The sequence below is a fragment of the Artibeus jamaicensis genome, unplaced genomic scaffold, assembly GCF_021234435.1.
Source record: "Artibeus jamaicensis isolate MK-2021 breed Jamaican fruit bat unplaced genomic scaffold, CSHL_Jam_final contig_373, whole genome shotgun sequence".
In the NCBI taxonomy this organism is placed as follows: Eukaryota; Metazoa; Chordata; class Mammalia; order Chiroptera; family Phyllostomidae; genus Artibeus; species Artibeus jamaicensis.
In genome coordinates, this window is record NW_026521807.1 from 13,804,754 (window position 1) to 13,876,842 (window position 72,089).

The following is a 72,089-nucleotide window of genomic DNA, read 5'->3' on the forward strand; positions in this document are numbered from 1 at the left end:
TTTTTTAATTTCCATACATACCACTAAACATTTTTTTCTTGGTTGTATTTAAATTTTTCAGAAATAGTTTGATCTTTTGAAATTTTCTTTTAAGCGTTTTGAAATGCATATTGGAGCCAACTTTTGGATCAGTTTTGCCCCATTACTGAGGCAGTGACGTTCTGAGTGCTCCCCAGATGCCTGCCAATAGCTTATTTCCTTTCTCTCAAGAGATTGTCCTGATTGCTTGTCAACATTTTTCTGCCATGGCTGGTACAACCAAATTCTGCTCTTAGCTCTCCGCTGGTCCTGCAGATTGTTTCCTCTACTAGTTAAGCATTCTTTCTCTGGTCTCAAGCAGTTTCCTCACATATAATGTATTGGTTTTTCTGGTGAAGACTCATGGGCCCTTTGTTGATTTCTGGACTTCTTGTTCTATCTTTCTAACTCTATCTTCTATCAATCTCTTTCTCTCTCTACAGTCATCTCCTCTCCAGTGCTCTGCTCTGTGAACTCTAGCTACTTTGGTCTCTCTGAACTACAAATTCACTGCACAACACCATATGGGTTACCTGACACTAAGCTATGCCTACATACATCCCCTCCAGCCAGTGAACTGAATGATCATGGGACATGCTTGGTTTCTCTTCTTTCAGGACACTTATCCCACTAGCTGATATCCAATGTCTTAAAAGTGCTGTTTCATATATTTTGCTCAATATTTGAATTATTTCAGTCAGGAGAGAAAATATTTTTAAAAATATTGTTAATTCATAATATTTTAATGAATTAGTTTATATTTCAAGAATTTTCATTAATGTGATTTCAGATAGCAAGAAAAGTACCAATGTGAGTTAAATTTATAATCCACCATTAAACAATTTTAAATTTGCAGTGGAGATTGGAGCAACAGAAAGCAGTCTTAAATGCTATTTAAGATAACTTTATTCAAATTAATTATTTCCACAGTAATGAATAAAATGACAAATTATATACACATATACCTCTAGGCTACCTAGCCTGTGAACAATGTATGAGAGCATAACATATCAGGTGAGAAATTTCAGGGTAGGCTGATTTCTCATGCATTGCTGAGTAACAGCCTAAAGGGTTAAGTGCTCTTTTAGTGGGCCTGTTGATTGGAATATGGATTTGGGTTGTTTGTCTGTTGTCATTAGTTCTTAGAGGATTTAGCAAAGTGGTTTACAGACTGCCTCCAGAGAAAGTAAAAGTAAACATGTTACTGAGTACATTGCTGCTGCTATTTTGAGGGTTTTTATTAAAACCTTATGGTTGCAGTTCTACAGAGGAATTCTCTGTAGACTTTTCTCAATATCTTTATAAAAAATCTGGTACCATTCACTAAAAAGGATACAATTTTCATCATAAAATAAATTCTATTTTTTGAGTGTGAATGAAATATTTGGAAATAACTAAAATCACTATTTGGTCCAAGGACATGCAAATATAGAATTTGCCTACAACTTTCCACAAATGCAGAGGATGGTAAATTCAAAATATCTTTGCTAATGCTCTACTAATGGCAATAAGTTAAAAAAGATTTAATAGCATGAAAGAGTTAAATGTTAACAGAAATTTACATATGACAAATTTTGCAGTAGCCATTAATCCCTGTATTTTCCAAATGTCATAAGACATTTTAATTACAGAGGAAACCTCTGTTAAGTTTAACATTACCGATGTAGCTTAAGACACATGTTTTAGTTTGTCTTAAACCTCCACTGTTCACCCTGATTAAAAAAATAAAATCATTGTTATAACATGTCTAAAAATCAGAGATCAGTAGAGTATTCAAAAATAAAAATAAATTTTGGTGTTGCTTCACTTTAATGACATGAATTAAAACTACATTACAATGATATTGCTGCTGAGCAGTCCCATTAATATCAAATGAATTCATTATGACCAGCACAATTATAATGAATACTAAATGAATTAATAATAATGAACCATTTAAAGTGTTGCCTAATTGTTTTATTTCATTTTTATGTATATTTTGGTCCTATTTTAACTGTTATGTTAATAGAGAATGACATTAAATAATTCATTTTCTTGCCTAATATTGGTTAATGTGTTCATGCTGTTTTCTGATAATCTCTGTATTTTACCCCTTTTTATTTCACTTCAGACACCTATTACCTTTTCATCTGATCCTACTATGGAAACCAGATTAGCAAATATAAGCTTTAATTTGATAGAAAAGAACAAAACATTAAGATAAAAAACAACCGTGTGCTCAAGATATCTTTATGATATGCCTGGGTGAGCCATACACATGCTTGAAACTTTGGTCTATTAAGTTCTCTGTTTAGATGCTGAAAACAAACAATGATACAAGCTTTAGGCTGACCATCATGCAGGAATAATTGAGAGGATCACTTGTATAAAAGACCCTTGGCTTTAAAAAAACAGAAGAAAGCTTAATCTATTCAATCATCAGTTATCAAAAAGTTTTAAATCTCAATTAGCCATTTGGTGTTACATTATTTAGAAACCTGTTAAATTCACTAAATATTATTAACCGGTTTGTCACTGAGTGGCAATGCGTTGGCCTAGACTTAATCTATTTCTGTGACTTTGCATTGTAGGAGCTCCTCCCTTATGTATATCAAATGTTTGCGCTCTCTTCCCCCCAAGTAATGTTCAGATCTTTAAATTTTCCTCAGAGAAGAGCTCCTTGTGTCAGCAGCTTCCTTCTCAGATACAATGGCCATATGTTGTATTCAGTCTTCAAAAATGTCCTGATCAAACTTTACATGTAAATAAGTCAACATTAACAACTAGAAAATTCACTTAAAGATCTAGATTCTGGCTTCTTTTGATAAAAAAAAAAATCTCTGTTCTTTTGATAAATAGGCATCTCTGATTTCTACTCCATAAATAGGAATCTTGGTTAATATGTCTTCTGTATTTTTGTATGTTAATGGTCAGGTGAAATGGAATATAAACTGCACTATTTAAATGTGTTTTCTCATTCATTACATTTTCCTCCACCTATCCTCTATAACTCAATTATGAGACCTATATGGCCAGTTTACGTATATATATACACACGCACATATACATATGTGTGTATGTATATATATAGTCATATAATATACATACACTCATATACAAGTTACACACACACACAAATGGTCCTGATATATATACCCATATTATCATATATACATATATATATAAAATGTATGTCCTAAAAAATTCCAACCATTGTTAATATAACAAGAACAGTTTGCATGACATAGATTAACCTGGCAACCAAGGATGCATGTATATATTATACACACACACACACGCATAATGTTATACTATATATGTGTGTGTATAGTACATGTATATAATACTATTAGTATATATACACATATAATATATAATATAAATATGCATACACATAATTTGAGATTGATGTGAGGTTATTCATTTCCCCAAATCTCCCCCATCATCCTTCCATTGTGTTTGATATTCCCTTGGTAAAAACATATTTGTAGGTAAAGTATCTGCCTGTTCCTTTGAGAACAGCACAATGAGCAGTGTATGGTAAGCAGATTATATTATATATAGTCAAGGAGGGCCATTTCATGGGTACCAGAGAATTTTAACAAAGCCCTGATGAACTGGGCCCAAGAAGATGATTTTAGATGGAGATTTTGGGAGATACTGCCCTCTAAAGGCTAGAAAAAAACATCCTGAGGTCTAGAATCTCAGGATGACATGTGACAGCAGTAGACATTGCTTTAGGGAGCTAGACTCAGATGAAGGGTGGTTTGGCAGAGAGTAGACAGGTATCCACAAGGAAGAATTTTTTAGTTGGGTGTATTCACTGAGTCTATACTTCACTTACTAACATTCAAAATAATTTGTCCCACTGGCCTTTCGATGTTGTCTTATCAGCCTTTTAAAACTGTTTGCTTAAAAAGAAAGCTATCTCTTTGGAGTACTTGTTGTGGAAAAGCACAAATTTATTCTCTCAGAAATAATGGATTTCAAAGGGATCCTAAAATCGAGAATGCATACTTACTCTACTTCACTTAAATATTATTTGCTATTATTTATTGTATTTTTGTAGGTGATATAATTACTAAACCACTAAGAAGTAAGTCTTATTTTCACCATTGTGTAATAATTTAGTACAAGCTTATAAGAAGATTTACTTTATTTCTTTGGGTTCTTGCTATCACTTGACATTTTAAAGTATTCAGAGTCATGACTAAAGCTTTTCATCTTATACTGTTAAACGATGTTGAGTGGGGCAAGGGAGCCTTTCATATAACTACCTGAAAATCATGGAAAATGATAATGTTGCTTCTACGATTAGGTATTGATAATGATTATGGTAATATTCTTCCCTAGTTTTTATGCTTTTTAAGACTTTATGAAATAGCTATCTAATAGAGTTGCCTAATATAGCTGCCATTTTTATGCTTTGATGAAGGTCTACCTAAAAAAAATAAAATGACCCTAAGTCAAACTGTTTCCCCCTTCCTCACCCTGGCAACCTACACGCAGAGTAATCATCTAGAGAAATTAAGATTGCCTAAAATTTTTTCATAAAGTCCTTTTTATGTAGGGTAACCAAATCTTTCCTTTTTCTTTTCTTAAAAATAGACTCTTCCAACCCATCTCTATAACCTACACTAAGGAATAGATCTTTGAAAACCTATCATCAAAGGGATGGCTGCCCAGTCCCTGAGTATTCTATCTCAGAACTTTTCATCATGGAGGTTTCAGAATGTTTGTTGCCATCTGTGCCTCGATTTTATTTTCTTCTGATCCTTCTTCTTTACTTTTCTTTCTTTCTTTCTTTCTTTTTTTTGAGATGAGGTGTCAGCCGAGCCAGCCTGTGCCTGTTTTCTGCCAAAAGAAAAAGAGAGAAAGAGAGAGAGAGAGAATTATGTTATAAGCACTGTAAATTTCTACTGAGTTTTCTTAAGAATTTGTTTTTATTATCCTTAACAATAGAACACCCACAAGAAAACCTGTGGTCTATTAGCAGAAAACAGAGGTCCTGAGAAGAGGCAGAGCAACACAATCCTACAGTTGGGAAGCTGGGCAGGAACCCAAGTTTGTCCATGCCTAAGAACAACACTGTCTGCTAAAATTACAGTTTTCCCTTTTCACAAACCCCAAAGTTGTGAAACTTTACTAACTTTAAGAAAAGAACAGTTGGCCATACAAAAGATACACTTCCAAATCCACCGAACAACTTACTTATACTTGCAAATGAACCACTTGGAATGAGTCTTAAAATGTATTTGTTCCAATTATTCTGCTAAGGTAGCAAGCAGAAAGTAATCATTTTCTATGTATACTGTGAGCAAGAGACTCCAAATGTTGGTTCCAAAGAAAGCATTTGACCAATAGTTGGTAAGTGGGAGTGTAAGAAAGGATGCTGTAGAAATGATAGCCACATTTTCAAAAACAAAGTATATTTTTGCAGTTCCTATATGCTCAGAATGATATAATAAAATTAAATTAGAAAGGAGTCTTTTTTTAAAACTCTGATATTCCCTGTTTCCATGGTTTCTATAAAGTTTTGGTTTTTAAGCATTATCATGTAACTAACTCATCAGATCAGATGTATTTCTGGTGGAAAGATACAGGTCAATATGGGATGATACTCCATCGATGAGCCAGTTATTGAATGTTTATATCATGGGTCAAGTCAGGTCACTAAAACCTCACTGGTTATTTGAATAAGGAAAGTTAAATATAAATAGTTGCTTACTAGTAAAAGTAGTTAACTATTGACTGGGACGAGAAGACTCTAGGAAATCCAGAAGTAGCAGATTCAAAAGGGCAGTTAATACCTCCAGACTGAGGAGAAGAGGACAAGACAGGAGCTAAAGACTAAGCCTTCCTTTTATATGACTTCTGAGCTTCAGACTTCTTCAAATACAGCATGACTTTTATAGGAAGCTGTAGCTTGCCAATTGCAATATAACTTTTCATATATTCATAACTACTCATGTATGGGCCTCCTCTGGACAGTAGAAGCAGTGCACTGTTGCTCATGAGGGAGGGCAGAGCTGAAAACAGCTGAAGGCAGGGAAAGAATAGCCCAGAATCTAGCTGGAGCTCCTCCATGTAGGCAGCAGGGTACCCATGCTGACTCATAGCAATGAAGGGCCGGACCTAAAAAAGAAGCGCCTCTGGATGCTGTTGCCTTGCTGAGTCCATACAGGATAAACTCCACAGTTAGCCTCCTTGGCCTTAGAAAAGAGTGGTAGATACCCATGAACTATAACATGAAAACTCTGACTTTATACTACTATGATGACAAAAACACCAAAATGTTATTAATAGTGCAAAGATTACTTTCATAATTCATTTTGCTGGTAACTTGTACCTTACAATTAGAAATATATTTCTTATATCCAGAATATTCTTTTAAGTCATGTTATTATTTCATTTTCACAGTAGAAAACATTTATCATTTACTAAATTATATATTTTAATATTAAGGGTGGTTTCAGGGTTTCAATCTTCATTTAAGTTACCTCAATTTCCTCTTACTCTTCACCAATCTCTTATTATATTTAATCACTTTCTAAAGTTCTCATGTCAAAATAGTAATGGAGAGAATTACTCTAGCTGTGGCCTAAATAAGTCACGATGTTTAAAATAATATTTTTACAAGAATTTACTGTCACAAAGTGCCACAGACTGTGTATAATAGATAATTCTCTATAGTAAAAGATTTTCAGTCTATGAGCTGACCCATTTATTTCTAGCAAGATTAAAACAACCAAATTTTAGTATACCTGAATAAATTATCTAATAAACGTATATAGGGTTACCATTATCAGCAAAATACCCTATGCAACTCTATGACAAATATATAAGACTTTGGCCTTAATAAATTTTAATTAGCTGGTGGAGAATTTTGATATAATGGACATTAATCAGTGTCTGGTACATTTTATGTATTGATACAAATTCTGTACTCAAGATTTTAATTTTGAGTTGATACCTATTTAAAATATTGGATCCTATCTGTCACATTTCCAGGCATTATTTACTTTGCTGTTCTAGAATTCATGTTTGTTTAAAGGAATTATTTTGAATCAGGATCCAGTGAATGCTCTTTTGCTAGTTATTTTTTTACCTATCTTTTAAGTTTGAAGATAAAAGTGACAACCTACCTCGGTATCAAAACTATTATAAAATCATACATGTTCACTGTTCTTAGGTCAGACTGTTTATTGTTCATATATTAGTGAGTCTTCTTGATATTATTGTTGAAACTTATACTCTAAGTAACTATTCAACAATAAACATCCACAAATATTTTTATGTCTTCTTTGCACTTTTTCTTTATAATTTTAAAATTTTATTGAATTTATTGGGGTGACATTGGCTAATACAATTATATAGGTTTCAGGTATACAATTCTATAATCCATTATCTGTATATTGTATTGTGTGTTAACCACTCCTGGTCAAGTCTCCTCCCATCACTGTTTACTCCCGACCCTTTACTGTCTTCTACCCTTCCATACTCCCCTTTCTCTCTGGTAATCATTGTATTATTGTCTATGAGGTTTTTTTTTCTTCTGGGCTTAATCCCTTCACCCAGCTCCCAGGCCCCCTTCTCCTCTGACAGCTGTCAGTCTATTCTCTGAATCTATGAGTCCATTTCTACTGTGTTAATTATATTATTTTGTTTGTTAGATGCCACATGCAATTAATTATCACCATAAAGTTTTATAGTTTTTTAATATATTATGTTGCTCATATCACTGAGTTTCTGCTTAATCAAAAAACAAAGATAACCATATAGATTGGTCATACATTTCTTGGAGGCTTTAAGAGATGCCAGGGGATATTCAGATGAAGCAAACAGAGATCTTGATCTTGGGGAACTCATATTAGGGGAGACAGCCATGCAAATTATCACAGCAAAATAAGCAATATGTTTGTTACCGAGAGCTTAGTCTGCCTATCCAATGCTAATGGTATAATTCATGGTGCTGCGAAGGTTAATGAGAAGAGTAAAAAATCATGTGAGGAACTTGGGACTCTTGTATTTGAATTGGGTTTTTAAAGATGATAGAAAGATGTTAGATATTGGCCTGGTGGAAAACGATTGGGAAAGCAGAGTAAGCAAAATACCTTAGAATCTGGTGGCAGTGTAGCACATATTTGAACTGGCCTTAGTCTATGGGTGTAGGAAACCACTTCTCAAGGCGTGGAAATGTGGCTTAGCACCCACGTGAAAAACCAGTGGAGAGCAAGTCAGCACACGGGACCACGCCCATGAAGAAGTTCTCCCATGGGAAATCAGGCCTGCATTATACCTAGGCTGCTTTGTGACTTGCTCTTCCTAAAACTCCCTCACCCTGAGTTCAGGCAGAAAACACTTGCTGCATATCTTTAAATTCCTGAAGTCTGTGCTAATTCTCCCAAGGACTGAAGTGTAACCTGACCTGTTACTCTTATTGTTCCCTTGCATTACCTAAAGCAAACCTAAGTATAATGAATGAAAACCTTCTTTGATATATGCTATCAGAAAGCAACTGTGTGCTTTCTAATAAAAGAAAGCTTTCTTTTTTGACAAAAGCCTGTCAAGGCAAGGGTCAGCATGCTCTCCCCTTGAGAGAATAGCTGTGCTGTCCCTTTTCCTCCACAAGACTCGATAGTCTGTGTGAATTTATTTCATCTCATCCATAACGCTGTGGACGCTGTGGGCAGGTGTCTGCATCAGATGGGGGACTATGGAGAGCTTCTTTTATGTATCATAATGCTTTTGAGGTTCACTCATATTGTTATACATATCAACAGGTTGTTCCTTTTTAATTTTGAATAGTGTTTTATTGCATACCTATGCCATTACTTATCAGTTCATGAACATTTTGGTTGCTTCTAGTTTTTTAATAAAGATGGAATGAATATTTTTACAGGTCTTTATGTAGCCATGTATTTTCATTTCTCTTGGGAAATTCTTATGAGTGGAATGGGTAGATCATGTGGCAAGTATGGGGTTAATTGTATAAGAAACCATTTTTCAAAATGACTGTCCCACTTTGTATCCTCCCAGTAAAGTACTAGAATCTTATTGTTCTATATCTTTGTCAACCTGTAGTATTTGTGCATATTTTCAATTTTAGTAATTTAAGTATAGTGATGTTTTATTACAGCTTTAGTAGTATATTCTTGATGATATGTAAGGCTAAGCACTCTGCACATGGTTATTGACCATTCACCTATCTGCTTTGGAAGTGTATTTTCAAATATTTTCCCATATTTAAAATAGGGTCATTGATTATATTTTTGGAGTTGAAAAAGTTATGTATTCTGAATATAAGTTGTCACATATGTGTTTCATAAATATATTTTCCTTGTCTCTGGAGTGAGTGTCTTTTCATATTTTGAACAATGTGATAGTCCTGTTGGGGAAATACATTAATATGCTCTTTTCCTTTTTTGTATTTCCTAGTGCTTAGTGCCCATCCTATCTGCAAGAGGCACCCATTCATCTCATGTGGAATTAGCATTTTGGCAGCAGGCATGGAAAATAAAAATCGAGTTGGTATTTAGATTTTATATCTAAATTTTTATATCTAAAGAAATTATGAGTTGATAGAAAATAATAGCTTTGAAAAAGTGAATTTATCAAGAGAAAAGTTTTTTCTACATTCTTCTTAATTACTATTAGCTCACCAAAAACTCTATCCTGGAATATTATATGAATTCTTAAAATCACGGATAAAAACTATCTCATTCTCCCATGATATCTAAAGCCTAACGTGCTTGAAAATATGAATAGTTTGACACAGTGTATATCAAAGCCAAGGAAGATGAGGAATCTGAAAGCCCACCACTACAATCTTGGCACACTATGGAAAGAGTGTTATGTTAGGGAGAGCCTGCTGATAAACAAGAGTAACCTGATGTTCTATTCAGACTGAAATCCTGAGGACAACATAGTAGGAAGGTGGAGAGGAAAGCAATAATCATTGGGTTTTTTGTTCTTTTTCTTCCAGTGGGACTCTGGCAGGGACCATCTCACTGATGCCTGGTCCCAACTTAAGGCAGTTACAGTAGAAACTGAAACAATAAAAAGGGTGCGAGTGCTGGAATGGGTACCCAAGGTAGCATTCCGAGCATCCATCTGTTCTTTTAGGTTATGGAAATATCATAGGAGATCTTGTGTGTCAGGATTGCAGCTGAGATTGGACAAAGACAGCTAAAACCACAAAGTGAGCCACCCAGACCTGGGAACAATTGGATTCATAGATAGGGAGTGTTGGGATGGACCCCAGTCCTCAGAAGGAGGTGGCCAACCTTTTCTGCAGAACCACTGGGGACACATTAGAGAGCAGTCTTCCACTAGCTGCAGTAGTGGCTGAGGACTGCAGGTCTATTGGGAACACCATCATCCTGCTATCACTTCAGATGCCCTAAGTCCAGGGACTGGTTCAATTATTTAAAGTCTAGACTGTCAAAGAACACAAGATTTTATACATATATGCTTTTGTGTTCTTGCCTACAAGCACCATGGCATATATATTCTCAGGTATCATCTTAGAGCAAAGTAAAGGTATGTAGAGAAAACATGACCAATCAAGCATTTGTCCAAAAGACTCAGATCATCAAAATGTGAATAAACCAGAGGCATGGATGTGCTTAGTAGTTATTACTTACAAAATGTGTGGGTACAGGAGAAAGATTAGATTTTTTAATAGGTTGTGGTGGTTTGCTGGATAGTTTTTTAATTCTTTATGTTTGCTTAGGCTAGATATGCAGTCTGTGACTGAATTTTTATTGTTGAATTTTTCCTAATAAGGGTAAACCAGACACAGAAATGTAAAGAACAGCTCTCTGAGCTTCCTCTCTCTGAGGAGCTAGTCTTTCTCTTATAAGACATTGCCTTCTACTTCATATGTCTGGCTTTCATGACAGAAATATTAAATTCTTAATTCAGTCTCTCCTTATCAGGGAGAGTGGAAGGAGGTATGGGGCTGACTCAGTGCAACCCTCACAATGCTTTTAACTGACTCCTTTGCTCAGCCAGGTCGGTGCTTCTCATCGGTGGTGATTGTACCTCTCTCTATTTTCAAATTTCCTCTTCTGCTCCCTTGTACACATCTGGATCCAGATAGGAACATAGATCAAGACGCACCCTCATAAGATGATACCTTACCTTCTGTTTATCTCTCAGCATTTTCATAACTCTTCACAATATTTATGAAGTTTCTGCAAAGGAGATATTTAACAAAAGGACCACTAGGGTCCACTAGGGAAGGACCACTAGGGTCCTATTGGAGGCTGAGTCTGTTGGTCTATTCCCCTTCTCTCTGGCAATAATAGGACATTGTTGCTCAAACCCAGGGAAAAACCAACCTTGAGAAATCCGAGGTGAAATCAGTTGATAAAAATAGAACAACAACTACTTTTTTTTCTTCCAATGTGGGGAATCCCCTGTATATACTTGTGATACTTAATATGGAACACTGTAATGACCAGGCATCCTCAGTAGCGTCTCCAAGCTATAGACAAGCATTTCCTAACACTTAGATTCAGTTTCCTGGCAAGCATTCATGCAAGTAAATATATCAAGCTTACTTCCATTGCTGTGAAAGACTATGGGGAGACCCACTAATGGCAGGGTATTACCTTCTGATAACCACACTGTTTATACTTATCATCCAGAATAGCAGAGAACCAGACTGTTCCATTAAGCTGTCAATCAGAACTTATAAAGAAGCACAGATTGTATGTTACAAGTTAAAATTTAGAAGGCATGAAAATTACAAGATTTTGAGAATGCTAGTCATTCTTTTGCTCTCAAAAGGAAGAACATTCAAGAAATTATCTTGTTTTCTGAAGCCTTGAATATTTCAGGTTTCCACAGTTTATTTTTGTGCTTTTACAATCATATCTCTAGAAAAAGGAATATAGCTTGATTTCTTACATTTCTATACCAATTTACAGTTTATAATGCACTTACATGGTTATTACCTGCTTTATAAATGATGTTTTCTGCAAAAGATTTCCCCATCTCAGAACCACAAAGTCTAAGAAGACTATTGGTTGGCTTTCAGAATAATAAATCAAATTTGCAATTTTTATACCATTGCAAAAACATTTTCCAATTTTAATGAGTAATTGCATATCTTCACATTGAAAAGAGCTAGAGTATTGAAAGTGTTACTGACTTTTGGACAAAAAGAAGTTAATGTAGTAATAGTTTTGATTCTGTACAATAAGGCATTTCTATACTTTATTATTTATCATTTTATTGGGAAATATGTGCTGATACAAAATTTTTAATATATGAATAAAACATAAGGCCGAGTAGTAATTAATATAAAATAATTCAACAGTACATAAAGGCGGTTACTATATCTACTTTTTCATATATCAATGCCAGTTACATATCCTTGGAAGACAGTAAAGACTGAAAATCAAACATGCTAATTAATTGGTTTTATTCTCAGTTAACTTGAAGATTGCATATGAAAAGGAAATCAGGTTGACTGAGGGTAAGGAGAATGAATAGTTCAGTTAAAAAAGATCAAGAGGCAAAGTGTATAGGAAGGAAAGAGAAAACATGTCAGTTTGCCTAATGATAACAAAAAATGTTTTCTTTAACAGTCAAAGTGGAACAATTTCTCCTACTGTGTCACTGAACACAGTGAAAGTTAGAGAGCAGAATTGGTTTATATGAAGGAGGCTATAGGATCAGAATATAAACTTTCATAGAAGAGAAAGTAAAAGTCTGGTATGATAGAGAGGAAAGGGAGAATTAACAGAGCATTCAAAGCTAATAAATGTTCCTGGTGGCATTGGTATCTATTTGAACAGGGATTTTAGTGAAATTCTTTTGGATGCATGACAATAGGACTTACTGGTTTGCTCAAGAGAGGAGGTTGCCAATATTGCTACAAAAGGGCTAGAGATCCTATGGGAGGGGAAAGTAAGAGAGCGGTACCAGGAATTACTGTACCCCACACTGGGTCCAGGGTCTCTTGTTGATGGACCTCAGCACAGGGGTTTGTGACTCATCTCACTAATGCTTCACTTTTAATGATGTCTAGCCATGCTCCCACTGTTTGCCTCTTTTTGTCTTCTCTTCTCCAAACCAAGTGGTTCCTTTTCCCTTTATCCTATTTTTTCCCTCTGGCTCATGGCTTCAGTTTCCTCTTAGTGTTATTCATAGATCATCACAGCCCACACTTTGTATATTTTTGGGAAGCCATTCTTCAGCTGTGTTTGTGAACTACCCAATTAGTCTGCAAGGTAAACTCGTACAACCTGTTGGCCTAAGCAGCTGTGACTCCAAAAAGAGTGAAGTCATGGTAGCTTGACCTGCCCTTCTAGCAAGAGCCGTGAGTGGGACAGCTTTCTATGGAAAGGGACATTGATGTAGTGTGTATCAAGATGAACAAATCTGACAGAACAGTCATATCTGAAAATACTGTTGGCTTTCCTATTTGCCTGTGATCTGAACTTAATATCTCTTATGATATTCTTCTCAGCCATATATTTCCACATAGTACTCTTTATATTTCAAAAACAAGTTCTGTTTGTATCAAGACATTGGAAATATGAGAAAATACTTATATGGTTGCATAAATAAGTACTCATGTGCATGCATGTTTTCCACACTCTTGTCCAACAGGTTGATTGACAGTAGTGCTCAGCATACAACATTCTTCAAATCTGTGGTTTTGAATAAATAAGTACTATCTGGTTGCTACCACAGCACTCCAAATTATATATTGTATATTCCTTTACTTGGGTATTCTGTTGTCATTTCTCCCATATAACTTATGCTAATTAATCAGAAAAATTTTGTTTCTAATTAGGTTGCTTGTGTTCCAATTCTTTGTTTTGAGTGATTAGTTTGGCAATTTGAATACTGTCAAATGTCAGGTTTTAAAATTATAGTTAAAAATATTGATTCAGCCTGTATCATATTCAATTCTTATAGAGATATAAAGTTGGGGACACAAGAATAATTTATTTAAAATTTGGTAAAAAGTTCTTTTACTGTATATTAATAATGCATATGTATTTCTATTTTTTTGTTTCTTAAATAATCAAATTTTCAATAACAATTGAAGTACAGTATTATATTCATTTCAAATATACGACCCAGTTATTAGATATTATATAACTTGCTAAGGAATCATCCTAATATAGTACCCACCAAACACAATTTATTGACTATATTCTCTATGCTGTACTTCAGATCCTCATGACTATTCTGTAACTACCAATTGTACTTCTTAATCCCTTCATCTTTTTTACCCACCCCCTAAGCCACCCTCTCATCTAGCAGTAGTCAAAATGTTCTCTGTATCTATGAATGTGTCTGTTCTGCTTATTTGTTTATTTTGTCTTTTAAACTCCACATATAGGTGAAATCATATGGCATTTGCCTTTCCCTGCCTGACTTATTTCACTTAGCACTGTACCCACCAGGTTCATCCATGTTGTTGCAGATGGCAAGATTTCACTCTTTTTAAGCCTGAGTCATAATGGAGTCATATTCCATTACACACATGAACCACTTCTTTATACATTTATCTATCAATGAACACATAAGTTGCTTCTATATCTTGACTATTGTAAATAATGTTGCAATGAACATATGAATATTTAAGTGTTTTTGATTGAGTGTGTTGGGTTTCTACAGGTAAATACCCAGAAATGGAATTGCTGGGTCCTTCTTTGTCTTTGTTTATAGCTTTCATTTTAAAGTCAATTTTGTCTGGTATAAATATTGCTATCCCAACTTTTTTTTATGAAATACATTTTCTATCCCTTTACTTTCAGTCTGTGTGTGTTCCAATCTCTTGTAGACAGCATAGCATATGTAAGGGATTTTATGTTGTTATCCATTTGGCTGCTCTATGTCTTTTGTTTTTTTAATACATTTTATTGATTATGCTATTACAGTTGTCCCATTACCCCCCTCCTTTATTCCCCTCCATCCTGCACACCCTCTCCCACCCACATCCCTCCCTCACCTTTAATTCAGGTCCATGGGATGTACATATAAGTTATTTAGCTTCTACATTTTTATACTATTCTTAACCTCCCCCTGTCTATTTTCTATCTACCATTTATGCTACATATTCCCTCTTTTTTTCCCTTTCTCCCCTCCCCACTGATAACCCTCCACGTGATCTCCATTTCTGTGATTCTGTGCCTGTTCTAGTTTGTTTAGTTTGTTTTTGTGTTTGTTTTTTTTTCAGATATGGTTGTTGATGGTTGTGAGTTTTTTATCATTTTACTGTTCATATTTTTTATCATCTTTTTCTTAGATAAGTCCCTTTAACATTTCATATAATAAGGGCTGGGTGATGATGAGCTCCTTTAACATTACTTTGTCTGGGAAGCACTTTATGTGCCCTTCATTGTAAATGATAGCTTTGCTGGACAGAGTAATCTTAGATGTAGGTCCTTGCCTTTTATGACTTCGAATATTTCTTTCCAGCCCCTTCTTGCCTGCAAGGTTTATTTTGAGAAATCGGCTGATAACTTTATGAGAACTCCTTTGTAAGTAACTATCTTCTTTTCTCTTGATACTTTTAAGATTCTCTCCTTATCTTTCATCTTGGATAATGTAATTATGATATGCCTTGGTGTGTGCTTCCTTGGGTCCAATATTTTTGGGACTCTCTGAGCTTCTTGAACTTCCTGGAATTCTATTTCTTTTGCCAGATTAAGGAAGTTCTCCTTCATTATGTCTTGAAATAAGTTTTCCATTTCTTGTTCTTCCTCTTGTCCTTCTGGCACCCCTATGAGTCGGATATTGGAAGGTTTAAAGTTGTCCTGGAATTTCCTAAACGCCTCCCCTCATTTTTTTGAATTCTTATTTCTTCATTCTGTTCTAGTTGAAGTTTTCTTTCTTTCTTCTGGTCCAAACTGTTGATTTGCATTCCTTCCCTTCACTCTTGATTCTCTGTACATTTTCCTTTATTTCACTTTTCATAGCCTTCACTTTTTCCTCTATTTTACAACCATACTCAACCAGTTCTGTGAGCATCCTGTTTACCAATGTTTTGGACGGTGTGTCTGATAGGTTAGCTCTCTTTTCATCACTTAGTTGCATTTTTTATGGTGCTTTCTTCTTTCATTTGGGCCTTTTTTTTTTTTTTTTTAAATCTCAGCGTGCTTGTTGCACCTGTTATGTAGTAAGGGGTGAAACCTTAGGTATTTGCCAGGGCAGGGCAACCTAAGTAGCTGTATCTGGGCACTGTATGTAGGGGAGGGGTCCAACAGGGAACAGTGCTGTTTGTTCATAGTTCTGCTGGATTTCAGTCACTTCCACCTATCCCCACAAGCAAATTGGTCCCTTCTGTTGCTGATTCTTGGGTGGGTGGTTTTGTGTATTTTCTAGTACCTTGTGGTTCTAATGAAATCTCCTGTGAGGATTGGAATTCCTCCTGCTGCCTCACCCCCACAGGTTTTTTCAGTCAGAGGTTTTTAGGCTTCATTTCCCTGCACTGGAACTCTGGGTCTTGTGGTCTGTCTTACTCCCCAATTGTTCCTCCCAGTTTATCTGCATACTCTGGGTGAGACCACCCACTCCCCCAGCCACAGCCTTGTCATGAGTCCTCTCCACTTGGCTGTCCATCTCTGCTCCTCCTACTGATCTGCATGAATGTTTGGCTGTCAGATTTCCATGCATTTCAATTTTCTGTCAATTCTGGTTGTTTATCATTTTTAATTTGTTGTCCTTCTTTTGGTTGTACAAGGAGGCACAGTGTGTCTACCTACACCTCCATCTTGGCTGGAAGTGCCGCTCTATGTCTTTTGATTGGAGCAATTAACCATTTGCATATAAAGTAATTGTTGATAGCTATGTATTGATTGCCATTATATTACTTCTATTTCCACTTATTTATTATTTTCTTCTTAAATAAGATTTTAACATTTTTTTGTATACTGGTTTGGTGGTGATGAACTTCTTTAGATTTTCTTATATGAGAAGCTCTTTGTCTATCCTTTGATTTCTAATGGCAGCTTTGCTGGGTAAAGTAATCTTAGTTTTAGGGCCTTGTTTTTCTTTTGTTGTTCACATTCAAATATATATTTTTAAATATTTTGTCCAGTTACAGTTGTCCCCATTTTTCTCCCATTACTCATCCCTGCTCTACCAACCTCCCACCTCCCACATTCAGTCCTCAGGCTCCCCATTGTCTTTGTCCATGGGTCTTTTATACATGTTTCTTGATTTGACCCTTCTCCTTCTTCTCATCACTTTGAACATTTTGTGCCAATGTCTTCTGGTATCCAGTTTCTGTTGAGAAATATACTGACAGTCTTATGGGAGTACACTTGTAGGTAACTAACCTCTTTTCTCTTGCTGCTGTTAAGATCTCTTTTTGTCCTCAACTTTTGATATTTTAATTCTTTTTTTAAAAAGTCATTTTATTGTTCAAGTACAATTGTCTGCATTTACCCCCCACCACTCCCCTCCATCCCCAGCCATCTCCACCTCCCTCCCCTGCTCCCACCCCTCCTTGGTTTTATTCATGTGTCCTTTACAGTTGTTTCTGAAAATGCTTCCCCCCTTTTCCCCATTATCCTCTCCTACCTCCCTTCTGGTTACTGTCATATTGTTCTTAATTTCAAAGTCTTTGGTTATATTTTTTTGCTTGCTGGTTTGTTTTGTTGATTAGGTTCCAATTATAGATGAGATCATATGGTATTTATCTTTCACCAGCTGGCTTATTTCACTTAGGGTACTGCCCTTCAGTTCTATCCAAGGTATAGCAAAGGGTAGGAGCTCCTTCTTCCTTTTTGTTGAGTAGTATTCCATTGTGTAAATGTACCACAGTTTTTTGATCCACTCATTTACTGATGGGCACTTAGGTTGTTTCCAGCATTTGGCTATTATAAATTGTGCTGCTATGAACATTGGGGTGCATAGGTTCTTTCGAATTGGTGTTTCAGGGTTCTTAGGATATAGTCCCAGCAGTGGAATTGCCAGGTCAAAAGGCAGTTGCATTTTTAGTTTTCTGAGGTAATTTTATACTGTTTTCCACAGTGGCTGCACCAGTCTGCATTCTCACCCACAGTGCACTGGGGTTCCCTTTTCTCCACATTCTCTCTAATACTTGTTTGTTGACTTGCTAATGATGGCCATTCTGACAGGTATGAGGTGATATCTCATTGGGGTTTTAATTCGCATCTGTCCAAGGGTTAGTGATGCTGAGCATCCTTTCACATGTTTTTGGGCCCTCTGTATGTCCTCCTTGGAGAAGTGTCTGTTCAGGTCCTTTGCCTATTTTTTAATTGGGTTTTTTCTCTTCCTGGAGTAGAGTCATGTGAGTTCTTTATATATTTTGGACACCAAACCCTCATCCAAGGTATCATTGGCAAATATATTTTCTCATATAGTTGGCTCTCTTTTCAGCTTACTGTTGTTTTCTTTAGCTGTGCAGAAGCTTTTTAATTTGATGAGATCCCATTTGTTTATTTTTCCTTTACATTCCTTGCTCTAGGGGACATATCAGTGAAAATATTGTTGCATGGAGTATCTGAGATTTTTCTGCCCATATTTCCTGCTAGGTCTTGTATGGTATCACAACATATATTTAAGTGTTTTATTCACCTTGAATTTATTTATGTGTATGGTGTAAATTGGTGCTTGAATTTCTTTCTTTTTTTTTTTTTTGCATATAGCTGTCCAGTTCTCCCAACACCATTTGTTGAAGAGGCTATTTTTACTCCATTTTATGTTGCTGCCCCATTTGTTGAATATTAATTGACCATAGAGATTTGGGTTTATTTCTGAGCTCTCTATTTTATCCCATTGGTCTATGTTTCTGTTCTTGTGCCTGTACCAGGCTGTTTTGATTACAGTGGCTATGTAATACAGTTTGATATCAGGTATTATGATCCCTCCTGCTTTCTTCTTCTTTCTTAAAATTGCTGCAGCTGTTCAGGGTCATTTATGATTTCATATAAATTTTTGAAATGTTATTTTGATAACCGTGAAATATGTCATTGGTACTTTAATAGGAACTGTCTTGAATGTATAATTTGCTTTAAGTAGTATGGATGGACATTTTGATTATGTTAATTTTTCCAATCTTGGGACATGGTACATGCTTCCATTTGTTTATGTCTTCCTTAATTTCTTCCTTCAGTGTTGTATAGTTTTCTGAGTATAGATCTTCTACCTCCTTGGTTAAGTTTATTCCTAGGCATTTTGTTTTTATTGTTGCTATATCAAATGAAATTTTTTTCTGATATCTGTTTCTCATATTTTATTGTTGGTATACAAAAATGCCTTTGATTTCTGAATATTGACTTTGTGTTCCACTGTTTTGCCAAATTAACTTATTAGGAGGTCTAGTAGTTTTTTGGTGGAGTCTATTTGATTTTCTATGTACTCTATCTTTTCATCTGGAAACAATGACAGTTTTGGTTCCTCCTTTATAATTTTGATGTTTTTTTTAATTTCTTTTTCTTGTGTGATTGCTATAGCTAGAACTTATAATACTATGTTGAATAGAAATTGTGAAAGTGGGTATCCTTGTCTTGTTCCTGATCTTAGTAGGAAAAGGTTTAGTTTCTGCACAATGAGTAATACGTTGGCTGTAGGTGTCTCATATATGGCCTTTATTATGTTGAGGAATGCCCCCTCTACCCATTTTGCTCAGTGTTTTTATCATAAATGGGTGTTGCAACTTATCAAATGCTTTTTCCACTTCTATCTATATGAACATGTGGTTTTTGTCTTTCCTTATGTTTATGTGATATATTACATTTATTGATTTGTGATTATTGTACTATCGTTGCATCCCTGAGTTGAATCATACCTGATCATGGTGTATGATCTTTTTAATGTATTGTTGGGTGTGGTTTGCCAATATTTAGTTGAGGATTTTAGTGTCTATGTTCATCAATGATACTGGCCTGAAGTTTTAATTCTTTTTTATGTCTTTATCTGGTTTTGGGATTAGGATGATGCTGACTTCATTAAAAAGTTTGGGAGTTTTCCACCTTCTTGAACTTTTTGGAATAGTCTGTGAAGGACAGAGGTTTGCTCTTCCTTAAATGCTTTGTAAAATTCTCCTGTGAAATCATCCAGTCCAGGGCATTTATGTGATGGGAGATTTTTGATTACTGCTTCAATTTTGTCTGCTGTTATTGGTCTGTTCAGACTTTCTGCTTCTCTTCATTCAGTTTTGGAAGATTATATTTTTCTTGAAATTTGTCCATTTCACCTAGGTTTTCAAATTTCTTGGCATATAGTACTTCATAGCAATTTCTTACAATTCTTTGTATTTCTGTGGTATTGCTACAGAACAGACTCAGGGTGGGGAATGATATACTATTACCAAATGGACCTCCCCCTTCTTCTCCCAGGGTCCTCCTGTACTAGGTTTTCCTCACCTGCCACCAGGGAATGATATATTTCAATGCCAGAGATTGGTGAAAAGAAAAGGAATTATTTTTCAAAGATTATAAAGACTTAATGTCTTAATATCTTCATTAAAATCCCAAAGTCCCTTGAAACACCCATAAACACACACAGTCCTTCCTTCCCTCCTTTGCCCAGTCTGGGGTACTATAGCTCAGGAAAAGAAATAAGTCCATGGCTCAGGTAGGTCCTGATCCTTCATAGTAATCCATGCTCAGCTGGCAGGCCTCCCTCAGTTCCCAGCACCCTTAACTGTGTCACCATCATGATTGCCAGTTAACCCAAACCTGAATGGCACCTTCTCATGGCCTACCAGCAAGAGTCCTTTCACCCCTTTTCTTCCCACAGCATCTTTCCTGCATTGTTCCAAACTGTTAAGAGAGAGCTCTGAATCACTGCTACATCTTTCTTTCCAGCTTCCTAAGCTGTGTGGCAAAGGGAGCCCCAAAGCTGCATGGTTCTCCCTCTCTCACCAAAGTTGTGTGGTTCCCCCCTTACTCCAAAGTCTCAGGGTCCCTCTTTTTCTCACCAAAGCCTCATGGTCCCTCCTTTTCTTGCTAAAGCCATGTGGTCCTTCCTTACTCCAAGCTTTCACACAGGTGCTAAACCAGGGGGAGCTGCCTCCCAGTTACATCCTGGGTTAAAATCACTCCCATCTCCCTGGATCAAAAAGTGGCCACAGATATTTAATATATCCATGAAACCTATTAAAATTATAGATATGCTAAATGACTGTGCCAGAGGTAAGTTGCAAAACTGTTGCTATGCAAAACAACTCTCAATGGCCTTGCTCCATGTGTCTCATTCCCCAGTTCAGACTTGTGAGGGTGAGTACATACTATATACGTTTTTTAATATTTCCTCACCATCCTGAGTTCTGGAACCCATTACAAATTCCTACCCCCCCCCCACCAGCTATTCTCTGTCACAGTATCAATTGTAATCTCTCCTCTTTCATTTCTGATTGTGTTTATTTGGGTCCTCTCTCTTTTTTTCTTGATGAGTCTGCTTAAAGGCTTGTCAATTTTGTTTATGTTTTCAAAGAACCAGCTCCTAAATTTATTGATCCTTAGAATTGTGTTTTTGTCTCTATGTAATTTAATGCCGCTCTGATCTTGGTTATTTCCTTCCTCCTACTTGCTCTGGGCTGTCTTCGTTGTTGTTCCTGGAGTTCTTATAGGTGTAAGATTAGGTTGTTTATTTCAAATGTTTCTGTCTTTTTAAGGTAGGCCTGTATCACTATGAACTTCCCTCTAAGGACTACCTTCGTTGTTTCCAGTAAGTTTTGGATTGTTGTAAGTTTATTTTCATTTGTTTCCAGAAAGTTTTTGATTTCTCCATTAATCTCATTCTTGACCCATTCATTGTTTGATAGCATACTATTCAATCTCCATGAGTTTGAGTGTCTTTGACTTTTTTCCTTGAGGTTGGTTTCTAGTTTCAGCCCCTTGTGGTCAGAGAAAATGCTTGATACAATTTCAATTTTCTTGAATCTGTTGAGGCTTGTTTTGTGTCCTATCATGTGGTCTATCTCTAAAAATGTTCCGTGTGCATTTGAAAAGAATGTGTATTTTGCTTCTTTGGGATGAAAGGCTCTCCATGTATCAGTTAAGTATCAGTTAAGTCCATTTAATCTAGGGTGTTGTTCAATGCCACAATATTTCCGTTGATATTTTGTTTAAAAGATCTATGCATTTTTGACAGTGGGGTGTTTAAATCCCCTACTATAATTGAGTTGCTGTCAGTATCTTTCTTGAAGACCTCTAAGATTTTCTTTATGTATTTGGGTGCTCCCATGTTGGGTACATATATATATTTATAGTGTTTATATTTTCTTCATGGATTCTTCCCTTGAGTATTATGAAGTGACCTTCTGAGTCTCTGTTTATGGCCCTTTTTTTTTTGAAGTCTATTTTGTCTGAGATGAGTATTGCTACCCCAGTTTTTTTTTTCCTGTACATTTGCTTGGAATATTTGTTTCCAGCCCTTTACTTTCAGTCTGTGTAGGTCTTTTGTTCTGAGTCGGGTCTCTTGTAGGCAGCATATATATGGGTAATGATTTCTTATCCATTCAGCTATTCTATGTGTTTTGATTGGAAAATTTAATCCATTTACATTTAAGGTTTTTATTGGTAGGTACTTATTCATTGCCATTTTTTGTACCTGTGTGTGTATCTCTCTCTCTCTTGCTCTTTTTTTTTTTTTTTTTCTATTCTTAAAGCAGACCCCTTAGTATCTCTTGCAGAGCTGGTTTGGAGGAGGTATATTCATTGAGGCTTCTTTTGTCTGGGAAACTCCTTATTTGGCCTTCCATTTTAATTGAGAGCCTTGCTGTATAAAGCAGTCTTGGTTGAGAGGGCCTCTGGTTCTCATTACTTGGAATATTTCTTGCCATTCTCTTCTGGCTTGGAGACTTTCCATTGAGAAGTCAGCTGCTAACCTTATTGGGCCTCCCTTATATCTTACTTTCTTTTTCTCCTTTATTGCCTTTAAGATTCTTTCTTTGTCTTGGAATTTTGCCATTTTAATGATGTTATGTCTTGAAGTGGGCTTCTTTGAATTCCTCTTGATTGGGACTCTCTGTGTTTCTTGGATTTGTGTGACTTTCTCTCTTATCAAATTAGGGAAGTTTTCCATCATTACTTTTTCAAACAGGTTTTCTATACCTTGCTCCTCTTCTTCACCTTCTGGTATCCCTATTATATGGATATTATTATGTTTTGTGTTGTCCTGCAGTTCCCTTAACACCTCTTCATTCTTTCTATTTTTCCCTCTTCTTGCTCTTTCCAGGTGTTTTTTTCTACCTTGTCATCCAGCTCATTGATCCAATCTTGTGCTTCATCTAGCCTGCTTTTGATTCCTTCCTGTATTCTTCAATTCAGAAATTGTATTCTTCATTTCCTCTTGGCCCATATTGATAGTTCCTATTTCCTTTTTTCATGTTGATATACTTTATAGTGAGTTCATCGTAGTTTCCCTATAGTTTTTGGTAATTTTCTTTGAACTCATTGAGCTTCCTTATAACCAATGCTTTGAACTCAGCATCTGAGAGTTGACTTGCCTCCATTTAATTTAACATTCTTTCTGAGGCTTCCTTCTTTCCTTTCATTTGGGGATTGTTTCTTTGTCTTCCCATTATTTGTGAGACTCTTCTCATTAGTGGCTGCTTCTAAAATTGATCTGTTCTGACTCCCTGTGTTTGTGATATGAACTTCTATGGTAGGAGACCTGTGAGATTCAATGATGCAGTCTCCTTGATCTCCTGAACTTGCTGCTCTTGGAGTGTTGTTTATATTAGTTCTCTGGATGTCTTTAGGTTTTGATCGTTGTTGGATTTTTCTTTGGTGGGTCCTTCTTTCCAACTGGTTTACTGAGGGTCACTCCACACACCATGTCTTGTATGCTGTTGTGGAGGTTCAGTCAGTTTTTTGAAGCTGGTTCTTCTGTCCGTCCAAGGTTTTGAGGCTTCTCTCTCACTATTGTTCAGTTGTTTGTTCTGGGTAATTTCTCCACCATTTAGTTGTACTTCCAGATTGGTCCTGGGTAGAGGTTAGTGTGGCTTTCACCCACTGCTTCACCTTCTTTCTTTATTATCTGTTGGTGGGTTCCCTCTTCCAGCAGGTATACTGATGTTTACAGCTCCCAACTACTCTTTTACATGATTAGTTGGAAGGGGAAGGCAACATGGATTAAGACAGTGGGAGTATGTTCTATGGGATTTAAAGTACCAGCACTTAAAGAATAGATAAGAGATCTTTTGGATAAGTATAGTGTTAACAATGACATTTCATCCAACTAACCAATTTTTAGAAAGGGTGGAAAAAAGATAAGACACTGGTTAAAAGGGGGAGGGATTTCAAATGGAATCCAGAGAACAGTGGGCTTGTGGGAGGTCAGATTATGAGATACAGTGAGAGTAAGGGATAGAAAATAGGTGTAGTGTGAGAGAGAATAGAGTTAACCACAACAGTAATAAAGTTCCAGAAGACAGTGAACTAGGCTAGGATCCAGGAGGGGTGCTGTGTAGTATTTGCAATTATATGGAACAACAATTATTTACAATAATACTGGAACAACAATCATGACAGAATCTATGTGATCTGAATAACAAGAATAGGAAGGACACAGTCTAGAGTAGTGTGCTATTGGAACACAAGTAAAGTGAAAGAAGGAAAACTAAAAATACACTATGAAAGAGAAAAGGAAAAACAGTCAAACAATGCAATTAAAGAAAACTGAAGAGAAATATAAACATACTAATAAACGAAGTAAAATAATGAAAAATAATGACAATACAAATCAACAATAATTTGCAAGTTCTCTGGAATAGCAAAGTGAAATTTGTCTCAGATTCTCAGTTTTGGGGATTAGCTTTGTGATCCCTTTTTCAGTCTGACTTCGGTCCTTTCACAGCTCAAGGTCTTATTGTCTGATTTGTGGGAGAAAGAAAAAAAAAAAAGAAAGAGAAAAAAAGGGGGGGGGACTTCCTGCTGTCTTTAAACCTTCCAAGGGAGTTCTGCTGGTCTTCCTGGCTGCACCAGGCTAAGGAGGGTTGGATTTTGCTTTACTCCTATCCTGTGGTTTTGCACCGAGGGGGGCCAGGTCTAGGCGACACTCTTCACAGTTGCTCAGCCTCCAGCCCAGTTCCTGTGTTCGATGCCAGGCCCCCAGTGCCCTGCTAGGCCAGGCTTATGTCTTCAGTCCACCAGGTGTGCTCTACCTGAGGTGCACCAATTAGGGGCAACACACAAACCCCCCTCCTGCTCTTTGCTCCCCTAGGTGCTAGGTACTCTCAAAGTCTCTTCAGGGTAGTTTGGCTCCCCCACAGAGTTAAGTCTTTCTGGGGAGGGCTAACTCCCTGGACCCTGGTGCTTTCCTCTGTGCGAGTCGCCTCCTCCTTCCTCATTCTTGGTAGCACACCTGTCCTGCCACACAGGGCGGGCATTTTGCAATGCTGTGGCTGCTGGCACAAGTCTCCTGGGTCATGGGCTTGGGCAAGTGGCCTTCACTGCTGTGGCAGGGATGGGGGGCACAACAGCGGGGTCATAGGGGTGGGGTGTGCACCTCTGATTCTGCAGGTGTGGGCACAGCCTCTCCTGTTGTAGCAGCAAGGGCAAGGGCGCAGACTTAGCTCAGGTGGGTGGGACACACACCACTGGGACCTCAGGCTCCTGCAGGTATACTCAGCTGCTGTAGTCCCAGAAGAGGAGAGAGGCATGGGTGTGACCCCAGTCATGGCAGCAGGGGCGCGTCTGTCCAAGGCTGTGGTGACTGCAGGGGTGCATCTGGGGGAGGTGGGGATGGCCGCTGCAGTAGAGTTCCCTAAACAGCCACTTAGAGCCTTTTTAAACACAAAACAAAACAAAACAAAACAAATTCCTCCTGTTCAAGCCTGCCACTACTAACAAGCACCTGGCCTCTCATACAGCCCAACTTTCCAACTAGACCAGAGACTGTATGGGTCAGGGTTCATTATTGCCCAACTTGTCTCCCTTCTCCAGGCATCACCAGGCTCCCCAGTTTCACTGGCAATGATCCAGCAGTCTCAGTCTCAGTCCACAGTCTCAGCTGCTAAACACAGTCTCAGCTGGTGAACACAGTCTCAGCTGGTGAACACTGCCTCTGTGTATTTGCCACTTCATTTTTATCCCCCCCCCCCCCCCCAGCGACTTCAAGCATCCAGGCTCCTCCCAGTGCTGCTGTAACCTCCGTATTTGGCAGGGGAAGGAACCATTGACCTGGTTCTCTCCCGAGAATCCTGCTACAGACTTGGTGGGAGAGGGCCTGGGGCTGCAGCTGTCCTGGTCCCCAGGGACCTTATTGACCTGAAGCACTCTCCTTACTGTCTGGTTTTTCAATGTCCTCTACAATTTTGGCCTTTAACCTTCATATATAGTGAGACACTGTTGGCTGTTCCCTCTTTCTCAGAAGATTGACTAGGTATTTTACCCATGTTCAGGCAGAAGTGGACTCCACTCCCACCTATGTCTCGGCCATCTTCCTCTCTTGGTATTTTAATTCTGATATGTTTTGGTGTGGACCTCTTTGGTTTTATCATTTTATTTGTGACTCTCTGCACTTCCTAGCATGTACCTCTATTTAGGGAAGATGTCTGTCACTATTTTTTTAAGTAGGTTTTTAATTTCTTGTTCTCTCTTCTCTACTTCTGGCACTCCACGATGCAAATATTAGTATGCTTGAAGTTGTCCTAAAAGCTACTTAAACCATCTTCATTTTTTGGATCCTATATTCTAATTGCTGTTCTGATTGAGTATTTTATACTACCTTATATTCCAAATCATTGATTTGATCCTTTGCTTCATCTACTCTCATATTGATTCCCTATAATGTATTTTTCATTATAGTTATTATATTCTTTATTTATGGCTGCTTTTTTTATGTTTTCTATCTCCATTTTTATGTTTTCTGTCTCTCCATTGAAGTTCTTGCTAAGTTAATATACTCTTCCTCTAAGTTCATTGGGCATCCTTATAATCAGAGTTTTGAACTCTGCGTCTGCTAGGTTGCTTGTCTCCATATTGTTTAGTTCTTTTTCTGAAGTTTGGTTCTGTTTTATTGTTTGGAATGTGTTTCTTTGTCTCCTCCTTTTAGCTGCCTTCTTGTGTTTATTTCTATGCATTAGGAAAGGCGCTACATTTCCTAGTCTCATTAGGAAATGACATTTATGTGGCATTATGGAGTAGGTGTACTACTGGGCCCAGTGGCATGGCCTCCCCAGTCACCTGAGCTGGGCACTCCTTTTGCAACCCCCCCAATGTGGCCTGTGTGTACCCTCCTATTGTAGTTGAGCCTGGATTGCTGTTGGCACCTCAGAGGGAGAAATTTACCCCTAGGCTCACTATTTCTGAGACTGAGGACCCTTAACAAGAGGTACAAGGCATGCTGAGGCTAGATGTTTCTTGTTTGGGGATTTTGAGCCTTTGAGAAAATTTAGGAAAGCCCCCAGCATGAGCCAAGATAGGTCCTTTGTAAGGAAAAACACTGTAAATAGATTGCATGGGCCTGGAATTTGGGTGGGGCAGGGTCTCTAGGGCTGGGCTAACAATGTGACCAGGTTGATGGAGACTCAGGATGCCCTCTAGCTGGCTCTGTGGATAAGTGCTCAGAAAAGGAACAATGGGCCCTGCCACCACTTCTGTCTGGGACAAAGCTGTCCTTGCCCTGAAGCCAGACAATTCATTTCCTCTCTCTATGTTCCCTCTATGTTTTGAGCTGCTGTCCCTGCTCTAGGGCTCAGAGTGAGTGAGTCCATGTCAGTCTTCTCAAGGCCCTTTAAGATGAATGCCTAGGACCCTAGTAGCTCTCTGTCTCACTCAGCCACAATCCCTACTATTTTTCACAGCCAGAAGTTAGGGGTACTTCTTTTCATGGCACTGAAACCCTGGGCTGGGAGCTTTGGGGGGAACCCTCATTTTATGCAGATCCCTCATTCCTCAGGGAGAACCTCTGCAGCTGTGATATCCATCCCAATTTTTAACCCCCACACCTAAGTGTGGGGCCACCCCTTTTCATGTCTCTGCCCCTCCTACCAGTCTTGCCTTGGCTGCTGCTTTTTATCATTAGTTATAAGACTTCTGTTCGGTTCGATTTCAGGTAGTTCTGAATGATAGTTCTGTAGTTTATTTGTAATTTTGACTTGCTCATGGGAAGATGAGAGTACTGTATTTACTCCATTATGTTTACCTCTGCATATGTATTTCTTGAATAACTTGCATAATTGAGTTTTTTCTTTTTATTAATGAGTCACAGCATCAGATTGATGTTCCATACAGTTTATACTCACTCTCAGTACCATATTACTAGGTAAATTGTTTGACTATATTTTTAGGGGCAGTTGACCTAATTCTTCACTAATTGTGTCATGCTAAAGCACAAAGTTGCTCATGATCTCTTGCATGCCTTCCATATAAGAAATTAGTTATTAATTAGCCTCATCTATATTTTGGAGTATATGCTAAAATTTTTCAATAATGTAGAGTGAAAACATTTCTGGGAGGATACAATATATATGTTGGAATATTGACAAATACAAATATTTCAAGGGAAATAGACTTCTGTATTTAAAGTTGCTGCTCGGAAGCAGACCCTTGTGTCTAACAGTTTACCTTTTCTTTATTAGCTTTCCAAATTTTGTCTTATACTTAAAATTCTGTTATGATAATTGCTCCAAATTTTACTAATCAAGTAAATTTATTAACCAAATTATTATTGACTGGGAGTATAATTGAGAAAAATTGTCAAAGGCTGTGTTTTTTTAAATAGTAGCATTTTAAAACTATAAATCACATAACATAAAACCCTTAGTAACACGAATTAAATAAATTTGAGTCATAGTTGTAATGAATAAACCATACTAAAACTAAAGTAAGTTATGACTGGACCGTTAACAATTTTCTATTTATGTTTTATGCCATATGAAACATGCACTTTTGTAGTGTTTTTAAAGATCTTGGAAGTTGATTTGAGTATCAGTATGCTTTTTATTCTTCCAAGCTATGTTGCCCTGTATCTTTCTATTTGTTGTGATGAGTCAAAGCAGCAGTTTGAAATAAATTCACAATAATTTGTTCTCTGCTACAGTATATGAAGCCAGAGATTCTTTGTGAAATAAGCATACTACCTGTCATTTAAAAACTGGTGTACCCCATGTTTTATTCCAGAAAATTATAAACCATGAATTTAGCCATTAAGCTAATATTATGGATGAATAATAGCAAGAGCTTTGCCATTCATTTCCTGAACTATTGCTCCAAAAAAACACTAAATCAACAGCATATACAATCTCAATAAGCTATCATAAGTGGCTTATTTGAAGTGACATCAAGTCTGTCACACATTAAATTTACCTCTCTAATGTTTTAGCTGAATGTTTAAACTTAAAAATGATCTGACATTAGAGAAAATAGTGTAAAGGAGTGATTGAATACTTCAGTTAAGGGAATTATCTTCCTAAGTTTTAGCTTTACCTTTTGGAAAACAGACTCATTCCATAGGATTTCAAATAACAGATGTTTACTCAAAACCAAAACTATATGAGGCATTGAAAGGTGTTGTATAGAAGATATTATAAAGCAATGTAGCTACAATCTAAACACAGAAATAATTAATGTAATGAACAGTAAATAAATTTTTATAACTATCAGTTATAAAATTCAATGAGAAGGCATGCTGAATGATTAGCCTCTTATTAGCATTCATATATAGATAGTCATATAGCACATATAATAATAAACCACTCAATATAGTTTCATTATTCATATAGCAATAACATAAAATAAAATAAAGCAATTTAAAATTATTTCACTTATAGAAGAGCATTTTGGGAAAATTTGGATGTGTATTTTGTTGTCAGTAAAGTAGTATTATTTTCTATCTATTATCCACTTATCTATTTATATCTATATATATATTTAAATCAAGTTGCTTGGGGGTACTGTTCATCAAACATAAGTTAACAGTGTAATAAAGAAATTATATGATTTACTTTTCCCTGAACCTGGGTTTTCTCGCTGGGTGGTTATGCAACAGGAACAGAGCCCAGAACAGTGCCTTACGTGCAATGTATTTTCAACAAAGATTTGTTATATTACAAGATACCGCTTTTTCTTCTATAAGTTTACCAATGTCCTGTAATTTTTCAATGATAGTAGACATACTATTTAATATTAGTTTTGAGTATACATTTATTAGGTATTTACATAACTTATAAAGTGATCATCCTGGTAAATCTAGTGTCTATCTGATACCATATGGTTATCAGGTTATCATAACATTACTGATCATACAGAGTAAGGCAAAGTAGGTTTACAGTTGTAAGTACATGAAACAGAGTTTATTCTTATATTATTTATTATCATTTTATTTTCCATACAAACAGTTGTAAACCTACTTTTGTTCCACCCTGTATTCTATATGATGTACTTTACAGCCATGTGACTATTTTTATAACTGGCTGTTTATACTTCTTAATCCCTTCATCTTTTTCACCCACCCCTCCAATCTTCCTCCTAACTTGCAACCATCAGTTTGTTCTGTGTGAGTTATTTCTGTTCTGTTTTTTATATTCTACATGTAAATGACATTATATGATATTTGCCTTTCTTTGTCTGACTTGTTTTACTTAGCATAATATCCTCTAGGTCCATCCATGTTGTCACCAATGACATGATTTAATTCTTTTTGTGGCTTAATATTTCATTGTTTATATGGACCACCTATTTATTCATTCATCTATGCATGGACACTTAGGTTGCTTTCATACCTTCACTATTGTAAATAATGATTCAATGAACATAGAAATGCACATGTCTTTTCAAATTAGTGTTTTTTATTTCTTCAAATAAATACCCAGAAGTGGAATTGCTGGGTCATATGGTAGTTCTTTTTTAAATTTTTTGTTTTGTGTTCCTACTGTTTTCCATAGTAGCTGCAACAATTTACAATCCCACCAGTACTGCATGATGGTTCTCTTTTCTGTACATCTTCACCAGCATTTGCTGTTTGCTTCTTGATGATAGCCATTCTGACAAATGTGAGGTAATATCTCATTATGGTTTCAATCTGCGTTTCTCTGGTGATTAGTGATGTTGAGCTTCATTTCACATGTCTATTGGTCATCTGTATGTCCTCTTTGGAGATATGTCTATTCAGGTCTTTTGCCAATATTTTAATTGAATTTTTTTGTGCTTTGGGGTGTCTCTTGTATGAGTTATGTGTGTCCTTTTCTTGTAGTTTAGACTTCATTACTGTGGGCATGAAATTATTTCACTTATAGAAGACCATTTTGCCAACCCGAAGGTAATGACCTTCAGGCTGACTGGCTATGAGATCTAGGAAGGCCAGCAGCACATGAGCTGCTTTGTGGGTCATGACCCAAAGAATTGGAGTCACTTTATCCAGGTTTTAATGCCAGCTTAGTGACCCTTCAGGTGTATCATTTGTGTCCTGCTTATGGCCACATGTTGGGAGCTATGAAGTGCTCTGTGGTTGGTTGCTGCTTGTGCTGTACTTGGAGGCTCTCAGGAGAGGCTATATTGCAGATTGAGGCTGGCTGCCACTAGTACTGGGCTTATGATCCTTTCTGGGCACCACAGTGTGAGCTGAGGCCAGCCACTATTTGTGGCAGGCTAGTGACCTCTTAATAGAGGCTATATTCCAAGTCAGCACTGACTGCAGCTTTTGACAGGCTTGCAGCTACCTGATGGGTGTTACAATGCAAGGCGACACTGGACACCATTGTGCCAAGCTTGAGGCCATTAGCAAGAGGTACAGGAAATGCTGTGGCCAGCCACTGATTGGGGTTTGTAGACTTGAGAGCTTTTAGGAAAGTCTGCAGTGTGAGTCAAGGCAGGCCACTAGTATGAAAAACTACTAAAAGTGGTGTATGAATTCTGTGCGGCAGGGTCTCAGGTTATTGACAGGGCAGTGTGAAGAGTATTAACCAGGTTAATGGAGAGCACAGATTTGGCTCCTACCTGTACCTATAGGCTGGATGGCAGGAGTGCTCAACCAGGGAACAGTGGTGCCTGCCAATGCTTTCTTTCTGAAGAGAGCTACCCTGACCCTTATTCCTCTGGCCTTCACCCTGAAGCTAGTCAGTTCAGCTCTCCACTTGTTTCTGGTGCTTTTTGAGCTTCAGCCCTTGTGCCCAGAACAAGTGAGTTGTGAGTAAGCAAGTTTTGTGCCTGAGCTCCTCAAGAGGAATGCCTGGGACTCCAGCAGAACTTCATCTCATTCAAATGAAATCCCTGCTGATTTTCACAGCCATGTGTTATGGGTACTCATCTTCCTGGCACTGGTGCACTGGGCTGGGGCTAGGACCCCTCAGTTCTCAGGCGAGAACTTTGCAGCTGAGATACCCCTCTGAATTCTTAAACACCACTCCATGAGTGTGGGACCTGCCTGTTCTGCATCTCCACTCCTACTAATCTCATTTTGGCTGCTGCTTCATATCCTTAGTTGTAGAACTTCTGTTTATCTAGTCTTCTGGTGGTTCTTAATGATAGTTGTTTTACTTTTTAGTTATAATTTAATGTGGTCCTGGGAGGAGGCGAGCACAGTATTTACCTACTCAGCCATCTCTACTTGGAAACCTCATTAATATCCTTTTATATATTCAAGTATGTAAGTGTTTTAATGTCCTATAAGTCTGTATATAATAATATATAAAAGTTCTTTATATTTTCTTCTAGTTTATTCTCAAGACTTGTTGGGTATTATGAAAGAAAAATGGAATATCCATAAACTATAAAACATATTAATATAATATATTTTTGTTTATTCTGGTAATCATCACTGAGCAAGGATATTTTACTTATTGCTTACTAATCTTTTGGGTACACATGATTAATGATCAGTGAGTAATTTTGTTTGTTGGATTTATGCTGTATATCAAGTATAATGAAATATAAGATTTTACTTTGTGAAGAAAAAAGGACAAATTATGAATACAAAGTTTATATAATATTTTACAAAATCACCCTGACATTGAATTATTTGCAAACTAAGATATCACCAGACTAATAAATTTATAATTTATGTACCAAGATAAGCTGGAAAAAAACTTAGAAATATTTGTCGCTAATAAGGAACAAAATAATTACATCAAAAGTTAGAGTTGATACAGCTGAAATAAAGCGAATGATAATATATTAAAAACACACTTTCTATGTATAAAAACTGCCAAATTTTCATTTTAGTAAACAAAATAAACATTATTATTGAATGCTCATAGGGCCATAACTTTGTATGTACAACACAGAGCTACTAATTTGAATGTGTATGACATGTTAAATATGCTGTCAAATGTTCAGAAATAACTGAAATAAGACCAAAAGAGAGTTTGCAAACTGTGAGTACGCAGACTAAAACTTGGAATCAGGATATAAAATATATTGCTATGAAGCACTTTATATTGTGAGAAAGCAGTAACTGTTAATTTTTCAGAGTGATGAGTCAGGATATTAGAATTTTCTTAAATGTAGGGAAATGGTCAGTTACCTCATATCAACTTTTGGAAGCAACTCCATCTTTGCTTGTGATTTCCAGTGGTACAACCAGGAAAATGACCCAGGTCAGGTTAGTCTTAACTGAAGCTTTGCTTGAATAACTAAACCGGTTTTGTCTGCTGAGGCAACTTTTAAGATTGGTCGTCATTCATTTTTATTATTGTTAGTTATTGGAAAGTAGTTAAAAATTATTTCTCTGCATGAAACTTGCATTTATTCATCTGCATGTATGAATAGTTTGTGTTTAAGTTAATAAAAATAATTTAAACTATTTCTGGTACAGCTACATTTCAGAATATATTGCTGATATAAAGAATCTTTAATTTTCTACAGAAAACGTATTTCTATCATAATTTAAAATTATCTTATTAATAAAAGTACTTGGTGAAATGAATTTGATTACTTAGGTTGCAAGATTCTTGTAAAGTGCTTTTTTGAGACATTTCAACAAGAACAATAACTTATACAGTAATTTCCTATTATATTCACATTGTTAAAACAGCTATTTTACTTTTTTTAAAAATCAATATAGCAGACCAGCATTTCTTTGTATAGTTTAAGTGTATATTGGGATAATGTAAACTAATTTATGATATTTATAATCATTTCAAATATACTTATTATACATAGAAAACAAATTATACAGTAGAAATTAAAATAGATGGAATAAATTTGATGACCTTGCCATACTTTCAAAATAAGATTAAAATATGACTTTCTATACATGAAAAAAAATCTAATGCAATTTAAGGTTCTAAGCTAGTGGATTAAACTCCTATAAAAAGAGTCCTTTGATTTCAAGAAGGACATGTTATTATTTCTGAACAAACACATTTTTTTCCTCTATAGGAAAAATTCTATAATAGGTTAGTAGATGCCCTTGTAATCCATTTGAAAGGGGATAATTTCATCTCAGTTTACCTAATTTTTTTGACTACTCACCTAAATTCTTCGTTTTTTTTCTATCAGATAAGCCACCAGAATATTATGAGAATTGGTAAAAAAAAATGCTGATCAGTAATTTGTATTTCAGACACTCAGAGCATAGAGTTTCTAGGATAATCCTTTCTGTGGTGCTATGTCTGGCAGGCATTGTTGCCCAATGTAGATCTTCTCACTTACTGTTTTGTAGTTTAGACCTATGATTTTTTTCTGTGAAATACTGCTCTCTTAGTAGTATATTTATCATTGTGTATAGCATTGATTCAGCTATGTAACTTAGATTCTTTCACAAGCCTCTAGTTTCATGTGGACTATCAAATCAAAAAAACTTGAGAGAGGAGACTTGAGTGCTGATTCTGGATGTTAAAGGAGTTCTCCAGATCTTGCCAGTTCCAAATGGGGATTCTTCTTTCTTAGTGGTAAGTAGAATAAATTTTATATGCTAGGTGTTAGCTCTGAGAACAGATAAACATTAGTAATATATAGCAATGAGTCATCTGATTACAGCTACAATGAGCAAAGTAGAGTATCTGTTTCATTTTCTTTCTAATTTTGGCTCCTCCTCTCTAGCATATAAAAATAAGAAAAAATATATTCTTAAAATACTCTAATAATCTATTTTATATTAATTGGCATATTTGCCAAGATAAGTTTACAGAACAATTATTATCTTAGGATATTCAGGATTGTAAAATATATTAGATCTCTTGTGTATGGAGGGAGAAATGAAAAGGTAGTTTGAAACTAAGGAAGGTCCCCTCCTAATCACCCCACCCCTAGTGTACAGTCAAAGAAAAAGAATATTCTCTGACTGTTCTTTCTCCTCCCCTTTTTGAGAAAAGCTCTCTTTAGTATTTTTTTTCTGCATGGTCAGGCCAGCTGCATCTCCAAACACTTGTAAGTACTGTATGTTCTGACATATCCTGAAGTCATGCATTAGCACCTTTTCATTCAGCAAAGGGTGTGAACAGATATCTTTTGGCAGCTGACAGCAGGGAGCAAGAAGGAGAAGAAAATTGGAGGACACTGTGGTGGCCGAGTGGCTAGCAGGACTAAGGCACCAGCTGTGAATAAACCCTTTTTTGCCTCCAATCTACCCAACAGATGTCTCTCTGTCACTGTCATGTCCTCAAGCTATCCTAGTAAATGATTTGTGCATTGCAACTGAGTCACCAATGTGGTAATTGAACCTCTTCACAGCTCAAAATTGTTGTGTGCAGGGAGGGTCCTGTGGTTGTATGCTCGTAGGAACTGGGATGGAGTTGGAAGGTGTTTAGAGGGAGGCACCAGAGAAAGAGAATGAGAAAAATGTAGCAGGATCCAGAGAGGATAGTGAAATGTCAAGGTTACCTTGTTTTGCCTGGAGAATTAAAAGGAAGGGCACATTAATATCTGCCTCTGTTTGGTCTTTGGCTCTCTTAGGCTGAAGCAATCCATTGCTGTTCTGGTAGATATGAAGAATGCAGTGATCTGTATTGTATATACGCTTTATTCTGTGGAAAGAATGTTAATAAATATACTGTGAGCCTGTAAAGTTTGCCAATGTAAATAATGTGGCATTTCAAATTCTGTCAGTAAGTGTAATTGAATTTTTCAATGTAAAAGTACAGTTCAACTATAAATTGGAGTACAGTTCAACTATAAATTGGAGTCATGCTTGACATTAGTTGGGCATTAGAAGATATTAATTAGATATCTTCTCACTTCTCTCTGGTTTCTCTATATTAAATTATTGGGAAAGAGAAATTTGTAAGCATGCAATTTAGAGAGTTTTATTCTCAAAAATAAGCTGCCTGGTAATTTTTAGTAGAGGAAGAAATACTTTTTTTCAAAACCCTTGTCAGTAAGCTGTCTAAAACATGTACTTCCCCAAATGAACACAATGTAGAAAAACTAATCCATTTTAATACTTTGTAATGATAATAAGCTACAGTGAACAAGTAGCCTAGGGAACAGATAGTAGTAGTCACCTTTAAACAGAATAGCAAGTAATTGTACATTTTTACACTAGGTTGACAACATATTCTGTGACTTTGAACTTACTTTGGCTGTCACCATCCCAGCAAACAGTCTGCATATCAATCAGACAAGTTATTTCTTGTGCAGCATTTGCAGCATAATGTAGAGATTGTTATGTGATTATTGTATGTAAGCAGACTGTCTACATGTAAACAACAGTGTTCCTTCATGCTATAGATGCTACATGTAGAAGTCTTAAGAGCTTTTAGATCTCAATATCACATGCAAATTGTATTTATTGTTGTTCTTTCTTAAATCGGTATTCATTCTTCTGGGATGCGGTTTATCCTGCATGTTGTATGTGCAGCGGTACGTGTGGTTTTCCTACTAACGTGTAGTTAAGTATTTGGACTGAGACTTCAGAAGTAGATTTAAAAGTCTTGGAACATTATTTTTCTTGAAGATTTGTCACATTGATTTTTTTTTGTTTGTATTTAACAAAATACTGTAATTAAGTACCACAAAAAGAAATATATCTAGATATGGGCTTTAATTTGTATAATTTTAATGTTTCCTGGGTATGTTGAATATTTTCTTTCTAGTTTCTGTTACCTTGATATTTTTAGAGCATATTATATGAAAACAGATTTATAAAGTTTTCAATTTAAAATATTTAAATACCCATGACTTATTCTCATCAACTACTTTCCAAATAGCTTATTTTTAAACATTTTTTTAGAAAATAAAGTGTCCCAACACAGCATAATGTGTGTTGCTCATAATATCTTTCATTATTATTATTTAAGTACAATTGTCTCCATTTTCTGCTCTAAGATGAATATATTGATAAGGGTTCATCTTTGGGTCAGCTGGTCATTTACCTGGTTTGAATTAAAGCAGATTCACTCTGCTTTTCATAAATAATGTCCCAACAAGTGTTGTTAGCACTTGTTATAGCTAATTAAAACATCTTTTTTTAGCTTTTTAAAAAATTTTTATTTTTCAAGTAAAACATATCTTTAAAGATAAATGCTTTTCACTCAAAAATTAAGTCTTTTAGATTCTACTGATGTAATGTAGTAAAACTTTTGCCTACCTTCTGATATTTGTTAATAGATTTAATTCATCATAGCTTACAGGATTAGTCCAGAGATGACATCTGCCTCTAGGAACTGGAAGGAAACCGATAAGAGGAATGGAGTAAATAATAAAATTTCTCTATTTAAACAAAATAGAGTTTTACTTTTGTAACTGCTCAATCCAACATTATTCCATAGCTAAGAAAACTAAGACTCTAAAACAGGGGATGTTCAGTTTTGGCGGCAGTGATGGCTAGCTGATGCTCACCAATTGATGCTTAGCCACTACACTAGAGATATTTTCCAGTCTGCATCTAGAATTAGTCTTTGATCAAAGACTAGTTTTTCATCGAAGTAATGTCAATTGAAGTGACATATGTCAGTTCTAAACTGAATATATATAATCACACAGTGGGCCTACCCTAACTAAAATTTATCCTCATTTCTGCTAAATAGGTAAAACCAATGCGACTTTGCAGCCACAGTATGAGAGTAGCTTGGATTCCTGAGTTACCTCTTTGAAGGAGAGCTCTGAAACATCAGACTCAGAGGAGAAATTATATATATATATACACACACACACACACACACATATACTGGTTTGACTACTGTAATTTAGAGGTTATTTCAGCCCTCCCAATTATAGCTATGCACTATTTATCACCTCCTATACATAAATGTTATGTATATACATATATATATTTAATCCTTAGAACATCCTTATAAAATGATCTCTGTGTAACAGAGAGGCATCTGAGGCTTGCTATGTTTTATTGTTTAACATAATAGAATCTGAGTTTCCTGTTTAATTCCTGCATTTATGCACACTTCTTGAATAGTCTTTGTTAATGCTTCTAATGCTATCAATTTGACTTTGATATGCTTACAGAAGTGGTAAAGAACAGTCTTTTATGTCCTTTAATATAATAGCAAGCTGGAAAGTTAGAAACTATTCCACAATCTGAAAATACCAAGTGAACGAGGTCAAAGGAAGGCACACTTTTCTCTGTTAGGCAATGCATTATTTTTCATGTTGATTGCCTTTATAAAGACAAACATACTAAAACACAACCCCCAGGTGATTTATTTGGGAAGTTGCTTCAAACAGAAAAGACTGATGTTACAGACATTGGTTGTTCCTGAATTTGATCCCCATCACAAGAACAACTCATCACTGAGAAAATCCTAGAACATGAGAGTGAAACTGAAGAACCACCCCTTCCCTCTGCCCCTGCCACCAGAGAGACTAAGACAGGATGCATTAGGAGGGCAAGAGAAATGGCTACGCTCTGCCCTTAGTGAGAGGTCTTCCCAGAGTCTATGGTTTCTCTAGTGAGAAAAGAGAGCGCAGGGGTGATAGCCAACATGTCCAGCATGTGGGTTCATCATGGATGCCCCTACTCTGGGTTTTTTTCTAATCCCAATGAGGATCATAGGGGAATCTGAATATCACAGAGGAGGGATGAAAGGATCCTAACAACCAGTACTCAGACCTTGGCATAACAAGTTTCTACCTGAAGAGCACAAGTACTGCTCACAAACAGAACCTTATCTCAGCTGAAGAAACAAGTTGGGACACAATCTGACCAGGAAACATAGTGGGGTGCAGGTCTGCCTAATTCAGGCCCCCAGGTGAGTTATGTACCCTATGCAGCCTGGTCTGCCCACATCCAGGCATAAGGGCTGAGTCACTGTCTTACCTGCTGCAGCTCATGGCTCCTAACCAGAAATACTGTTTGAGAAAAGGTTAATGCTGCCTCTAGTTGGCCCTCCCAGCCCCATCTGACAGGGAGGGTTGGTGAAAACACCTGAAAACTTGCTAACCCAATAATCTCTAAAGTTTACAGGCAGGCAGGGCTAATTGCTGCCAGAGCAAAGCCAATGTCCCTATTTAGTCAGGGAACTAGAGACACAGATTGGCTCTAATCAAAACCACCAATGAGAGAGTATTAGTGGCCTTGGAGCTGCACCTCCTTCTGTTCTCTGGCAGAAAACTAATTTATAACCCCTCTTACAGGGGTAGGCCAACATAGGTTGAATTACCACAATCATTACCTAAAAGATAAATTATAAGGCAGGATACAAAATAAGTCAAATAATATAAAAATATAATAATAAACAGTAATGCAAAAATAAACAGTGTTTTGCACGCTAACAACTGTAAACCTACTTTTGCCCACCTGTGTGTTGCTGGATAGAGTCAACAGCCTGCCCAACCAGGGAACCTTACTAGAGCGCATGATAGGTTGTGTAACCCATCCAATGGCTCTGCTTACAGTAGCACTTGAGCAGAGAGCACAACCCTAGCTACAGAGCAAAACCAGTAGCCTTACCTGAAGACAATATTCAGAGACTACTCTCCCTAACTATTCTGGGGCTTCAATAAGTCAGACATGTCCTGGGTTTCATCCAGCTGCCCTGTGATAGCAGAAAAGCTAACTTACAGCTCCACCTACTGCTGAATATAGTAGCCACTCCAGCCCATCTAGTAATCCTGACTACATATATAGGTAACCTTGAAACCTATATTATAGTCTCACTTTCTCAAGGAGCCATGCCAGTAAAACAATTCTACTCCTGATCTCAAACAGTTACCTCATACCAAAATGGACCCTGATAACTTGTTCTATCTTCCCAAAGACATTGACAGCAGACATATCCAGAAATTCAAACTGAGCAGAGTGGTGAATTTTGCTGTCCTGACAAAATGGATCTACAAAATCTGAAAGAGGAGATCACTTACTCAAGTGAACAAATATCAATATAAGGAATCAAGGATCACCAAAAAATCACACCTATGATACCACCAAAGGAAAATAATAAAGCTCCAACAAATGACCCTAAAGAAATGAAGATCTATGGAATGTTAAGGTTTAATAAAATAAGAATAATTCTTCCAAAACTATTAGAACAAAGAGAACTAAAAAAATTTTAGGACAACAATGCACAAACAAAACGAGAAGTTCAACAAAGAAATAGAAGCCATTAGGAAACAAACAGACGTCCTAGAGCTGAAAAATAAAATAACTGAAGAATTCAATAGAGAGCTTCAAAAGCTAATGACTATGCAAAAAAAGAGTCAGCAACCTAGAAAATGGCACATTTGAAATTATCCAGTCAGAGGATTAAAAGGAAAAAGAAGAAAACCTATGGGAATTATGGGACATAATGAAAATAAACAATATATACAGGGCAGGGCAAAAATAGGTTTATAGTTGTGAGTACAAAAAACATAGAGTTTATTCTGAAAATTAATAATGTTAAAATACCCACACTACCACTAGGCACCTATATATTCAAAACAGTTCCTATCAAGATTCTGATGATACTTAAAAAAACTGTTCTAAAATTAAATTCACAAAAGTTCCTAAATAGGCAAAACAATCTTGAGAAAAAAAATGAACAAAGCAGGAGGCATTGTTTTTCCTGATTTCAAATTATACTATAAGGCTATTGTTATTAAAACAATGTGGTACTAGCATATCAACAGACCAATGGGGCAGAATTGAGAGCTCAGAAGTAAACTAAAGCAATTAATTTCCTCCTTAATTCCAAATGCATAAAAGAAGCTACAAAACTATTATTCTGGGAGCATTTGAGATCTTGCCCCTAGTATATATCATGAGTTTCTAACAAACTCATAAAAATTCTCTATAGGTTTGGATGTTTCTAACATCTACAGATGCTAACTACTTTTGTTGTAGTAATTTTTTCACAATATATGTAAGTTGAACTATTTTGTTGTACACCTAAAACTTACATAGTGTTGTATGTCTGTCCTATCTCAATAAAACTGGGTGCAGGATCTCGGAAAGTCCTAAAGGCATTATTTATTTTGGAAAACATATTATTGGGCTTTATAATACCAAATGAGTGACTATCAATATCATTGATGATACTAATAATTTATTTTCCATTTGTCTTTTTTCTGCTAAATTTTTATGTACAAATATTTTATTGAACTTCCTGAATCTGACACTTCATCTTCTCTTGCTACCATGACTAACATTTAAAAAAGATCACTTCTTTATTTCTAGAAACCACAATATTTATGAAACACTACAATGTTCCACAATTCAATGCATTTACCTAGAAATGTATTTGGTAATGTAATTCTTTTGAATATTTGTAATTTTAGCACCAACGTGCAGATGGTTTTCAACTTGGACATGTCAAATTTTTAAACATTGTACTTCTGGGGAAAAAAAGAATTGATTTACCAGAAGTTTTACTCTAGGTTCTCCATATTAACAAGAGTTAGATAGGGTTTAGTTTTGGAAACATTCATAACTCATGACTCATTAGTTTTGCAGAATGTTTAAAGATACAATAGTTAACTCAAGCTCATGCCATTATTTCTCACATTTTGTCTGCACTGAAAATACCTGGTAAGTATGTTAAGACAAATTTCTGGGCCCTACCCCAAGAGTTTTTATTCAGTAGCTCTAAAGTGAGGCTTAAGAATTTGCATTTTTAGGGATTTCTGGCCAAGATGGAGGCATAGGTAGATACACTTTGCCTCCCTTGCACAACCAAAAGAAGCACAACAACAAATTTAAAAATAAAAAATAACCAGAACTGCCAGAAAATCAAACTATATGGAAGTCCAACAACCAAGGAGTTGAAGAAGAAACATTCATCCAGACAAGTAGGAGGAGCAGAGATGGGCAGCCAGGGTGGAGAGGACTCATGGCAAGGTGGTGGCTGGAGAACTGGGGCAGGTGAGGCAGCAGCTGGTAGACCAGGCAAGATGGCAGCTGCCAGAGCAAGCAGTCCCACATCTGTGTGCAGATAAACTTGGAGGAACAACTGGGAAGCGAGATAGATGGAAAACCCAGGGTTCCAGTGTGGGGAAATAAAGCCTCAAACTATTCACTGAAAAAAAAACTGTGGGTGTTGAGGCAGCAGGAGGTACTCCCAGCCTCACAGGAGAGTTTGTTTGAGAGACCCATGGGGTCCTAGAATACACACAAATCCACCCACCCAGGTATCAACACCAGAAGGGCCCAACTTGCTTGTGGGTATCAAAGGAAGTGACTGAAAGCAGACCAAGAGCTGAGCAAATGGCATTGTTCCATCTTGGACCCCTCCTCCACATATAACACCACATCACAGCAAAATGGGTTGCTCTACTCCTCACTATGTAACAGGTGTGCATAGACCAAAAAATATTGCCCAAATGAGAAAACAGATCAAAGCACCAGAAAAAATACAACTATGCAATGAAGAGATAGCCAACCTATCAGATGAAGAGTTCAAAACACTTGTAATCAGAATGCTCATAGAAATGGTTGAGTATGGTCACAAAATAGAAGAAAAAGTAAAGGCTGTGACGAGTGAAATAAAAGAATATGTACAGGGAACAATCAGTGATGGGAAGGAAACCAGGACTCAAATCAATGGTTTGGAGCAGAAGGAAGAAATATACATTCAACCAGGACAAAAAGAAGAAACATGAATTAAAAAACAAAAAAGGTGAAACTTAGCAACCTCAGGGACAACTTTATATGTTCAAACACCTGAGTCATAGGGGTATCAGAAGGAGAAGAAGATCAAGAAATGGAAAATTTCTTTGAAAAAAAATAATGGAAAACTTCCCCAATCTGGCAAAGGAAATAGACTTCCAGAAAGTCCAAGAAACTCAAAGTCAAAAAAAAGTTGGACCTAAGGAAGCACACACTAAGGCACAACATAATTACGTTACCCAAGATTAAAGATAAGTAGGGAATCTTAAAAGCAGCAAGAGAAAAGGAAATAGTTACGTACAAAGGATTTCCCATAAGACTATCAGCTGATTTCTCAATTGGGTGGGCTTCTACATGTTTACCAGAACCAGTTTAAATTCTTCCAAGCCCTGAATAATCTGGAAGTTGCCTAACTCTGAAACCTCACATACATTACTTTCCCCTTTGTTAATTAAGACTTGTTTAGTCCAGTATCTTCTCACTGACACAAGTAGGTCAAGCTCTTCACACATTAAACCAAATGAAATTAACCCATGTATATAGAACAATCCACCCAAAAGCAATAGAATACATATTCTCAAGTTTCACAAAGTACTTACTCCAGAATAGGTCATACAAGAGGCCTAAAAACAGATTTTAGCACATTTCAGAAGACTGAAATTGTATGAAGCATCTTTTCTGACCACCATCATATGAAACTAGAAATTAATTACAAGTAGAAAACAGAAAAATTTACAAAAATGTAAAGATTAAACAACACACTCCTCAACAACCAATGTGTCAAGAATTTTTTTTTAATTTAAAAATGAGACAAATGAAAATGAAAATACAACACACTGAACGTTGTGGAATACAGCAAAAAAACAGTCCTAAGAGGGAAGTTTATGGTAATAAATGTTTGCTTAAAAACCTCAAGTGTCCCTAGCCAGTGTGACTTAGTTGGTTAGTTATAATCCAGCAAACCAAAATGTCCCTGGTTTGATTTTGATTGGGGCACATGCTTGGGTTGTAGGTTTGGACCCCAGTCAGTGTGCTTACAGAGGGAAGCCAGCTGATGTTTCTTTCCCTCTCTCCTTCTCATCCCTTCTCAAGGAAAAAAAAAAACACCTTCAAATAAGCAACCTAACTTTATAACTCAGTGATTTAGAAAAAGGAGAAAAAAGTAAGCTAACAGTGAAAGAAGAAAATATAAATCAGGGAGGAACTAAGTAAAATAGAGACTAATAATAGATAATATCATTGAAACTGAGATGTTTCTTTTTTTTAAAGATATACAAAACAAACTTTTTAGCTACACTAACAAAGAAAGGTAAGGGATTCAAATAAAAAAAGGAGCTGTTAAAATTGACAACGCACAAATTAAAAGGCATATAAAAGTCTACAAAAAATTTATAAATAAAAAATATTGAACAACCTAGAAGAAAGGATAAATTTTTAGAAACATACAACCCACCAATTTTGAATTCTGAACAAATAGAAAATCTGAACATATTAATTACTAGTAAAATTTTTGACTCAGTAATAAAAAAATTTCCCAACAAGTAAACATCCAGGACAAGATGACTCAACAGTGAATTCTACCAAGTGCTTAAAGTAGACAATCTAATATTTCTCAAACTATCCCCAGAAATAGAAGAGGAGGAAAATGTCAAACATTTAATAAAGCCAACATTACCCTAATCCCAAAGCCAGACAATAACACCACAAGAAAAGAAAACTAGAGGCCAATATTCCTAAAGATGCAAAAATCCTCAACAAAATCTTACTGAAGAGAATTCAACAATACATTAAAAGGATCATACACTATGATCCAGTGGAATTTATCCCAGGAATAAGAATTTGTTTCAGCATTCAAGCATCAATCAGTGAGATGTACTACATTATCAAAATGAAGAATAAAATGATATAATCATCTTGATAGATGCAGATAAAGCATTTGAAAAAATTCAACATCTACTTATGGTTAAAAAAAAAAAGCCCTCACAACGAAGTGGGTATAGAGGAAAGGTACTGCAAAGTTATAATGAAGGCCATATATGAAGAGCACACAGCTGACATCATACTGATTGGTAAAAAGACTACAAGCTTTTCCTCTAAGATCAGTAAGAAATCAAGGAGGTCCACTCTCCCCAGTTTTATTCAATATAGTATTGGAAATTCTACCCAGAGCAATGAGGCAAGAAAAAGAAATGAAGGTATCCACACAAGAAAAAAAGTTTTCAGATGACATATTATATATAGAAACCCCTAAAAACTTCACCCCAAAAAACTGTTAGACTTAATCAACAAATTCAGTAAAGCTGCAGGATACAAAATCAATATATAAAATGTTACATTTTACACACTAATAACAAAATTAAGAAGGCAATCTCATTTACTACTACATCAAAAGAATATAATACCTAGGAATAAATTTAACAACAACAAAAAAAACCCTATACAATGAGAAATGTAAGATTTTGTTAAAAGAAATTAAAGAAAGCATTAATATGTGGAAAGATAATTCATACTCAGGAATGGGAAGAATTAAAGCTGTTAAAATGTCCATAGTACCCAAAGAAATGTATAGATTCAATGTAATCACTATCCTAATTTTAACAGCATTTTCACAAACATAAAACAAACAATCCTAAAATTTGTATGGCTATAACAATCTTTAGAAAGAACAAAGCTTCCTAATGCCAAACTGTATTACAATGCTATAGTGACCAAAAGTATGGTATAGGTATGAAAACATACACGTAGCTCAATGGAATAGAAAGCCCATGTAAATATAGTCAATTAATTTATAACAAAGCAGTCAAGACTATATAATGAGAAAAGGATAGTCTCTTAAATAAATGGTGTTGGGGAAATTGGACAGCCACATGCAAAAGAATAAAACTGGACTACTATCTTATACCACATATAAAAATTAACTCACAGTAGGTTAAAGAGTTGAATGTAAAGCTTGAAACAATGAAAATCCAAAAAGAAAACATCAGCAGTAAGCTTCTTGACATTGGTTGGGTGATGATTTTTTTTATCTAACTCCAAAAGCAAAGGCAATAGCAGCAAAAACAAGTGAGGCTATGGCAAATGTACAAGCTTCTGCACAGCAAACGACACCAGCAACAAAATTAGAAGGTAACCTATGAAATAAGAAAATATTTGCAAATCATATCTGATAAGTCATTAATACAAATATATTAAAAAACTCGTACAACTCAATAGGAGGAAATCTGATTTAAAATGTGCAGAAGACAGTATGGTGGTTCCTCAAAGAAATAAAACAGAACTGCCTATGACCCAACAATTCTACTTCTGGGTATTTATTTGAAGAAACTCAAAACACCAATTTGAGAATATTTATGCATCCCTATGTTTACTGCAAAAGTATTTATAAGATCTAAGATATGGAAGCAACCTAAGGGCCTATCATTAGATGAATGGATAAAAAAACAGGTGGTGTATATATATATATACAAGGGAATTTTACTTGGCTGTAAAAAAGAATAAAATCTTTGGAGGGGGGAGAAGGATGGGTGAGGAGAAAATACAACTGTGATTGAACAACATAAAATAATTTAAATGATAATTTAAAAAGAATGGAATCTTATCATTTGTGACAAAATGAGTGGACTTAGAGGGTATTATGCTAAGTGAAATAAGAAAGATAAATACAAATATTACATGACTTCACTTATATGTAGAATCCAAAGAACAAAATTAATGAACAAATAAAACAGAAACAGACTCATATGTAGGAAGAACAAACTGATGGTTGCCAGATGGAAGGGTGTTGGAAAGATGGGGGAAGAAAGTAAAGGAAGTAAGAATTGGTTGTTACAAAATAGTCATGTGGATGTAAAGTTCACCATAGGAAGTATAGTCAATAATATTGTAAGAACTATGTACGGTGCCAGGTGGATACTAGACTTATTGGGGACATACCTCATATATTGTATACCAGACCACTACTGCTGTACACATGAAATTAATATAAAATAATATTGAATGTCAACTGTAATTAAAACATAAAATTAAAAAAAATAATAATGGACAGAGGATCTGAATGTATATTTTTTCAAACTAAATATAGAGATGACCAACAAGTGCTCAACATCACTAATAATCAGGGAAATGTCAGACAAAATCACAATGACATATTACCTCATACTTCCTCATACCTGTCAGAATGGCTAATTATATAAAAAAAAAAGAAAGAAAGCAATAACAAATGTTGGTAAGAATGTGGGGAAAAGGGAACCCTTGTCTTCCTTTTGGTAGGAAGGTAAATTGCTGCAGCTACTATGGAAAACAGTATAGAAGTTCCTCAAAAAAATAAAAAATAGAACTACCATATGATCCAGCAATTTCACTTCTGGGTGTTCATCTGACCAAATGAAAACTCTAACTGGATACATACACCCCATGTTAATTGCAGCATTATTTACAGTAGCCAAGACATGGCAGCAACTTAGGTGCTCATTACTGGATGAACAAAAAAGTGTGGTACATGCACATTCAGGGAAGAGGTATAAGAAATGGCATGGCGACAAGGGACTCAGTAAAAACCATAGTAATAATAGCCAGGTCATTCAACCAGTGCTGGCTCTGGGAAAGCCAGGAAGAGCCAGGATGAAGTCCTGGTACTCTTGACCAAACTTTCCTCACCAGGGTATGCAAAATCACTGGAAGCAGAAGTGAACACAAAAGTTAACAGGAAATCTGAATTATCCAGGCAATCTTCAAAATAATTTTCTGAAACTATTAAGAGATCTCGGGGACTGCTCTGCCTGTGGGCAGCAATGTTGACAGCTGCCAACCTCATGACATCAGAGATGTCATCAACAGTAGTGCAGGGAAATGCCCAGCTAATTAAGAATAACAAAGATGTTTCAATTAAAGATTATTTGACAATCAATGAAAAAACAGAAATAAAAAGCATCATTTTAGAAATCCAGCCCATGCATAAAGACACCAAGTTCAATGAATAGATTAACACCAAAGGAAATAAAATTGATATGATAAGACTTCAAGTATAATAAATTCCCATAGAATTATAGCAGCACATAATACATATATATCTGTGTGTGTATACACATACATGATCAACAGCTAGGCATTTTATAAATTAAATTTGAACTGTGGCATAATGTAAATAGATAGGAATAAAAATGGGTACAATGGAAAACCTGAGGTATTCAAGCTAAAACATTATCCTATCTCAAATTGAAAAAGGATTTGTCAGGTAGAAAAAACATCCCAAGGATATCTTGGCCACAAAAGGCACACATGCACACTAAACAAAATAACACTGGAGAGTTGGTAAAAATAAATAAGAAAAGGCATATCAGTCAATATGGTGCAAAATATTAGTTTCTGAGAAATCAAAGGCAAAATTAACAAGAATAAAGATAAATATTTTATATTTATTAAAGGTATAATCTACCAAGGAAGCATATATGAAAATAAACTACAATACACTAACAATAGCATCAAAACATAAAATTTAATCCTGATAAGACTTCAAAGAGAAGATGACAAATCCACTATAATTAAACACATATCTAAGAAATTGACAGTTTGATGGGAATGTAAATTGGTGTAGCCACTGTGGAAACATGGATTATTTTAAAAATTAAAATTAGAACTACCTTATAATCCAGCAATTCAACATCCAGGTATATATCCAAAGTAAATGAAAGCAGGAGCTTAAAAATATATCTGTGCTTCCATGTTTATTGCAGCATTATTCATAAAAACCCAAGATATGAAAATGACTGAAGTGTCAATTGATGAATGGATAAAGGAGATGTGATTACATATACAAAATACTGACTACAATTCAGCTGCAAGAAAGATAGATACCCTGCCATTTGCAATAACACAGATGGACCTTGAGAGTATTAGTCTATGGGAGATATTCCAGACAAAAAGGTAAATACTTATTGTATGATATCACCTGAATATGTGGAATCTGAAAAAACTGAACTTGTCAAAACAGAGAGTAGAATGCTGGTTACCAGAAGCTGGGGGTGGTGGAATTGGTAGTAGCCATATTTCCTTATCAAGAACACTAAGAGCAGTAGTTTAGTTCTAACCAAAATGCCAATGAACAAATAATTCTCTGTTAAGTAAATGTTCTCTTGAAGACAGAAGCGGCTGGGGCAAGAACAAGAGATATGAAGTTATTTAGCAAATTTTATGGACCTATCATAATACTAATTTAAAAGCTGAGCTAGGAAGATTGTAGCATAGGTCAACACAACTCACCACAAACAACCACAAATCCCAACCCCACACCAGAACCCCAGCCTAGGGTTCCAGTGCCAGGAAGATAAGTCTGCAAAATTTGGGGCTGCAAAATACAGTAGGGACCAAGCAAGGCAAAGAAATTTCTGGAGCTCCGAACTGTTTCTCTTAAAGAACCCACACACAGACTTAGGCTCACTCCCTCTGAGCTCTAGCACGGGGGTAGCAGCATGAAAAAATACCGGTGGCATACAGGGAGAAACTGAAGTGTCTAGCATCAAGACTAGAGCTTGGAGACAGCTTTCTCTCAGACAGAAAGGTGGGCAAGGCCTTGTCTCTTTTCTGAGCTTTCCCTCCACATAGCCACAGAGCAGGCAGGTGGGTGCCATATCTAAGACTGGCTAACATCAACCTGGCTAACACTGTTTGCCCTGTCCTGGGGATCCTGGAGACTTCATCCATGCAACTTACAGGCCCACCAAAGCTGCTTTCCATATGAACGGCTAGTCTTGGCTCATCTTGGCTCATGCTTCACAACTTCCTAACATCTTGAACAAGCACCAGCCAGCCTCAGTGAGCCTCCAGCCCCAGCTCTGTACCTCTTGCTAAGTGACCCCAGGCCCAGCACTGGGTTGGGCTTTGTCTATTAACAGGTTGGCTTTGTCTGAGAACCTCCAAGCCCAGCACAAGTAGCAGCCATCTCAGATTGCTTTATAGCTCATGCAGAGTGGCCCCAGGCAGGAAACCCCAGGGCCAAAGTACCCAGCGGACAGCTACAGGCCACATCAGAGCACCACCACCTGCCCTTGCAGTTGACTGGCCTAGGTAACTCCCTTGTATAGCCCTGCCAATAGCAACCAAGGCTCATCAACTACAAGGGTGAAGAGTGTACTCAGCCCACAAAAATATCATACCTCAAGTACATAGCTTGGGTCATAGGGAAAGCTGTGCCACTGGACCCTATAGGACCCTATGAAATTAAGCCACACTACTAAGACAAGGAGTCATAGCAACTTTACCTAATACAAAGAAACAAATACAGTGAGGCTGCCAAAGTGAGGAGACAAAGAAACATGGCCCAAATGAAGGAACAGATCATAACTCCAGAAAAAGAACTAACAAAATGGAGACAAGCAATCTATAGATGAAGAGTTCAAAACAGTGGTTATAAGGGTGCTCAAATAACTTAGTGAGGACCTCAACAGCATAAAAAAGATATAGTCAGAAATGAAGAGCAAACTAACTGAAATAAAGAACAATTTACAGAGAAACAACAGTAGAGTTCATAAAGCTGACAATGATTTAAAACATAAGGAAGCAAAAAACAACCAATCAGAACAAGAAGAAAAACATTGTTTTAAAAAATGAGGATAGTGTAAGTAGCCTCTGGGACAACTTCAAGAGGTCCAACATTTGCATCATAGGGGTGCCAGAATGAGAAGGAAAAAAAAGCAAGAAATTGGAAATCTCTTTGAAAAAAATAATAATAGAAAACTTCCCAAATTTTTAGGTGAAGGAAATAGACATGCAAGTCCGGGAAGCACAAAAAATCCCAAACAAGATGTATGCGAACAGGCCCACTCCAAGACACTTCATAATTAAAATGTCAGAAGTTAAAGATAAAGAGACAATCTTAAAAGCAGCAAGAGAAAAGAAGTTACTTACCTACAGGGGAGCTCCCATAAGAAGGTCAGCTCATTTCTCAAAAGGAATTTTGCAGGCTAGAAGGGATTGACAAGAAATATTCAAAGTCCTGAAAAGTGGGGACCTACAGTCAGGATTACTCTACTCAGCAAAGCTATCATGTAGAATCAAGGGTAGATAAAAAGCTTCCCAGGCAAGAAATAACTAAAGAAGTTCACCATCACCAAACAATTATTATATGAAATGTTAAAGGGACTTACTTAAGAAAAGGAAGAAGATCAAAACTATGAACAATAAAATAGAAATGAATATGTATTTGTCAACAAATGAATCTAAAAAGCAAACTAAGCAAACAAGAAGAACAGAGAGACTCATGGATACAGAGACTGATTTGATGGTTGTCTGATAGCAGGGGTGTGCAAAGGAATGTGTGAAGAGTTGAGGGGATTAAAAAGTACAGATAGGCAGTTACAGAATAGCCATGGGGTATAAAGTATAGGAAATGGAGTAGCCAGAGCACTTATATGCATGACCCCTGGGCATGAACAATGGTGTGGGGGTTGCCTGAGGGAGTGGATCTGCTGGGTGGAGGAGGGTAAAAGGGAAAAAATTAGGATAACTATAATAGCATAATTAATAAAATATAATTAAAAAATAAAAGCTGAGCAAGGATAATATTCAAGAAAACATAATTTTATACCAAGATAGATGTGAAAATCCTTAATATAAGACTATCAAATAAAACACAGTGTTATTAAAATACTATTATTTATAAAAATATTATTAAAAGCATAATGTATTATGACCATTATCATAAGGTTATCTCAGCTTAATATAAGGAAATTTATTAATATAATTACTCATGTAAACTGATTAAAGAAAAACAATTATGATCTCTCTAATAAATCTTGCAAAAATACTCTACAAATTTTGACACTTATTTTTTATTAAAAAATTCTTACAAAACTAAGAATAAAACAAATTATTTATTCATAAGCTACTCAACAGTAATCTCCAGCATGTCATTTTAATTAAGATACATTAAAAGCACTGCAAAAATAAGATAGGACTGCCACTGCAAAGACACTCTTTGAGGCTGTACTATTAGTCCATGAAATAAGAGAATATAAAGAAATGAGAGGAATACAGTCAGAATGATGTGCCTTTCCCCATTACAGATGATAAGATTATTGAAAAATTTAAGAAAACCATCTTAAAACACTTATAATTAGTAGGAAGTTAAGGGAAAATCTAATATTACAAAAAGTGTATTATGAGCTACACCCAAAATAAAATGTTATCCCATTAACAATACACTGGTTTTCTCTTTATCCGGTTATTCACTTAACGTTTAAAAATTTAGTGTGCAAGCAATGCAATATTTCCCAGGAATTAGGGGTGCACGGGTAGTAGTAAGAAATTGCATGTGCATATTAATTAATTCACTGGAAAATAATGGTCAGTAATGATTGTATTTTGTAAACTCTACTGAACAAAAATAAGAAAATTATTTTGGGATGGAAAAATAAGAGTGATACTGATAATGGTGTTTTAGAAATTAGAGATAATCAGTTTTAATTTATCTGTTCTCACATAAACTTGAAATAACTAAGAAAAAATTTAGTACTATACATCTCATTTTAATACAGTATAATTTCTCTTTATTATAAATATTTTAATTTTCAGTTACCTCTGAAGGAAATCATTACTGTAAAACAGATCTGTAATTTGTATTTGTGCTTGTGTTTATGTTAAACAGTGAATATATATTAATTTTGTAACAGAGTATTCTAGTAATTTCTAGGGACATCTTAGTCTGCATCATTCACAAACATAACTCTTAAGTTTTAAATGTAAAACAAAGCATTGCCCTAGATAGTGAGCACTGATTTGTAACAATGTGCTCTTTTGTAATAGTGTTTTTAATAAAATATTATCAGTGGTAAGATGTAAATAAAGAAGCAAATTGCTTCATTCATCATGTATTTTAAGCAGTTAAAATGAATGAACTCTCCTTTGAGAAAACATCTGACTAAGCAAAATAATGGTTATGAGTTTGAGAAAATGCTTAATGAACTTACTGGTTAAAATGCAGTTGTTATTTTAGAGCCTATTATTTTATGTTTTAAATTAATTGAGGTTTCTTTGCTCAGAGACTTTTTTTCTCTTTTTTCATTTAATATACCAAAATAAGTGATTGTATTAACTCATGTGGATGTCAAGAATTCACTGAGTAGGAATGCTGGTTGACATAAAGTGCACAAGTGGAAGAGCATAACCATGAGTCTTCATGTTCATTTGTTTAGTGTCGGTTCAAAAGAAAAAAGTTGCCAGTGATCAAACATGATTGGTCTTCAAACAGCTCATATTGTAACATTGTGAGTGACATTAATCTCCTAGTTTTTAGAGTTCTGAAACACATCTATGGAAGTTGAAATGATATTGCTATCTACACATTGAAATATTTCAAGTAATATGTACACCAATTTGCTTGCAACAGGATAAGGTGTTTACTTTAGATTTTATTTATTTATTTTTAGAGAGGGGAAGGGAGGGAGAGAGGGAGACAAATATCATTGTATGGTTGTCTCTCATATGCCCCCTGCTTGGGAACTGGCCCCCCAACCCAAGCATGTGCCCTAGACTGGAAATTGAACCAATGACCCTCTGGTTCACAGGCCAGCACTCAATCCACTGAGCCACACCAGCCAGGGCAACATGTTTACTTTTAAAATGTAAGCCTCATGGCAGCTTTATTCATAATTGCCAAAACTTATAAGAAACCAATGTTTCCTTCCATAGGACAATGGATAAATGGTGGTACATACAGACAACAGATAATTATTAAGAGCTGAGCTATCAAGCTGTAAAAATATATGAAGAAAATTTAACTGCATGTTACTACTAAAACACTCCAATCTGAAAAGGCTGTATGCTATGTGTTTCCAACTATATATGACCCTTTGGAAAAGGCAAAACTATGGGCAGTAGAAAGATCAATGTTTGCCAGGGTTTGGGAGAGAGGAAAGAATGACTAGGTGAAACACAGAGGATTTTTAAGGCAGTGAAACTACCCTGTGTAATACTGTAATGACAGATACATGTCGTTATATATTTGCCCAAACCCTTAGAATGTACAACACTCAGAGTGAGCCACAATGTAAACTATGGACTTTGGGTAATAATATCGTGTCCTCAGGTTCATCATTATAACAAATGCACCACTCCTCGGAGGAAGATATTGATAGTGAGGGAGACTATTCATGTATGGGGACATGGGAGATATAAAAAAAAAAAAACTATGTTCTGTTTAATTTGCTTTGAATCTCAAAATGCTCTAAAATTTTTAAAAGGTTATTAAAAATGTAAGCCTGACCATACTAATGGCTGCAATATTTAAAGTAAGGGATAATATTGGGAAATAGATAGTTCTAAACCATAGCAAACCACTCATATTACTCATTGTTAAATGAATTGATAATGTCGTGTCTGGCCTCCATGATAAATATTTTGTTCTTGCACATGATAGAAATTTAGTAGATACAATGCAGTGTTGCATTAAGCTAAACTGTAAGTAAAATGGGAACTTAGATGAAAAAAAGATAGTCTTTTTGGAAGGGTTGATATTAAAAATAATGACAACAAATTATAGCCAAAGACAAGTAGAGTGAGCACATTCCTATTTGAATAGTTTGAAAGGAAGTTATCTGAACATAGGGAAATAGCAAAAATGAATAGTTTGCAATTAGAAGGATGGGTTTGAATCTAAAGCTGTCTTAGTTTTGTGATGGTAGACAAGTTAACATATCTTAACCAATCTATGCCTTTACTTTATTTATGGTAAGATATGAACACACTAGATATGAATATTATTTGAGTATAACTGGAAGTTGTAATAGATAAAAATTAACCCACAAAATCAAGATTTCTGAAGCATGAACCTGACATTTCACTGTGATCCAAATACTATGGGACAAGTACATTATCTGACAGATGATAGAAGCTAATAAATATGTATTGAATGTGTAAAAAAAAAGTAGAAATCAGAAAATACATACTGGATGAGGGCCACATTGTGAAAGATTGTAGTCAACTTCTCATAGATAGATAGATGATAGATAGATAACTTGTACCTACTATGTATCTTTATAATACACAAATACAAAAAACTGTATACATTCTTCAACAGTGTTTTTGGTATTTGACCAGTGAAATTGGGCATTTAATGTATTCTGGTATTATTTTGTATAACATAATATTTAATAATTGATTTATTCATTCAACACTTCTTAAGGGCCTATAATATGTTGTTCAGGAAAAAGCCTTAAACAAGGTAATGCCTTTGTCTTCTTGAAGCTTTATATTCCAAAGCAAAAGGTAACTTTGATAATTCTGATTCCACATTTCCTTGATCTCTCAGGTATTAGATAGAAACATCAAAATTATATGGTGGCATATTCTGAATTTTGAAAGTATACATTTAATAATTATTTCATAAATATAAATATATTAAAATATACTTTTTACTTACAGTTCTATGAATTTAGACAAATGCATAGAGCTATATAACTACTACCATAATTAAGAAATAATTTCATTGCACCAAAAGAAGTCCCTTATAAAAGCAAACTTTTGGTAAAGCTTTGCAATTTTTTTTAAGGAAAGAGAAATTTAACATAAGAACAACCCAAGTAAGTCATAAGTTTTAAAAGTATGATTAAATTCGATAAATTCAGTCTCAAAGCATTTTCAGTTTTAAGACACAAAAATGAGTGCAAAGTAGATTAAAGTAAAACAAATAAAAACCAGGGGATACAATCTTGCTTAGTGAGTACTAGAGGATCTTACATAAATACAATGAAGTCTCAATACCCACGGGAACTGTGAAGCCATTATTCCAGCACTCACCCCATCTCCGTTTCCTGATCTGAATGTCTTATTTTGGGGCTTCTCTGAGCAGCTGCTCAATCCCTGGTGACGGCTGCTCCAAAAGGGAATTCTCAAGCCACGAGAGCACATGATCTCACAGATTCTGCACCCACGTGGAACTGACGTGCCTGAATTCAGGTCCTGCATTAAAAAAAAATTAGATGTGTTCAGGGAGGTGAATCTAATAATATACAGTTAAATATTTTAGAGGCTACAGATGAGTTTGGCAGTCTGGGGAGAGTTTGTAATGACACCTCAGTAAATGAAGTAGTACTATAGCTGTAGTAGCAGTAAAAATACTACTACTACTACTATGACTAATAATAACAATACTACCAAAAATATCAAGATGAAGATTATGCTTTGTTTTAAATAGACTTTCTAGAACATAACAATTACAGTCTAATAAGATAATATATCAGATAAAGAAGAAACTATGAAAACCAAGAAAAGTGAGAGACTCTCTTAAAGTCATATTAAAAGGACTAAAAACACAATAACAATTCCAGTAATAGTGACCAATGCAAAAATAAACCCTCCAATATTTTGAACCTTGTACATTGAGGAAGAGCTATAAATTCTCTGGAAGAAGTGTTAGAGATAGTCACAATAAATTAGGATAGGAGTTTAACTCAAACACACTAACAAAGAAACACCATTTTATTGCATGGCTCTGACAATGCAAACAAAACAATGTTTAAAAGTGGGTTCCTGGACCATCAAACTTGTATTATCACAGATTTTTTAGAGTGCCTGCAGCAGTTCATAAACTCATTCGTTTGTATTGACCATATTGACACAACTGTAATATTGGACTAAAATATTAAGATCATATCCAAATAAAGTTGTATGTCCTCTTTACTATTTTGCTCCTAAAGATCTTGGTAAGGAGATGGTGTAAATGCAGTTACCAGTTATATTTTCAAAACTCTAGGAAAAAAGAAAACCTGAAATCTTAGGAAAAAAAAAGAAAGAGAACATATTTTACTTTTATTTTTTTATGAGATCCAAGATGATAAAGAGATACACAGAATACATCTTCTACTCAAGCTAACAAAAAAAGAAAATATTCTACTTGAAAGCCAGAAAACACTAAGAGTAGGAAATAATAAGAACTAGAATATTTTCAAATACTTTTCCAGATCCTAAATTCTATCTAAAAATTATATTATTGGTTTTATGAACATGATTCTTAAGTCAGATAAACAGAAAGCACTTGTTGCCAAAGAGCCATTTTCATATATTCATATTTATATTCACTATGTACATAAAATTACGATCCATATTCCACATTTTCCTTTTTGGCCTCTGAGGTTCTTAGTACCATGAAATAACATTATTTGCATTTACATGCATTTGTGTACATACAACACACACATAACATCAAATTATGTCTTGCTATTTTTCCAAACTCAAGCCTGATAAAAATTGAAATTAATCAAGAACCAATGAATATAAAACTGAAAATGTTACACATACCAATAGGGTCACAGAAAATATTCAAAATCAGTACAATAAAGATTCTCCATTGATGGGAAGAGTTGGGCTAAAGAGCACTATAATCTTAGTACAGATTAGCTATATATCTATGTAGAGAATATATTCTATAATTTGGAATAGAGTAACTTGCAAAAATATTTAAATCTATTCTAGCATCTAATGAGCCATCTTTTCTGGAAAAAAAGTCCATTTTTTCCCATTCTCAATCCACATCAAATGTTCCTAGTATATACTTTCATCTATCATCAATATAATGGACAAAATCTTTAGAACATCAAAAATGGGTTTTGAATGACATTTCTAGCAAGTTTTGATATAAAATATGTGCAGCAGATAGAGATTTAATGTAGGAAGCAGGTAGAGGTTTAATGTAGTTGAATTCCCCATTATTCTGTGACTAATTACTCATTTTGTGGTGATCCAGGTCTGTGGCTTCTCTTTTTTCCTCTGGCTGCCTGCCTCTGGCCATTTCACAGTTCATTAGCACCTTCAACATCTGATTGGCAGTAGGAGAATATAGACGTGGCTCAAATCAGTCAATTTTACAGTTTTGTAACACTGGGGCTATAGGTTGGATGAAACAGGCAATTGAAACAAGTACCTAACATGTAATTATAAAGGTTTTCTTGAGTATCAAAAATCATTTTCTATGTTACCAGAAATACCCAGAAGTTGATTACAGGGAGATAGGATAACAAGTGTTACTTTAGGATACATTTTTTTATTGAAATTTCCTCTCTTCCTTTTATAATTACCCAGGGTTCACTGGATTACTGAGTAATATAGAAGCATGATGCACATAGAATGTGCTGGATTAAAATCACGAGAAGGACACTCTGCATTAAGTTTTATATCTGCCTTAACTAACCAGTAACCCTTTATCTTCTTAATGGCTTCTCTCAAAATAAATATAGTCTAAAAAGGCAAATGTAATGCTTTCTACAGTGATATATATACATATATATATTATATATATAATGTATATACACACATATACACACATACATAGATAATACATGAATTATATATATTAGTTAAATACTTCATGGTATATCTGTGTGTCATAGTGATCATGTTTTGTCTGATGCAATTTCTCATTTATTTGTGGGCAATATATATGGTATTTCTATATATATACAATGTATATATTGCATTATATACAATGTATGTACTATATATACTATATATTGTATATGTATATAATATATAACGTAATGTATAATCTAAGATTCACATTTTTTCAAAAATATATTTTATTTGCCCTGCCTGGTGTAGCTCAGTGGATTGAGCTCGGGCCTGCAAACCACATGATCACAGTTCGATTCCCAGTCAGGGCACATGCCTGGGTTGCAGGCCAGTTCTCAGCAGGGAATTCACGAGAGGCAACCATACATTGATATTTCTCTCCTTCTCTCCTTCCCTTCCTCGCTAAAGATGAATAAATAAAATCTTTAAAATATATATTTTATTAAAGAGGAGTGGATATACCTAATTGAGTACTGATTCTTCAGAAAATTTATTAATAATTAAATATTAAAATAATGAATATATACACATATATATCATTCATTTCAGCTTCAGTTTTCAATATAATTGTTGTGAGATTTAAATGAAAAAATATATATCATATATTGATTTAATGCCTGAAGTATAGAAAAAATTAAAAATAGCATCTTATATTTCTAATTTTAATATGCATACATGTGTTCTTATTTGCATTTGCTGACGGTGCGGGGTAGGAAACCCCCGCTGAGCACTGTTTTTGCCTATTGCACATTTGTTACTGAACAATTTCCCAAGGGATATACGTTCATTCTATTTGCGTCATGTACAGGATTCTCCCATGCATTTATGCAGAGTAGGGAATATTTTCTTAACTTTAGAAGGGCCAGCTTCTGAATATCTGAGTTCTAGGTTTGATTGTGGTTGAATGACTTTGTAACTTTAAATAAAACACCCAACATCTCAGCCTTCAAAAAAGGTCATATCTACATTGAAATATTTATAAAGAGGTTACGTGATATCATGTAACAAAGAGTTTTGTTATTCAGCAAGGAGTATTGAAGTAGAAATATTAGTATTACAAGAAAGAAAAACTCATAAAAGCAGTTTAAGTTTCACTTTATGAGATTCTAGAGAATTTTAAACACTAGATGGACAGATTAGATAAATTCTAAGAGGACAAAGGTACCACTGGTCTAGCAAAGCTTTAAGAGATGTATGTATCATAATGATTATAATTAACACTTATTTATGGACAAACCTCAAATCTGTCTCTCCCATAATATGTAATTAATTATAGGCTATAGACAGTTGTATATTCAATCTCATATCTGACTTTCCACACACTAGCCATCTGATCACCAGGGTCCAAGGAAAGTGTCATGATTAAATGTAATATCAAATCCAAACTAATTAGGTGTAATATTAACTGGCCCTCACCCAACTCATTAACTCCATTTCACATGATTTCATTACTCAAGTCTTTTTCTCAAACCCATGAATTTATTTAATTTTTTCATCTTCTCCTGCAACTTTATATCCACACTACATATTCTTATGTCTACCCCTTGACATTGGGTCACTTCACCTCTTTTTTCCATATTACATCATCATACAAAAACTTAATTTATATAATGGCCAAAGTTGAATGCATAGCACTTGTAGGATCCACTACTCAAACATTTTGTTACTAACATTTTGAATTTTATTAGACCATTATTAGGTCACCAGAGAGTCTTTCTTCCCATAAAGGAATAACTTAAGTTAGGTGTTTTCTTACTTTTCATTCCACTAATCTGCTCTATGTTTCAGGGTTCTGGGTACTCTATGTGCTTTTTAAGGTGTTAGTGGATAAAATTTGGTAAAATGGGAACTCTCCCAGAATATACTTGAAGACATATTAAGATAGTCACCCCTCTGTGATTTACTCATTCAATACTATTCTCAATCTTCTCTGAAATTGTATCTTCCTAATCCAGTTATATATCTTATTGGTTTGTCTTCCAAAATGCATGTTGTCTCATGGCCTTATCTGATATTTACATATATACATATCATATTTACAGTAAGTCCAAAATTACCTCTTATTATGGACTTCTTGAGTACCCAACATTTTTCTGTATCCAGGAACTCTTCATAAATAGCCAGGGACACAGAGAACACTCAGTAAATATTAGACAAGGTAAAAAATATTTTCTTATTGTGATGGACAATTGGATGACTGAAAAGGAAGGAAGAAGTGAAAGGCATTGGGGAAGACTCAGTGAGGAAAAATAACACTATGAGGAGGAGAAAAAGTGATGAATGGGTATTAAGAAAGGAAAAGTTCTCTGGAAGAAGCATCATTTTTACCAGAAAATTATGTATCAGTACACAATCCATGTACCTTCTTTTTACTTCTGTTTTTAAATTAGAGCATCTTTCTCCAGGCTCTTACTTTAAACCTCTTTGATTAAAACATGCTGTGTTCAATAGATGGCAAGAAATGTTTTAATAAAAATTTAGAGAAGTAAAGCAAGGTCAATCAGATTTTACTAGAACATAAAATGGAGGGATTTTCTTACTGAACAGTTTGCACATCAGTTCATTTAAACCTAATGACTTTCTCAGTTAGAAATAAGACCTTTGTCTTCAGATATTGATATATTATGATTCTTAAGTGCATAACATACCTGCTTCTGTATTATCTAGCTATTTTGAGCCCACATTGGTTATTTTCTTGGAATTTAACATGGACTTAATATGACCAGTATCTGAGTAATATGTCACACTAAATCCTTGGTTATTAAAATATCATCCATAAATTTAAAAAATAACACAAATGTAAACACCATTCTACGAACTATCAATTAGCTTATCTTATTTTTGGTGAGCAAAATATTTTATGTGGGTAAAATTGAACACTTTTATGTGTTTTATCCCATTTTCAACATTGTAAATATTTATTTGTATTTTTTCAATTAAAACTATTATTTTGAAATTATCATGATTCAGCAATTCTACTCCTATTTAGAAACCCAAGTGATTTTTAACTATGTTCATATAAAAACATGCATTAATGTTTATCACATCATGATTTAAATAATAAAAAATAGAAACAACACAAATGTCCATCAACTAATGACTGGACAAATACAATGTGTAATATCCATGCAATAGAATATTCTTCAACATAAAAAGTAATGAAGTACTGATATATGCTGTAGCATAGTTGTGGCTTGAAAATATCATGCTAAATGAAAGTTACTCCCAACACAAAAGATAACATACTATCTGATTATACCTACAGGAAATGTCCAGAATAGACAAATTTATAAAGACAAAAAGATCAGCTGTTTTCAGAGAAGGGAGGGAGGAAGGGAGGGAGGAAGGGAGGGAATGGAGACCAGGTCTTTGTGGGCACGAAGTTTTGTTCTAAAGATAAAAATTATGTGCCGGGATTAATAGTGATTGTTACACAACATTGCAAATGTATGAATACCATGAAATTGTATGCTTTATAGTAGTAAATTTTATGATATGTGAATTATATCTCAAGCTAATAAAAAATTTCTAAGCCAATAATAATTGAGTATGGCATCATTGTTTATTTTGACAATCTTGGAGTAAAGTGTGCAATATTTTTCTACTTTGAAAGTTTCTCAAATTTAGGAGATCAATTTTTATCATTGTTAACCTTATGTTATTATTTCTTTATAAACTACTGCTTGTATAGCCTTCATTTTAGTCTGCCAGTAAGTGCTGATAATATCTTGCTATATGAAAAGTTGACATTCTAACAGTAGAAAAAGTTTTTTTAAGTATATTTTGATTATGCCATTCCAGTTCTCGCAATTTTTTCTCCCCTCTATCCCCCTCTGCCCTCCACCCCTCCACCCTCCAGCATTCCCCTCCTTAGTTCATGTCCATGGGTTTACATATAAGTTCTTTGGCTTCTTTGTTTCCTATGCTATTCTTAACCTCCCCCTATCTATTTTGTTCTTACAAGATGTGCTTCTTATTCCCTGTACCTTTCCTCCCCATTCTTCCCCCTCCCACCCTGCACTGATAATCCTCCATGTGATCTCCATTTATGTGATTCTGTTCCTGTTCTAGTTCTTTGCTTAGTTTTTGTTTTTGTTTTAGGTTCAGTTGTTGATAGTTATGAGTTTGTCATCATTTTACTGTTCATATTTTTTATCATCTTCTTTTTCTTAGATAAGCCCCTTTAGCATTTCATATAATAAGGGCTTGGTGATGATGAACTCTTTTAAATTGACCTTGTCTGCGAAGCACTTTATCTGTCCTTCCATTCTAAATGATAGCTTTGCGGGATAGAGAATTTTGGATGTAGATCCTTGCCTTTCATGACTTCAAATACTTCTATCCAGCCCCTTCTTGCCTGCATTTTTTTTTTTGAGAAATCAGCTGATAGATTTATGGGAATTCCTTTGTAGGTAAATGTCTCCTTTTCTCTTGCTGCTTTTAAGATTCTTTATCTTTCATCTTGGGTAATGTAATTATGATGTGCCCTGGTGTGTGCTTCCTTGGGTCTAACTTCTTTGGGACTCTCTGAGCTTCCTGGACTTTCTGGAAGTCTATTTCCTTCACCGTATTGGGGAAGTTCTCCATTATTTTTTCAAATAAATTTTTTTGTTTCTTGCTCTTCTTCTTCTCTTTCTGGCACAGCTACGAGTCAGATGTTGGAGTGTTAAAAGGTGTCCTGGAGGCTCCTCAGCCTTTCCTCATTTTTCTTCATTTTCTTCTGGTTGGATGTTTATTTCTTCCTTCTGTTCCAAATTGTTGATTTGAGTTTCAGTTTTCTTCCTTTCACTGTTGGTTCCCTGTATATTTTCCTTTATTTCATTTTGTGTAGCCTTCAATTCTTCCTTCATTTTTTGACCATACTCAATCATTTCTGTGAGCATCCTGATTACCAGTGTTTTGAACTTTGCATCTGATAGGTTTGCTATTTCCTCGTGGCTTAGTTCTTTTTCTGGAGTTTTGATCTGTTCTTTTGTTTGGGCCATGTTTCTTTGTCTCAGTACACCTGTTATGTTGCAAGAGGCAGAGCCTTAGGAGTTTGCCAGGGCAAAGCAGCCCTCCTTAATGCCCTGTGGTGCTGTATGTGGGGGAGGGGTCAGAGAGGAAACAATGCTGTTTGCTTAGCTCTTGCCAAGTAACACTTTGTATTACTTCCCTAGCTTCCCAAAAGCAGACTGTGCCTTTTCAGGTGCTGATTCCTGGGTGGGTGGGTTTGTGTACATTCTAGGACCCTGTGGGTGTCTCCAACAGACTCTCCTGTGAGGCTGGGAGTTTCTCCTGCTGCCACAACCCCCACAGATTTTTACCGCCAGAGGTTTTGAGTTTCTAATGCTGAAATCCTGGATTTTGCAGTCTGTCAGGATCCTCAGTTGTTCCTCCAGGTTTATCCATGCACAAAGGTGGGACTGCCTGGTCCTCCAGTTGCCACCTTGCCTGCCTGGTCTGTCAGTCTCTGCCTCCCACCAGTCTGGATGAATGTTTCTTTAACTCCTTAGTTGTCAGACTTCCATGTAGTGATTTTCTGGTAGTCGGGTTGTTTTTCTTTTGACTTTGGCTGTTATCCTTCTTTTGGTCATGTGAGGAAAAAAAGTGTTTCTTTCTACACCTCCATCTTGGCCAGGACTCTCAAAAATCTCTTAAATGTGAGAAGGCCATGTGTCCCACTCCCCAAAATATGTAAATATTGAATGTTATCTGAATTCATAAATAAAAAGCATAATTTCTAGGATGTTGTAACAAAAAAAATCAAAGAATTGTAAATATAAATATTTGGGGGATAGAAAACATAAATGTTGTAATTAAAAGCCTCCTTCCAAATTTATTTTCTTGTATTTCCTATATTTGTATTTTATAAAAAAGGAAGCACATTTATCTACGAAAGTCTAACATAGAGACCATTTTGAATACTATACAAATTTATTTTATAGTTCATTACCAATAGGCTATTAATAAAACATAATAAAATGATGAGTCCATGGTGTAAATCTGATAAAATAATGCATACTAACTTTCCACAAAATTTTAGCTACTAATATCCGCCTACAGCTACCCTGGAGTTCAATGAGCTGGCATACTATAAAATGATAAGTCAAAAGAGGGAAATTCTAAAGAAACTACATTCTAACTTGAAAATGTTAACCAAATATTAAACTAACAAAATAATATAGCTCAAGATGGAGAGGAGGTATCAGTTTGAAACTCATTTTCCTGGCAATTATTAATCAATTCCTAGGAATGGTTAAATGCTTCAAGTATTTCCACAAGTTTCTTCCTTCCATGCAAATAAATACATGCATACATACATACTTTTGTCTTTCATTGGTTCCCCAGGTGAACCATGCATTGCAGCTAGGTGTCCTTTAGCAGGAGTCTAAAAACGCAGATGAATGTAGGTGCCATGAAGAGAGAAGGCCTGGAGACTATGGAATGGTGAGGACTGTGGTGAAATCTGAAGTGCAAAGTCATGCAAAACAGGCAAATACTATTCAGAAAAAGCAGACTGTGCTAATGTGGATATCCAGGCCTAGGACTATGAAAGTATATTTTTAATGTAAACCATTTTTAAAACACTTTGTTAAAATAATAAAAATGAGCACAAAGCTGTACAGATAAAACAAAAGATACCTATATTTTTTCACAAGTAAAAAAAGAAGCACAGAGTTGAGAGTATAGAAAACAATAGGAAAAAAGAGGGCAACATAATTTATGTAAAAAGAAGGAAGTGGTAAAAATAACGGTGTAATTTTAAATAAATATTCTTGCAATATGTGTGCCTACTGTTTTAAAATAAAGCTTAAATTATATTATCTCTAGCAATTAAAATACATTTAATTAGTTATATTACTTTGATGGATATTTTAAATGTTTGTTATTAAGTCCAATTATTTAAAAATTAAGAATAATGATTACAAATATTTTGTGTTAAAAATCTGCAGGTGATTTTGATGCTCCACATTTTTACGTTTGTACTGGCAGCCAGCAGTTGAAATTGACGTGTGAGAGTTCTTCTAAGTACCAGATGCTGGCTGCCAACTGCCTTTTTGTTCTTGTTTCCTTGGAAACGGAGGTTAGTTTCATGAAAACAAGGTAAGTACAACTTTAACGGGAGAGAAGTAAAACACTTCTGTCAGTTTACTGGCTGAAACCTATAAGTGAAGCTCTCCAGAAAACACTGAAATTGGAAGGCAAGTGACGCATAAAGGGATGTATGGCAGAACATTAGTGCACAAACTCTCCTATTTAAATTTAATGTGGGGGAAATGACCCAATAAATTATTCAAAATTATTAAAGTTAAAACTAGAAGTTTACCAAGTCAAAAACCTTTGGGCCTAGAGCGAAAAATATGAGCTACAGTACCTTCAATAATGATGCTTTTAAATCTCACATAATTCTAAATAGACCATTATTGAGTAATCATCTGGGTTAACAGTTGTCAGAAATGACATACTTCCGATTGGCAAAAGTGACTCTCCTGCAGTGATTCTGGGGAGAGATAAGGAAGAGAAAAAGTGAAAGGAGTCTCTCCGAACAGTGTTTTCCAAAAGTTCCTGAGGTGATTCTTATTTGCCTCCTCTCCCCTGCTTTGAAAATCATTGATCTGATCATAACATCTAAGCTGGGGAAAGGGACACCAAGGCACAGAAAGACACAGTGATTCACAGGAGAAAACTAGCCAATAGCAAGTCCGACACAGAGAACCTATCTTTCCTCTTTAAATGCATTTCCTTTTTATGTAGTGTTACAGATCGTTGCCATTATAATTACTTCAAAATTCACTTGATTATTTTTCTTTAAGCACCATCAATGGGATATAAGCAAAGGTAATCATGGTATGGAAGAACCCTTCATAAAATATAAAGATTTAAAGAGTTACCCATTAATGTCTACAGCAACTTTTTTTAAGTTATAATTTAAACATACCGTATATAATGAGCTGAAAATATAACAAGGAGAAAAAACAATTACATTTAAAATTTTAATTTAGTTTGAGATGATATATTTATTTTAAATTAGTTTCACCAACAGAATTTATTTAGAAAAAAATCACCTTCTTAGAGTTGAAACATATTGTGTGAAGATTCTTTGTATCACTGAGTGTAGATTGTATAGGCCAAAACAAAGGCTGTAAAAGCCCATGGGCACATCTGTTACCTGTTTAAGTGTCTCAATAACATATTTACATTTAAAAAATTGGAATTCCTTTGCCTCTATCACAGCCATGACTGGGTAAATTGTCAGAGTTGTCTGATATTTCATGAAAAAACTGTCTCTTTAAAATCATGATGAAACCCAGAACTAAAAAAAGCTAATTTCTATTTCCGTGAATCAAAGAACGGTGATTAAACACAAGGTTCCTTCAATGATGTTCTATCACAGCCTTCATGTTTCCCATCACACTACATATGGTCCAATTGTTTATAGATTACAAAAAAATCCCTGCTCAGATGTTAAAACAAGATGTTTTCTTCACTTTCAAATAGCAGGCTGACTGCCAATTTTTACAATTAGTTATTCCGTGCAAAGGGAAAAAAAAGTTTAATTATCACAATTTCTTATGTTTGGACAATTCTCTGTGATGGGCTATCAACCTGAGGACTGAGAGAAATGCACCCTGGTCCATGACAGAGGGGGAAGGCTCTTGGGAAGACAGCTTTTGTAAGGGAGTGGGAATCACAAAATAAGGAGGGCAAAGTGTCTTCGCCAGAAATAGGTATCACAACATTAAGGCAAACTAGCCACCTGCCAGTGACAATGTTTCCCCATGGCACTATGGCACCGTCTGCCAGACAGAATCTCACAGTGTTAAATGATAGTGCTGCACACACCATCAGTGCCCTCATCAGTGAGTGGATGATTCTTTAAAAAAATTTTTTTATTGTTGTTGAATGTTGTTAAATTTTCAATTGTTGTTCAGTTTTTCCTCACTGTTTTCCCTTGCCCCACTCACCCCCACTTCCCACATTCAATCCTTCCCCCTCATTGTCTTTGTCCATAGGTCCTTTATACATGTTTTTTGATGACCTTTCCCTTTCTTTCCCTGGTTATCCCCCTCCCCACTCTCCTCTGATTAATGTCAGTTTGCTCTTTATTTCCATGTCTCTGGTTTGTTTTGTTGATTAGGTTCCACTTATAGGTGAGATCCTATAGTATTTGTCTTTCACCATCTGGCTTATTTCACTTAGCATAATGCTCTCCAGTTCCATCCATGCTGTGGCGAAGGGTAGGAGCTCCTTCTTTCTTTCTGCTGCATGGTATTCCATTATGTAAATGTAACACAGTTTTTGATCCACTTATTTACTGATGGGCACCTAGGCTATTTCTAGAACTTGGCTATTGTAAATAATGCTGCTATGAATATTGGGGTGTATAGGTTCTTTTGAATTGGTGTTTCAGAATTCCTAGTATATACTCCCAGCAGTGGAATTTCTGGGTCAAAAGGCAGTTCCATTTTCAATTTTCTAAGGAAATTTCGTACTGTTTTCCACTGTGTCTATACCAGTCTGCATTCCCATTAATAGTGCGCTAGGCTTCCCTTTTCTTCACAACCTCGCTAGCACTTGTTTATTAACTTGTTCACGATGGCCTTTCTGATTGGTATGAAGTGGTATCTCCTTGTGGTTTTAATTTGCATCTCTCTAATGGCTAGTTATGGGGAACATCTTTTCATATGTCCTCTGGGCCCTCTGTATGTCTTCCTGGGAAAAGTGTCTCTTCAGGTCCTTTGCTCATTTTTTAATTGGATTGTTTGTCTTCCTGATATGGAGTTGGAGGAGTTCTTTATATATTTTAGAGGTCGAACCCTTGTTTAAGGTATCATTGGCAAACATATTTTCCCATATGATCAGTTCCTTTTTCATTATTCTGATATTTTCTTTAGCTGTGCAAAGCTTTTTTGAATGATGAAGTCCCATTTGTTTATCCTTTCCTTGATATTTCTTGCTCTGGGGGACATACTGGTGAAAATATTGCTGCATGGAATATCTGAAACTTTCCAGCCTATGTTCTCTTCTAGGACTTTTATGGTGTCTCAACTCATATTTAAGTCTTTTATTCATCTTGAGTTTATTTTTGTGGACGGTATAAGTTGGTAGTTGAGTTGCATTTTTTTTTGCATGTACCTGTCCAGATCTCCCAACATCCTGATTTTTTAAAAGATTTGCTGATGGGGGTACAGTGATTATGGCTGTGCAACAGACTGGTGGTAGAAAGAAACACATTAAGGTGCTAAATCACTGGTTATTGCATGAGCACAAAGTTCATGTTGTCATGATTTAGAGCAGGGGTGTCCAACTCATTTTCACCAGGGGCCAGATCTACCTCGCGGTTACCTTCAAAGGGCCGAATGTAATTTCAAGTCCTTACAGTTAAGGAGTAGTTACATTTATACAGTCCTAAAATTATTTCAGTCATTTGAAGGCAATTATGAGGCAGATGTGGCCCCAGGTAAAAATGAGTTTGATACCCCTGATTTAGAGGGAATATTGAGTTCACCTTAAAATGTAACAATATTGTCTTTTGGAAGTTGAAGAAAATAGATTAATGAACTTATGTATATAGAATTCCATATGTGATATATCTTAGTGTCTATACTCCCTTAGGCCCCCCAGATTCCTAGCATTGTATCTAACCATCAATTTAAAAAATTACTATTTGATAAGTAATACATCCAGAATACTAATAAGTGGTCCCAGGACAAAAGATCATAGCAGGTGTATTTAAGTGAAGGATTTCATGTAAGTCAAATTATTTTATCCCATTTTGGTTGGCTTTTTATAGAATTCTGTATGAAGGACCAGAGTTTTAAAAAGTACTTTAGACCATAATAATAAATATGTCTCAGGAAGAGTTGTGCTATGAGGTATCTGATAGAACTTCCTTCTTTTCTGTTTTACTCTATTTGTGAATATAGGTGGAAAGGAAGAAATACACGGATGCCAACTCTCTAAGGTCTGGATGACTTTGCACATTATTTGAAGACTTCCAATGGATGAAAGGCTTTTGTTTATTGGTTAAGACCTATAATTCAAGATCCTTTGGCTACCTCTAGTGGCATACATCTCATTAAATGTAATAAACACTATTAATAATTTTATAATTGAACATATATGTGCATGCCTCTGGGTGAAGGAAGAGGATATTCAGATGGCAATGGAAAGAATGGTAATTAAACTTTTCTCACCAAATCTCTGGTGCTGTTCTCAAGTAAAACATTGTTACTCCCAACACAATTCAGAATGAGCTTATTTCTTCTATATCTTGATTCATTATTGTCAGAACAAATCTATTTGGTTCCCTCCAGAAAACAATTGAGGAATAACACTTCACACCTGCATTATGTTAGTGTCATTATGATTTTTCTTTCTCCTACGGATTCCCATGTTAAGTTAATTTGAATGAATTTCAATTACTTAAGTGACACAGCATATCTTCTCCTAATATGTCTAAAAATTACAGATAAGACTTATCACCTTTGAAACGGACTTTAATCTGTACAAATAACTGAATACTCAACAAGGCTGTGATACAATAACCACAAGAAATTTCTCTCTGGCCAAAATTCTCATCATGTATGCCTATGCAATATAATGTTGTGAGGCGCATAGAGTTTACTTTTCAGGTTGAGATAAGTCAAAGCTAGCATTTACTAAAACATGCTACTTAAAACTCCAGGTAAAGTTTATACAAAATGAAAATAGACTCATAATTAAAATGACCAAAGAACACAAAGTGTTTTTTACCACTTTTATATTATTGTCCATTCATTTTTATATATTTGTTTATTAAATTATTTATTCAATTAGAGCCACAGTTTCTGGCTCTAAATCTTCTACTCAGAAGATTAAGAATTATATCTTATTCTAAACACTTCACTGTGTAATAGAAAGATCAGCTGTCAGTCTCTGAACATCAATTCGTAAACTAATACTAGATCATTCAGACCAACTATTGAATCTCTTTTCCAGGTGCTACCTCTTTTAGCAATAGGGTTTTCTACTTTTGGGAGCTATAACTTTTCTACCATTTTCTTTACGTCTTTAAGGTCTCTGCCACCATCTCTTCTATGTCTGGTTTATTAATTGTTACCACTTTACCTAATCTTTATTCTAAAAAATATATTTTTTCAAAAGATCTATAAAGAGATAAACTTCATTAATGATATAGTTATTCCTTACAATTTGCTAAAGCCTATTTTGTTATACCTTTAAAATTATTATCTTAAGAAGTTGATATTTCTGAAAATGTCATAATTACATAGAATTAATAAAATTTGACCTGAAATCTTGGTTCTACTTAATCAAAATTTCTTTTATTCTAATATACTAAACTTAAGCTAAACAAAATTATTTGGTATGCTTGATATGATACTAAATATAGTCACACTGGACCATGAAGCCATGACTGGCAAGCTCATATAATAATCTTTAATAATTTTATGTCTGAAAGAGTAAATAGAAAGTAGATGTTTGTTATCCTTCACTGAATGAATGGATGGGAACTGGGCCAGCACTCAGAAAACACTGCTATTAAGTATTGTATATACATTTTTCAGCAACAGATTCCTTATTTCAAATGACACCTCAGGCAATAATTTATTATTATCTAAAATACATTAAATAAAATTATGTTGATGAAACATCAATCTTAAGTACAAATTCTTAAAATGTTCATTTTAAGTCATTAAATAGCAACAAGAAAGCTATTATATCAAACTCAGTAACCTGGAATCTAGTTTTGCTGTCATATGTCACTTTTAATACCTAATATATTTCTTTAAAATAGCTAACTTTTAATGAACTTGAAACTAAGAAGAGAAACCTCTGTTCAAGATGGTGGAGTAGGTAAAGGCCATGATCATACCACATAATCACATCACAACTACAAGTAAATTATGGAAGAACCATCATTGAGAACCACCTGAAAACTAGCTGAATGGATTCCCTCTAACTTAGAGTATAATGAAGAAGCCACATTGAGACTGGGAGGAGGGGCAGAGAATGTCAACCAACAGATCCCACACCCATGTGTGGTGGTTAAGTACTGAAGGGGAAAACAACTACAGGGGTCCTCCCAAGGAGCAAGGGGTCCCAGCACCACAGACCCCTCAGCCCAGAGTGTCAGTGTCGGGAAGAGAAGTCCTCATAACATCTGGCTGAGAAAACGGGAAGAACTGCAAGTGAGTGGAGGGCTTCTAGTAGAAGGTCAATGGTTTTAAAGTTAAATCACTCAAATATCTAAAAACTGCTCACATTCCTTTTCCTAAACATAAAAAGCACAAAATAAGCTAACAAAACTTACAATACAGTGTTTATATCATGACATTTTTAGAATACAGCATACCAATTTCACTTGCCATTATACACTTTTAAATCCTCACAGAGGATGTGTTAATTAATTTTACATCAGGGAAAGAGGAAGGGAGAGACAGAGAGAGAAACATGTATGTGAAGGAGAAACATTGATCGGTTGCCTCCCATAAGCACTTCATCTGAAGATCAAAACCATGACCTAGAAATGGGCTCTGACTGGGGTTTGAAACAGCAACCCTTTGTGTATGGGACAATGCTCCAGCCAACTAAGCCACAGGGCCAGGGCCATTGTACACATTTTTGTGACATTATGCCATTTAATTTCCCTGGCTTATATATGTATTTAGAATATTTCTTCCTAAATTTTATTATTTATTGTTATTCAGTTACAATTGTCCCCATTTTCCTGCTATTATTTCCCCCACCTTACCCACCTCCTACATTCAAACCCTCACCATTGTCTTTGTCCATGGGTCCTTTATACATGTTCCTTGATGACCCTTGCATCTAAATTTAAGAATAAGAGTAGAAGAAGAGAGGAAGAAAATTGAAGATTAAGGAAGAATATTGAGAATATTTTT

At 35.5% G+C, this 72,089-nt stretch overlaps 1 long non-coding RNA gene across 1 annotated transcript; it reads right to left on the reverse strand.

The window, feature by feature from the left end:
- Positions 1-4,249: 4,249 nt before the first annotated feature.
- On the reverse strand, positions 4,250-55,800 carry LOC128627296 (uncharacterized). Its single transcript, XR_008391466.1, has 4 exons — positions 55,654-55,800; positions 37,417-37,492; positions 35,712-35,854; positions 4,250-4,851 (listed from the first exon to the last, which is right to left on the reverse strand). It is a non-coding gene; the product is annotated as an uncharacterized LOC128627296 (long non-coding RNA).
- Positions 55,801-72,089: the final 16,289 nt, after the last annotated feature.